The sequence below is a fragment of the Equus przewalskii genome, unplaced genomic scaffold (assembly GCF_037783145.1).
Source record: "Equus przewalskii isolate Varuska unplaced genomic scaffold, EquPr2 ChrUn-13, whole genome shotgun sequence".
NCBI lineage: Eukaryota > Metazoa > Chordata > Mammalia > Perissodactyla > Equidae > Equus > Equus przewalskii.
The window spans coordinates 1,475,408-1,547,496 of record NW_027228750.1 but is presented as its reverse complement, the minus strand read 5'-3'; the positions used below and the strand labels follow the sequence as shown (position 1 = coordinate 1,547,496).

Below are 72,089 nucleotides of genomic sequence, written 5' to 3'. Positions count from 1 at the left end.
CTTTTCCTCGAATAGCTCTTTGACTTCATTTCTCATGCATATCCTAAGAGTGGAAGATGCTGGTTCTCCCTTACTTTGCATAACAAGCAGTCACTAAGTAAATCTTTCTCACAATTCCAGACTGCCTCTTGTATTGATGTGGATTAAGGCTGCCCCAGCTAGAGAAGCCCAAGGTGACCTGGCCTACATGCCAAACTATATGACCCAGTGGACTTTTTTTATGGTATGAATTAGGACTGCCCCAGGGAGAGAAGCCCAGGGCATCCTCATCTACATGCCGATCTATATGGCCAGATTCGTATCTAAAGTTATATGACCGCACAATAACCAGACCCCATCTGCACTGAAATCATTTAATGACTTTTTACATCATCTTTTCTTTTTCCAGTAAAAATAAGTCACGTACCCATGCCTTATAAAATTAGCCCTAACCCTCAACTCAGAGCAGCAGCAGCAGCTCTTCACTGCCCATGGCTCCTGTCCCAAGGCTCTGACTGACCATGGGTCCTGTCCCCATGCTATTCCACACTATTCTCTAAATAAAAAGAGCACTACTGCCAGATCTTGAGAGTCCAAGAAATCTTTCTTTCAACTCCTTGGCTCACCGTTCCCACATCAGTATCACTGAGGGGCCCAGCAGGCAAGAGAATGAGCTTGTATAGGCTAAACGAAATGACTACTTACAGAGAAATAGGCAGATTATGGGGTGAAATAAGGAACAGTAAGACATGCAGAGATTAGCAAAACAAGAAGGCATTACCATCCCTAGGGCTAAAAAGGCAAGGGAAAGGAATATTTTTACAGAACCTATTGAGAGCATGAGATTTAGGAGAAGGGCTACTCTTTGGAGCTGTAGTCTTAGAGGGACTCAGCTGCTACTGGAAGTGGTGCTGAAATAAAGGAGCAAGCAGGGAAGAAATAGGGCATCTTGTCTCTCCTCTTGCCCACCAATTTCCTGCTCATGCCTCTCTTTGGCCAAAGCCACCTACAAACCAGTCAGAAGGGCCTGAGGTGTGAGCCTTCTAGAGCCCCAAATTGGTTCCATAGGAATGAAGATTGGTTTTATAGGGCAAGGGGCAAACAGAGAATAATCAGCATATCCTGAAGACCTGATGTTTCAACCTCCATATAAAAACGCTTCATCCTTTCAAGCTCATGTTATCTGACTATGCCACCCTCTACCATCCCTCAGTGCTGTCATCTACCTGTCTCACCTTCCACTACAACTCCTACCATCATCATAGGCAACTCCACTGTGTATGTGGATGACCCTTCTGACAACCTAGCCTCAAAGTTTGTTTACCTCCTCAACAACAACAGCGGGCATCTATGCCCTACTTCAGCAGCCCATGGTAAGCTACTGATCACAGCCCTAGATCTCACAGCGGGTGGTACTGCCTTTGCTAGCACAGAGGAAACAAGTTATTGATGAGATATGAACTCCCTCAGTTTCCCATTCTCAAACTTATCTGCATCCATTCTCCCTTCTTCCTTCAAAGAACAGGTTCTTGGTCCTGTTCAGAGTAATCTACCTGCACTCCTTATCTAAACCCTTCCTGTCTCTTTCAGGACTTTGCTCCATCAGTTACATTCTCTTCCTTTCTGCTACCACCTTCCTCACAGACCGTATACAGGCTCAAGTCCCTCTCATTTAAGAAAAAAGAAAATGAATACTTTCTTTGATCCAATATTCTCCTCTAGTTGCTACCCTGCTTCTCTTCTTAGCAAGTTCCTTCCAATAGCCTACACTTCTAGCTCTACTTTCTCACACCCTCTCTCTTCCAATAGTTAACTCTCAGCAATCTGTCTTAGCCCCAATCACTCACTCAAGGGAACACATTCCATAAAATAACTGTAATGATTTTCAAAATGCTAAATCCAGTAAACACTTCTCAGGGTCTGTGTGTGGCATTTGACATTGTTGGCTATTCCTATTTCCATTTATTACCTTTATGACTTTTGAAATAATACTCTCTCCTTAGCTTCTATCTATCTATGGCTTTTCTTTCTCGGTTTCCTTTACTGAATCTATCAGCTGTAGCTACTCCTTAAATGTTAGTGTTCCTGAAGATTCTGTTCTTGGCCCACTTCTGTCACTCGACATGATATTCCTAGCCAATGTTACTCTTCATTATCTCAGAGCTTCTGCTACTACCATATGCTGCTGGCTTTCAAATTCTTGCCTCCAGACCAAACTTTGTTTCCAAGTTCTAGACCCCACATATTTATTTAACAAATACTTAAATAGTGCTTTCTGTGTTCTAGGCACTGAGCTTTACAAATGCTAATTCATTTGATCTCATAACAACTCTATAAGGAAGCACAGAAGAGGAAAATCGGAGCACTGAAAATTATATAACTTGACCAAGGTCACATAAGTGGTAATTGGAGAAGCCAGGAATTGAACTCAAACAGTCCGGCTCCAAAGTCCATGTCAACCATTATGCTGTCTTACTGTTATATTACATAAATTCCTTATATCTTCATTATGATGTCCCTTGAGCTTTTCTAACTCAGCAGGTCCAAAAGTTGATTCATCATCTCTCTCTAAAAGCTGGCTTTTCCCAGTCTAACCAACATTCGGCGGGCTAATATTCAGAGAGCCCTTCAAAGTGATATCTTTTATTTGTCCAATATTTATTTAGATATAGTGGGAGAAACTGTATATTCATTCATATCTTTATGATAGACTTATTATCCTTTGACACAATATAACATTTGACATTTCTGAAATTGTCTTTTATTTCACAGTTCTCCTTCACTCTAAAATAAATGACCTATTAGTAAGGATGAAGTTTCATTTCTGTAGATATGGTCAGAGTCTTTTTAAAATACATTTAAAAATTTTTATTTTTCTGATTTATAGGTCAGCAAAATATTTTATGATCACTTTTTGAGTGGTAACATTTTAAATAGATAATGTCAAATACATCAAATGCTACTTGACATGGGTGTTTCTGGATCCAATAGATCAGACTCTCTCTTCACACATGTGATAGAGTTTTAAAGGAAACCAAAATTGCTATGGAAATAAACTTGGTTAACATGTCAATGAAAGTTTTATCCATCTAGAGTCTGTGTAAGATTGTAGGTAAATTCATCTTAATGAGCTATGCGAAATGCTTCTAAAACCACAAGCCGGATTTACAAATAACATTCCTCAGCACTTTTCCTATAATGCTGAAACATAGAATCAGTTATAATTAGAATCTTGAGGACAAATAAACTCACTGTTCATTTTTGCATATATTCCCTGCAATGCAATTTGGTTTCATGTTGCTAAATTAAGTGCAACAGGCCACCTAGCAAGATTATGGTAATATCAGCAATTAGTCAAATATTATGTTGCTGTGCGTGCTGCAGCGTCAGTTCTTCAAAAAGAACACTTCCAATCAATCAGTGTTCAGTAACAAAATCTTGAAGGGAATTTTCTGAGACAGTGTAGGTTGGGTGTTGTTCTATTTTATTTTTCACTTTAAATTCAAGAAAATTTCCAACAAAATAGGAGAAATGGAAATATACTCACTAATTCAGTTCCACTCATCAAAGCAGAGTACATATTCCAAAATTAAAAAAAAAAATCTTGGTAAATTTTTCCTACTTCTTTTTGGTTCTTGTCAACCAGTCAACCCCTTGATAGACATATTAAGATGTTTACATTTTAGCTAGTAAAATAAATAAATATAATAAATCACATATTTCAAGTAAACAGCACCTTGCCATGTTTTAGTTAATTTTAGAGTCATAGTTGACAGTAGTTGCTGGCGTCAGACAACTCACATGGCTGCTCTCAGTTTTGGGGACAAGATGTGCAGCTATACCTTGCAGCTTGAATGCATGCTCCCCATCATTCCTCAGAGGGAGACAGGATGGCATCAATGAAGAGCTGTGTTTATTTCTCCTCCATGTGCTATTTAGTTTACCAAGATTGGGACCAATTTACCTGGAAAACGCCTATTTAAGTGGTTGTGCATGGATACCTGAGTCATTAACTGGTATCATAGCTGTGATTTGTGACAATGGTATTTAGTAACTTTTATAGATTGATGCCTTGGGCAGCTGCTTACAGGCCTGACTCATCACCTAGCTCTGCATTCTCCTCATTTTTTGGACTATAAAAACTATCTAACCAATGTTTTCCAAGACAGAAATCAGAGGATTGTCAAAATTTCTGTCTCTCGATCCCCTTTCCAAATTCAATACATTACCAAGTTCTCAGGCTACCCTTGATATCGAACCTGAAGTGAGTTCACTCACCCATTGCACAGCAAGCCACTCTCTGAAATTGGATGTAGTGGAAGACAGTAGGAATTTATTGCAAAGTGTTGAGCAAGGAGAATGGGCAGCTAATGCTGTAATCTTGAAAAGATACAAGCAAGGGCTTTTATTTGGGGTTTTAGGTAGAGGAGAGGGGCATGTGGCCTTGCTGGTTGCCCTTTTCCCACTAGCCTGCATTTGGTCTTGTGAGGCTGCCTGCAGAGAGGGGGAGGAGATAAGGGAATCCACAGATAGACGTCCTTGGTTGTCTGCTTCCATGGTGGATGGTGGATTTTGGTGCCAGGAAGCCAAGGAGTTGGGCTCTGGGAAGCTTCTGCATATCTTCCTCTGCATATCAGTTTTCCTGTAATAAAACTTTAAAGGACCCCATAACTAGCCCAAATATTAGCATGAAGCCACCTGTCTCTAACAACTTGTAACTTCTATTTGCCTTGTGAAGTTCAGGGAAACAAAGGTTTAAAAAAACTGATATTTACATATAAATGTTACCTAGAGAAGCAGGGGAAGGGAATGAGCGTTTTTTCGTTTTAACCCCATATATGCTGAGTTTAATGTAGGGGAACTGATATCTGGGCCGGTATCACCCTGTCTGTTGTACACTTTATTAGGAGTGGTTAGGCATCACTCCCTCTCCTCCTCTCTCCTCAACACTAGACCCCTTGGAGGTAGACACCTTGTCTTATTCCTATTTATCCCCAGTCCCTGGGGCAATGCCTGGTCTACAGCTTATGTTTTTAAAATGACCACTGAAAGAAAGCATGAATGAATGAGTACATCTCTGAGCTGGCACTAGAAAAATTGTTCAGAAGACAATGACAGCCATGGAGGAGCATCATACCGTTATTTGAAAATAAACTTAGATATGGAACATTAAAAATAACCATAGCCACCTCTTTCAAAGACCAGGTTATCAACAATAAGTAACAAATACCACTTTGGGGATGATTCGCCACTAATAGCATGTAGAAAACAGCTATACCTTTCTTTAATTTAAACTTGGATTGCCCATAAGGTCTAGTTCTTCCAGTTAGGGAACCACCCATCTCTGTCAATAGATGTTGCTGTTTATGGTGCAAAAAGGTCAGACTCTTTCTTCATATATGTGAGGGAGCCTTAAAGTAAGTCAAAATTATGTAATAAACGTGATCATATGTAAGTGTATGTTTTATCCATTTAAATTCTATAATAAATACATAGGATATGAGATGCAGTTTAACAAATTTGAGAACAATAAGCCTTAGGATGAAATTAGGGATTTTTATCTGCTTTTTAAACTCTCAATCTCTTTTAACTAAACTTCTGAATATTTCTATGCTTTACCAAATTTTATATGCACTCTTGCTTTCAGAGACAAAGCCTCACAGTTTGTATTCCAGGACTCAGAGTTTCATTGCCTCAAAAATCACATTAAGAGATCCATGGCTGTTTTGATGCTTAAAGTCCTGCAAAGACCTTTACCAAAGGTTTTTGAAGTTCTCTGCAAAAAATCCCTGGCTTTGTATGCAAGAAAAACTGAAAGCCTCAGTGTATCCACCATAGACATCAGATCTTTCAATAAACCCTTGCAGTAATGCCACACTGGAACTGCATTACATGTGAAGATTTGAAATATTCAAGAGAGAAGTATATAACAGCTTCTTTCTATTCTCATGAGAACTTCTTTACCTTGGAACTGGATCCAACTTTTGAATCATAGCATGTTGATTTCTACCCTGCTTCTTTTTCTTTTGATTATTCCTTTTCCCTACTTCATTTTATATCAAACTCATATTCTGGTTTCTTATCCTACATGATATTTACTCTCTTTTTTACCAAAATTTTTTGTAGCTTCAGGTTTTATTTCTTTGCTAGAATTTCTTTTTAAATAACTTTAAATGTTGCCCTTTCTCAATTAAATCAATACTTCTTAAAACTCAGAAATATTACTACATACCTTTATAGAACCTTGTTGCTTACTATTTCATGAATATTGAAGAGAATAGCACTAAGGTACTTTATTCAGCTGTAAATAACAGAAAAACTACTACAAATAGGAGTTTATTCTACCACAAGAAGTCCAGCGACAGTCATGGGATATCCAGATTGCTATCAAAGGACCAGGATTCTTTGGGATACATGGGGGTTCTATGGCGAGGGGTATAAGCATGGTGCAACATTTGCATCCATATTCCTTTAGCCAGAACCCAATCACATGGCCTTCTTTTATATCTCATTGGTCACATGATCACTTATAAGAGCAAGAGAGCCCAGAAAGCATTCTTTCAGTACAGAAAAGTGGGAAGAACATATTTGGCAGGTAACTAGCAATATCTACTAAAGAAATATAATGTTTAAAAATGTATAGTTCAGTCTGTCACGTGTTTATATTATAATTTGGGCAACATGCTACATCATGAGTGCTACAGCAAAGATTACAATAAAATACCATAGGAATTCATAACACAAAGCAGCTAACTTTTTAGAGGACTTAGTGAAGGCTTCACAGAGAATATAACATTTGAATTGGATATTAATGAAAAATTCAGAGTGCATTAGGTAAGATATATGGTTAGAAGGACAGGATGATGTCATGTGATAACTGGACTTAGGTTCTCTGCAAAATAGTTATCTGGGCAGTGGTGCATCACCAGAAAATTTTCAGAAAGGGGGTGATATAACTGGCTTTCTCACTGAGTAATTGGTTCTATGGGTGAACTATGTAACTCTACAGCTTCACAATTGCCAAGATCCAAGAGACTCGCATAGTCTTCAATTATGGGAAAGGAATGATGCAGGAAGAGAGGAGAAGAAGCGGTCTGGGATGCTGAGACCTGCCTCACTTCTAAGGTCTCTGATAATGAGAGTCCATTTAGTTTACCCTCCAACCCCTAAGACGTATTCATCTGGCATCATTATCTCAAGAAACAGTTCTTGGGATCGAGCTTCTGATGCTCCCAAGATGACTCACTGGGTTTTGATAATTAAAGATTAAGAATAATTTCTTTGCTACAAGCCAAAGTAAACCTCCCTGAAACTTTTATCCATTGATTTTAGTTTTATTCTCAATGGTTAATCTTTTTGAAGATCATGGTATTCTTTGGAAATATAAAGAATAGCTATGAATTTTTCCCCAAAAAGGTATACATATATATGAAATGCATATGTGTCTTTCTATGGATCCCCAAGTTAAGAACACTTGACCTATAGCAACTTGAATAAAAGCCTAGTTACACTTCTATATGATGGCCACTAATATTTGAAAACAGCTTTTATATTCTTTCATTTATTTGTCAAACACTGATAAAGCCCTTACTATGTTCAAATACCATACTAGGCACTTTATTATTATTAACGCATTTAATCCTCATATATTATAAGGTATGCACTATTATTTTTCCTCTTTTACAAATGAGGAAACTAAAGCACAGATGAATTTAAAAACCTGCTAAAGTTCACACAGCTACTAAGTGGAAGAACCAAGACTTAAAAGTAGGCAGTCTGGCTCCTGAGACTATGCACTCGACACTACGATACCTTATTGATGTTTAGCTTGGAAAAGAGAAGTCTAACTTCTTTGATTGTATTTATAGTTCATAACTTCTCTAGACAATGTAGTTTGACTAGGTCCCTTTGAAATGTGTTGCCCAGTTCCAGACACTATAAATGTACTTGTATAGCATCACACTGGATCAGCTTTTTTTGGATAGTCACAAAGGGGTCATTCATCCTAGGAAAGGACAGGATGAAGGAGGAGGCCTATGGGTCTTCTTCAGCTTCACACTGTTGTGGATCCTCTGGGCAAGGGTTAGCAATAGCTTTGGGATGGATATATCTGTGAGACTTTGTTATGCAATATGCCAGGTAAAGTCATGCATGGATTCTTTTCCTCTTGAATGAAACCTATCCCAGGCTCCAAGTAATCATCCCCAAGGAAATTAAGTAGTCCCTAATTAGGAACAATTTTATAAATCCTACCCTGAACCACAAAATAACCACGCTTAAGGAATCCACACCTCTAAATGAAGAAGGGCTGTTAATCTATGTTGACACCTTTAGCTTGATTTTATTTTATTAGAACGATTTTATAACGGTTATTATCTCCTGGTTTACATAATCCTACACTTCCCTTAAAGCAATGTGAATTGAGATTCATAGTTTGAATTTACAATCCTATGCAGCTGGCAGTGCTGGGACACAAATTCAAAACCACAGAACACCACACTGGTAGATACATATTCAGAAAGTTGGGGGTTGGTGGGGAGTTGCTGGGATATGATCCATCAAATTGTCTGAGGTGAGGTGTTTGAGAATTTGTACTACAAGCAAATCTAAACTTCAACTAATTTGACTTAAAGGTTCCGTGACCTCTCTTAAGTGGGAGACTCCTTTGCTCCAGCGTACTTACCCTCCATCTTTGTCTGTTGCTAATAATTTAGCCAGCGACAAGGTATGCTTAAAGATCAACTTTTTTCTGCTACAAACATGACTTCAGTCCAAGTATTTAAGCACCTGAACTCAAGTGAGGATAATAAATGTCAGAGGAATATTTATAGCTTGGTATATGGAGACTTTCCAGGTCCCTGTTCTGCAATAACACAGATCCATCTGCTAAGGGCATTAGAGTTGTGTGTTGTTGCTTTTTTTTTTTTTTTTTTTAAGACGATAGGTTGTGAAAATAGAAAAACTGCAGTATGAAAAGACCAACATTGATTTTAACCCTTTCCTACTCAAATAATTATTGAATTAGGAGTTAATTACCGAGGGCAAAGTTTCTCCACAATTCCTGGCTATTGGATGCAAGCCCAGAAGAAATCTTAGCTCAGTCTTATATAAGCCCCTGTCATCATTGTGCTGATAGATCTACCTAAGGATTTACTGTATAGCTGTCAGACTTTAGGGACCTGGGGTTAGTCCAATCCCTAATCTATTGTTGGGATTATGATTGTTTTTACTGCTATACCATAAACATGGTTACCACTGGTGCTATCATAAGCTAATGTATTCCTGTCCTAAGGTCTGATAAAGAGTACCTTTAAACACCCACAAAGAGAGTTTATATGTATTTGCATCAGGAGCTTATTTAACTCCCCTTCTAAGATTGGTAAGGGCAAGAAGAACCTCTCTGGTTTCTTTCCATCTGTGTGTCTCAACGTAGAGAATTTCCATAGATCTAACTGAGTCAATTAGCTGCTAAATGAGAAATTCTATGTATTTTCTGAGATTAATGTTAGAGTACAAGTCTAAGCAACACAATAAAGTGGAAGAAGAACAATATCTCTTCAGTGACTAATGAATGAATATTTTCTGCCACACCAAACAATAGAAGACAATAATATGTGAGGCAGGGTGCCTCATGTTACATCTGGGCTTGTTCTGAAATAGTACGCAAACTAAATTTTGCACAACGTATTTTCCCTTACAGCATAGATTCAAGGATATTTCCTTTCTACATGATCCATCAACGCTGACTTCTCTAACTTAAATTTAATTTTAGTTTCACAAAGACCCCAACTGCAGAGAGCTGAGTTAACCATGCTCCTCAGGCGGTGGCGTAGTATTATTATTGATCTGTACAAGGCATCCCTTCTTGTTTTATTTATTAACTTATTCCTTTTTCATTCCCAATCTGTAGTCCCATATCTTGCTCTCACCTTAAAGTCAACTCTCCTCATAGGCTTGATTTTAAATTTTTTCTTTATACACATCCTTGGAAAATGGGAATGGTTGTCTGTGTGCATGTCACTTAATTTACACTACTGGTGTTGTGCTATATATATATATATATATAACTTTCTTTCTTTAATCTTATTGCCATGCATATATCCAGTTTGTGGCTTCTGGTTTCTGCCAAGTACTCCATCGTATGCATCCACCTTGTATTAATACTCCCCCAGGGCTGGGACCCAGACTGCTATCATTTTCCTGCTATCATAAACAATGAATGCAATGATAAACAGTGCTCTGAACTTCTACTTGTTCTCTATCCAACAATGAAAGCCTTTAAACAAATATTCAAGTGCATTGATAGAGTCACTAAGTAAGAAAACATGCAGAATCTTATTGAAAATTAGGTCATACGGCTATTTCTCTTATTATGCAAATAATTATTTAACGTTTGTGATATAAGTTTTGCTTTTGGACTTACACACATTTGACTTCCATAAAGATAGAACATCTATATGAAATAATTTGGACATTCCTCCAGCTCAGTGATCTTAATGCTTTGCTCCTTTTCATTTAAACTGTCTCAAGTAATCAGCTTTCCTCCTTGAGATATTGTATCCCAGGCAAATAGATATGATTGCTTAGAAATCCTAACATTTGGTTTACATTTTCCTGTTCTTAAATTGATCTTAAAAGAGTGATCTCTTTGGGCCAAATCTCTCTCTAAAGAAATTAAGTAGTGTATAAGGTCAGATAAAGTGGCAAATTCACAACAAGAACTCTATAAGTCTTTGGGTTCAGGAATAGACAACAGTAGATGGAGGTAAGATAGCTTTGCAGATACCCCACATACAAGCTGCAGCTAAAATGCTTAGTGAAAAGTAATGTTGATTCTATTCACTTTTTGTGCTAAAGGTAATATGAAGCCTGGGAAGCAGACTGATAAAATTGCCATGTGTTGGAGGAATGCAATGCTTTAATTAACCAATGTTTACTGAATATTTATTATATTTGAGGCCTTATGATATGCATTGGGATAGAAGAATGTGGAATGTAAACATTTATAAAACATTTATAATTATAATATTATAGTATAGTGGAGATTACCAACATGTGAATAACTAACAGGAGAAGTTAAGGTTGTAGAAATCCAACAATTCAATTCAACAAATAGTTACTGAGTTTCAATCAAGTATAAGGCTCTTGTTTTAGGTTCTCATCAAATAAACACACATGACTTCAGTACAAGCCCTCACAATCTGCAAGAGGTAGATGATAAGAAGACAAATGTGATTAAGTCTTATGAAAACTATAATGGAAGGAGTGCAGAAGGAGAACAAAGTCAATACCACCTAGAAGAGTAGGGCAAGGCTTTATAAAGAAGATAGTAAATGAACTGAGTCCTGAAACTTGTGTGGGTTAAGAGGGGAAGAATCCCTTTCAAAGCAAGATGCTGGAGTGGAAAACAGTTTGATGATTACAGAAATAGTAAGTAATTCAGTACAACCATCTGGGTTCAAATTCTGACTCTACAACTACTAGCCTACGGTCCTCACCCACAAAATGGACACAATAGAAATTTCTTCCTCATTGAGTTAATTTGAGAATAGCACATGTAAAATTATGGATACTCTACCTGAAATTAAAGTGCTCAATACATGTTAGTATGTTGATAATAATGGCAAAGAATGCATTGGTAGTTGGTGAGAGGGTGAAGGGAAGAGAAAGAAAGGAAGTGAGGAGTAAGTCTGGAATGGTAGGCAGAAGCCAGAACATGGAGGACCTTATTTGCATACTCTGGAGTTTAAAATTTGTTGGGTAGGCAATGGGAGGTTGGAAAGGGTATCAGGCAGGGAAGAAACTTGATAAGATTTAGATTTTTTTTTTGGTGAGAAAGATTGGCCCTGAGCTAACATCTGTTGCCAATCTTCCTCTTTTTGCTTGAGGAAGATTGTCACTGAGCTAACACCTGTGCCAATCTTCCTTTATTTTGTATGTGGGACGCTGCCACAGCATGGCTTCATGAGCAGTGTCTAGGTCTGTGCCTAGAATCTGAACCCATGAACCACAGGCAAACACTCTGGCACTAGTATAGAGGATGGATTGGAAGAAGGAAGAGTTAGAGGTAGGGAGGTGAATTAGAAGACTACTGTAATGGTCCAGAATAACCATCAGCTAAGGCACAGAAGTGGGAACGAATGTGAGAAGTTTTAAGGAGGGTTCTGAGACATATCAGATTTATTCTTTGATTTCATGTGGAAAGTGAGGGAAAAGAACTCTTGAATGATCTCCATTTCTAGCCTTGATGGCTAGATATCTGGTAGTGTCATTCTTCAAAACAGTAAGTAAAAGAAGAAAAATAAATTTTAGAAGAAAGATAAGGAATTCAAGATAAGTTTTAAACATTTAAACTAATCAAGTGAGTAATCCAATAGTCAGATCTGGAAATCAGGGAAGAGGTCTCACTTGGAGATAAGAGATGTAAGGTCAAGAGCTTATAGATGGTAACTGAAGCCAGGAGAGGGGATGATCCATAAAGAGAAAGCACATGGAATTAGATGTTAACGCAGCCTCTTACAGAGCCCTGTGAAACATCAAGACTTAGAGACAGGCAAAGAAAAAAGAGCAGCAAAGAGAGATTGAAAAGGGAAAGGATACAAACGCAAACACTAATAATGCATATTCCTGGACATTGCAAAAACTAAAGTAGGTGGCTTGAGAAAACTGGTGAAGGAGTTCTCCATGAGGGCAGCAACCATGTTTCTTTACTTCTGCATCTCTAGCTTCTAACAGAGTGATAGATAAATATTAGCTGCATTACAAATATTAGAACCCAAAATATCCAACACACTTTGGCAAGTGAGCCAGTGGACTAATACTGCTTTAGGGTCAGGGTTGCCTTCAGATTTAGGGAGCCTTTCTAAGTGGTGAGTGGAAGAAATTTAAAAAGGAGAGATGGAAGAGTTTAGAGGGGAAGGTAAAAGGAAGTTGAGTGTTGGAGCTTTGGCCAGAAGTCAAAGCTGATGAGCTGTCAGCAGCCAGTCTTTATCGTGATGAGTCAAAGACTGTATACAAAACTCCCACGGGGTATCCAGTTCAGAATTTCAGCTGGATAAGGGCACTATCTTCCTTTCATCACAGTGCTGCTTTCAACACATCAGGAAACACCATGTCACTCCTTGACAGAGGCTGGCAATTTGAACTAAGGAGATAATTTGATGCCTTTAAGGCTGGCTGATATTTTCATTTGTGATTCTGCATGGCAGCACCTGCCCACCTTGTTTTGTTTTGTCCCCCATTGTGAGGTTTGGCAGCTAGAATTATATTTTAAGGCAGGGTTGGTGGTGGGGTGCTACAAAAGAACCATATTGCCAGCATTTCTGGTATTTAATACCAGCACTCTAAGGGACAATGATGTATAGGGAAATGGCTTTTCTGGGGGCTAAAAAAAATACCTGAAATGAACCAGATGGACTTGAGAGCTAAGGCCCCAGGTTAACCTCTGGAGCTACACATGAGCAAGAGTAGACCTTGTTTGCTGTTTTAGAATACAGAAAACATTATTCTGGGTCTGCCTTTTCAACTTTGTCTTCCAAGCATAAGTTAAGGTTGGGTACGGTGACTTTAAGGGAAGGTGGAAGTCTCAACAAAATCAAGGATTCAGGAAATCAGTTACTGAGAAAAATTAACTCAATAAGGAATGGCAAAAATAAGGCTGGAAAGAAAATCAATTATTGCATGGCAGTCAACAAAGCTGTGTGAATTCTATTTGTATCTTTAAGGGAAAACAAGTTTTGTTAATGCCTTCTTACCTGCCATTCTGTCTTTTTATAAATCTCTGTCTTTAGATGTTCCTTTTTACAGAGTTGGCATATAGACAGTCTCTGACAAGGCAAAATATCTTTAATGGGCTCTGTCGGAGTTAAGATCTTTGGCCTCTTCCAATCTTTCATCTCCTTTGAGCAGTAAATCCCTTTGCTCTTTCAGACGGCTCTTGAGACCAGGTTGACATAAACAGCAATATCTGCCAGGAAGCATGGCAGCTCTGCTTAGAAGAACCTGGAGTGCCTGGGGAATACTTGGCTGCAAATTTTCGTGGTGAGAACTGTGGCACCATCAGTCAGAGGGGATATATGTCCCTCTGGCTTTTAGGTTGCACTCAAGGACTATGCTGTGAGTGACCAGGGGCCAAAGCTAGAACAAAGTCTCCCTAATGTATGCATCTACCAGCATCTTCCCCATCTGGCAGGAAGATTCTCCTTTTCTGTTTTCAGTTACTCCCAGTTAATATTTCAAACAGCAATTTTATTTCTGTGGTTCCAGATTCCAATTAGATCCCAGTCAACCTCTAAAAGGCTTGTATGTCTCCTATTGTTGGCCTGTTTTCTTGACTTTATCTGAATTATTCTAGTTATGGTCATTCTGACATTTGGCCTCCCATCTGACTTTAGTTATAATAAACATAAATTTCAGATGGTATTGTTTCCCTTATCCTAACTTTATCGCTGTATGACACTCTACCTACATCAAAATTACCATGAAAGGGGGAGGGCTACTAAATGAAAACTCTTGGGTCCCCGCACAAACATATTTAGTGAGAGTCTTTGTAGGTAAGACCTGATAATTTGCATTTGTTCAGCTTTTGTGGAAACAGGGACTTTCACTTCCAGCTATGGTAGAAGAACTGGTATCAGACTAGCCCTCTCAGCATAAATAGCCATAAAAGTACACAAAATACATGAAACAATTTTCAGATATTGAAAAACATACAGTGCAGGATTGTGATCTCTGAAAGAAAGGAAATAAATGAGATGAACCTCAAATAACACCAATTTTCCGCCCATAATCACTTTCCAGACGATGGCCCAGGAAAATATATCCCAAAGAGAGCACAGTAATCTTACCGAAGGTAGGAGACAGAGATAAGAATTCAACACTGCTGGCACAGATGAAATTTGCAGGGCAGATTCTTAGAGCAGGGAGCCATGAGAAAAGGAACTCCAGGAATTTGCATTAGACGTCCCTTTAAGCTTTGGCTCAATAATAAACAGCACAGATTTTTAATAAACAGCACAGAGATTTTGGAAGTCCTGGCAGAAATTAACTATCAGGGATCTCTGAATTAAATGGGTATCCCAGAGATCACACAGGGCTGGGAGATGAAGCTATGACCATCCAGAGTGGAGAGATATTGCTAAACACTCCAGGAATTCAGTTGATATCCCCAGAAAGTCCTCACCTGAGGAGCAAGATTACTCTCAGGCTAAAGTGAGGAAAATCGACACCCAGAGAACAAAATTCAAAGCTTCTTAAAGGAAGATAGCAAACATTTACAATGCCCAACAAACACTCAAAAATTTCTTAAAAAGCAAAGAAGCACGAAACTGTGATCAATAACCGAAGTAAAATCAGCCAATAGAAATAGCCCCAGGAATGACAAAAGTGTTGGACTTAGCCAAAGAGAACTTTAACAGAGTTATTAAAGTTCCACTTACTCATCCAACCTTGGGCAGATAAGAATTATTAACTCAGATCATGCACACAAAAATACAAGGACCTGAAAGCACTTGAAAGTGAAAATAGCAAGCAGATTCTGGATGGGAGCTGACACCTGGAAGTAGGAAATTAGAGGCTCTTAGCCTTAGTGCAAGCCATGGGTGACACCTAGTAGAACAGCTAGAACTCTGGTAGAAAACTCACAATCTTTCTGAGCTGAACAACCAGAGTAGAGAATTTGCTGCAACCATAGCCACTAGAAAGTGACAGTGGTATCCAAGAAAGGAGAGAACCAGAAAGAGGGAGCCCCAAATTTAGTGTATGAATTCTGTCCCAAACACTCTTTCTGACCCTGACCTAAGCATGTGCAAAGCAGACTCCAAACAACTCAGCTTATATGAAAGAACCAAAATGAAACTTAAGCTGCCAGTCAAGACGCAGAATTTAAAAATTTGGGCTCAACTAAGCAAATTGTATGACAAAACAAAATTAAAAATACAACTTTTAAGATAAATGTAATGTATTTCAGAGTCTCAAAACATAATATTTACAATGTCCAAGATACAATCCAGAATTATATGTGAAGAATCAAAAATATGTGAGCCATTCTCAAGAGAAAAAATAATTGGTGGAGAATGACCCAGCAGTGACTCATATGTTCAAATTAGCAGAAAATAATTTTACAGGAACTATTATAACAATGTTCAAGGATGTACAGGAAAATGTGCTTGCAATGAATGAAAAGGATGAAATGAAAAGATCACAGCAGGGAAACAGAAATTATAAAAATATTCAAAGGGAAATTTTAGAATTGAAAAACACAACATCTGAAATTTTAAAAACTCACAAGATGGGCTTAAAAGTAAAATAGAGCTGTCTAAGGAGTCAGTAAACTGAAGATAGATCAGAAGAAGTAATAAAATTCAAAGGACAGAGCAAAAAAAAATCAGAAAAAAAATGAAAAGCGCCTCAGCCAAATGTGAGACAACATACATGTGACTATAGTCCAAGAAATAAAAGAGAGAGAGAATGGGGTAAAAAAAAAATACGGAAAAAATAATGACTGAAAATGTCCCCAATTTGAAGGAATACACAAATTTACAGATGCAAGAAGCTCAAAAACCCCAAGCAAGGTAAATATAAAGAAAACCAAGCCTAAGAATGCCAAACTGATGAATACCAAACACCAGGAGAAAATCTTGAAAGCAGCCAGAACAAAAAGACTCATTACATATAGGAGGAAATGACAGCTAATTCCTCATCAAAAACTATGGAAAATGGAAGACAGTAAAATAACACCTTTAAATTTTTTAAGAAAGACACTTAGCCAAAAATTGCATAAGATGAATACTGAATAAGGTGAAACAAATACATTTTCAGATTAAAAAAACTGAGATTATTCATTGCCAGTAGACCTGCAATACAAGAAATGCTTAGAGATGTTTTAGGCTGAAGGGAAATAATACCAGAAACTTGGATGTTCAGGAGAGAAAAAACAACATCAGATATGGTAAATATCTGGATAAATGTAAAAGATTATTTTTGCTTTTAATTTCTTTAAACTACATAGTACTATTTAAAACAAAAATTACAACATTTTCTTGTGGAATCTATAATGTATTAGATGTAAAATCTGTAACAACTTTAGCATAAGAGATTTGGCAAGGAGTAAGTGAAGTTATATTGTTGCAAGATTTTAACATTTAATGTGAAGTAGTATAACATTAACACAAATAAATAGTTAAATTTAAGGATGCATATTCAAATTCTTAGAGCAATCAATAAAAATTAATGGAAATGGTATAACTAAAAAGGTAACAGACCAAGTAAAATTGAATTCTAAAGACCAGTCAAATAAGTTGAAAGCAAGTAGAAAAGAAGAGCCAAAAAAGGGAGAAAACTAAACACAAATACTAAAATGGCAGACCTAAATACAACCGTATCAATGATTAAAAGGCAGAGATTACCAGACTAGACAAAGAATCAAGCCCTAGTTATATACTATCTCTAAAAGATGCATTGCAAATATAAAATACTGATATGATGAAAGTAAACGGATGAATCTAGGGCCTCCATTTAGCTCTGATATATAAAGAGCTTGGAAGTCATCACTCCTATCCTTATAACAAGAAAAAGCTTGAAAAACTAAATATCAACAACTTTTCTTCGGCCCATCAAAGAAATGAGGTTGCAGGACAAACCACCACCCCAATATGTGGAGAGACAGGCAAATCCAGAGAGACACAGCCAAGATTCGATTATCTGGAGTAGAAGCTGCTAGAGCCATCAACTAGTAGGAAGTATTACCAAGTAATTTTGACAATTTGCTGGAGGCCAAATGTGGACAAGCCTGAGAGTGAGAAATTCCTGAAAACTGCACATTTTCATGGGCTTTACCTCCAGGAACTCCACCACATTCTCACAACGAAGAAGATCACCTCCTGGCTCTGGCAGGGATAGGAGGAAAATAATCATTGTGAAATATAACCATGGCATACTTCATAACAAAGGCCTACTCTCCTGGAAAAATAACTTTGCCAGAGCCACATCTCAGTTAGGAGAAGACCATTTCTCCCACTCCAACCACCTATAGACTTTCTACCTAACCTAACAACAGCAACAACAAAAAGGACAGTCAACAGAGGTCAGGGCTTCAAGGAAATAGGTGAAAATAGATCTGGAACACTATAGCCAGGGAAGGGAATAGGAGTAGGGGTTTAGGGAGTTATATCACTGAAGAAACATTTGCAAAGGTCACAGCCCCAAGACACAGGCTCACTAAAACACTGAGATTTAATCTGAAGATTATAGAACACTCCCCCTCCCCCACACTTTACCACCACATCAATGGGGCTCTAGTACGATAACAGTGGATTACAGCTGAAAGAGCTGTAAGACACAGACTCTCTATGGAGGAGTACTCAAGGAAGCTCAAAGTCAAGAGGGGAGACAAACACAAGGACACTAAAGGAATTTGAAGACTCTGACACCTACAGCTACAGCAAACATTAAACATCCCAACTCCCAGCCAAATTACCATAAATCCTCACACTGAGGGCCTATTTACCTCAGTTGTTATTACTCAAAACATGTCCAGCTTTCCATAAAAAAACTTATAAGGCATGCCACAACGCAAGAACAAACACAGTCTGAAGAGACAATGCAATCATCAGAACTAGACTTAGATATGACACAGATGTTGGAATTATCAAACAGGGAATTTAAAACAACTACAATTGGGGGCTGGACTGCTGGCATAGTAGTTAAGCTTGCATGCTCTACTTTGGCGGCCTGGGGTTCACCAGTTTGGATGCCAGGTGTGGACCTACACACTGCTCATCAAGCCATGCTGTGGCAGCATCCCACATACAAAATAGAGGAAGATGGGCACAGATGTTAGCTTAGGGACAATCTTCCTCAAGCAAAAAGAGGAAGATTGGCAACAGATATTAGCTCAGGGCCAACTTTCCTCACCAAAAAAATAAATAAATAAATAACTATGATTAATATGCTAAGGGCACTAATGGAAAAAGTAGGGAACATGCAATAACACATGGGTAATGTTACCAGAGAGATGGAAACTCTAAGCAAGTAAATGGATGCAAAAAGATAGACCGTGAAAATAGTAAGGATAAGAAGGCTGGAGTCACTATATTAATATTAGCTAAAAATAGACATCAAGATAAAAAGTAGTATCAGAGATAAAAAGAAATGTTTCATAATGATAAAAATGTTTACAAAACATGAAAAATGTTTCATGATAAAAAACATAACACTCATAAATGTGTACACAGCTAATAACAGGGTTTCAAAATACGTGAAAAAATTTAGAGTTGAAGGGAAAAGCAGACAGTTTCACAACCATAGTTAATCATATTAATACCCCTCTTTCAACAATGTATAGATAAATGGACAAATAATTTATATAGATGACCTCAAAAACACTACTGATCATCTTCACCTAATTGATATTTGTAAAAGACAACTCCCAACTATAGAATACATATTCTTTTCAATTGCACGTAGTATGTTCATCAAGATAGACCAGGTGCTGTGTTCCAAAATAAGTCTCAACAAGTTTAAAATGATTGAAATAACACAGAATATGTTCTGCCCACGATGGAATTTAATTCAAAAGCAATTAACAGTAAGCTATCTAGTAAAATACCAAATATTTGGAAATAAACAACACATTTCTAAATAGTCTGTGGGTCAAAAAAGAAATCACAAGGAAAAATAGAAAATAGTTCAAACTGAATAATGGAAAATATATCAAAATTTGTGAGATGTAGCTAAAATAGTGCTTAATGGGAAATTTATCATTACATATATTAAAAAAGAAGATAGGTATAAATCAATATTCTAAGTTTCCACTCAAGAATCTAGGAGGGAGGAAAAGCAAAGCTAAACGAAATAAAAAAATGGAAGAGAATAGTAAAGGACAATAATTAAACGAGAAAACAAATAACACGAAAATTGACAAAGACAAAAGCTGTTTCTTTAAAATGATCGGTAAGACTGAAAACCCCTAGCTAGCCTGATCAGGAAAAAAATTTGAGAGAAAACGTAAATTACCAATAAGGAATAAAAGGGGAATTATCACTACAAATCCTACACACAGTAAGGGTATAGTGAGAGACTATTATGAACAACTTGAACCAACAAATATGATAATTTAGATAAAATGGATAAATTTCTTGAAAAAAATCAGTATACCAAGACTGACATGAGAAGTAGAAAATTAGAATAGACTTATATTTATTAAAGAAAATAAATTTATTATCAAAAACCTTCCCACAAAGAAAACTCCAGGCCCAATTACTGCATTGGTAAATTCTATATTCAAAGAAGAAACACTACCAATCTTACAAAATATATTACAAAACTACAGTAATTAAATCAATATGGTACTGGCATAAAGACAGACATATAGACCAACGGAAGATATTAGAGAGCCCAGAAATAAGCCCACGTATATATGGTTAATTGATCTTTGATAAAGGTGCTTAGCATACACAATGGAGAAAGGATAGTCTCTGTAATATATGGTTTTAGGAAAGTTGGATATCCATATGGAAAAGATTGCATTTGCCCTCTTACCATATACTGTACACAAAAATAAGCTCAAAATGGATTAAAACTTAAATGTAAGTCCTGAAGCTGCAAATCCCCTAGAAGAAAACAGGGGAAATGCTTATTGACATTAGTCTTGGCAGTGATTTCTTAGCTATGACACCGAAAGCACAGGCCACAAAAACAAAAGTAGACAAGTGGACTACATCAAACTAAAAAGCTTCTGCACAACAAAAGAAACAATCAACAGAATGAAAGGGCAGCCTGTGGAATGGGAGACAATATTTCAAATCATATATCTAATAAGGGACTAATATCCAAAATATATAAGAAACTTCTACAACTCAATAGCAAAAAAGCAAACAACCCAATTTAAAATGGGCAACGCACTTGAATAGACATTTCTCCAAAGAAGATATATACATGGCCAACAGATATATGAAAATGTAAATGCAAATCAAAACCACGAGATATCACCTCACGCTCGTTACGATGACTGTTTTCAAGAAAACAAAAGATATGTGTTGGTGAGAATGTTGAGAAATCAGAACCCTTGTGCACTGTTGTTGGTAGTGTAAAATGATGCAGATGCTATAGAAAGCAGTATAAAGGTCCCTCGAAAAATTAAAACTAGAACTACCATATGATTCAGCCATCCCACTTCTGAGTACATGTGCAGAAGAACTGAAATTAGGATGTTTAAGAGATAGCTATACTCCCATGTTTACTGCAGCATTATTCACAATAGCTAAGAGGTGGAAGGAACTTAAGTGTTCATGGACAGATGAGAATAGATAAAGAAAATATGATATGTACATAAAATAGAATATTATTCATCCTTAAAAAAGAGGGAAATCCTGCCATTTGGAACTTTTGGAGGTGATGGTTATGACTGTTACTTTGTGGTGATGGTGTATGCATATTTCCAAATTCCAAAAATTGTATACATTAAAAAAGTACAGGGGCCGGCCCGGTGGTGCAGCATTTAAGTTCGCACTTTCCGTTTCTCGGCAGCCTGGGGTTCGCCAGTTCGGATCCCGGGTGCAGACATGGCACTGCTTAGCAAAAGCCATGCTGTGGTAGGTGTCCCACGTATAAAGTAGAGGAAGATGGGCATGGATATTAGCTCAGGGCCAGTCTTCCTCGGCAAAAAGAGGAGGATTGGCAGTAGTTAGGGCTAATCTTCCTCAAAAAAAAAAAAAGGGACAGTTTTTTATATATCAATTATAGCTCAATGAAGATGTTTTAAGATGAATAAATAAAACTAGAAATTTGATGATTAAGAGTACTTTGGAAAAAATAAAACAGGGAAGATGTGTGGGAAATTCTGGATAGTGGGGAGAGGGATACTATTTTGAATAGGATGGTTAGGGACAGTCTTACTAAGAAATTCACACCGAGTAAAATTTTCTAGCTCTTTCTTCTGGCTTTCATAACATATTACTTTTTCTCCTTTATTATGGTTTTCCTCATGTCTTTCATATTGTTTTTTCTTAGTTTCCTTTGAAATATTTTATTCTTCTGCTTACCCTTAAAAGTTAGTATTCCTCAGATTGTCTTTAGCTCCTTTCTTTTCTCATTCTGCACGCTTTCCCTGGATGATCTCCTACATTTCTATGGTTTCAAATATATATACCTATATTTCCTAAACAAGACCACTTCCACAATCTCCTGGCCCATTATCCACTGAAACACTGGACATTTCCATTTCTGTGGCTTACAAGCTCTTCAAACGCGACATGTATGAGAATAAGTGAAACAGCTTTCCTTCTAAGCCTCCCTCCTCTTCTGTATTGCCTTTCTCATAATTGACAAATGCCTGGAAGTTGTTCTAAATTCTCATCTGCTTCATTTCCAAAAATTAAACTGGAGGAAGGGAGAATAGCTAACTTATTATGTAACAGCACAGGCAAGAGATTATAAGAACCTCACATGGAACAACAGTGGTGGGGACGAAGAGGAAGGGAAAGATTTGCAAAAGATTCTAAAGGTAGAATTGACAGGATCTGTGAGAAATTGGCTTTGAGAGAATTTGGGGTTTGGTGGGTGGAGACCTACACATAGACGAGGAAGAGCAGATTTCAAGTAGAAGATAATAAAATTGTCTTGGATGAATTATTCTTGAGGTACCTCTCCACGAAATAGCCAGGTAAAGAAGTCAAGTAGTGCTAGATGCCTTACTTTGGGTGAGCTCACAAATAGACTCTGAAAAAAGAATTCAAACGCAGGTATTGTATTTTTGAGGTGGTCCTGGAAAACACCAGTAGGCTAGTGGGAAAGTGACGTAGGGAAGGAAGAGAAACCTATGAAATGTGCTTTGTCAAGCCAGTTAGAACCACTGTACATGAAGAAATTAAAGTTTAGCACCACTGGTACAACTCTAGTAGATGGTGTAGAACATACCTTAGAGTTACCATAATCTGGGGTTAGACGCTGTTTCTGGAGTCATTAACTCTCCCAGCCCTGCTAGCTTGCCTCATGTGTAGGATGAACATTCTCTTGCAGCCAGAAAGAAAAAGCACACAAGTGGAGAGCAGCAGGTTTTTCCTGTATGTACCCTTCCACATATGGAGGATGAATGCCAAGGGGATATGGGTTAGGCAGTGATGGCATCTGCTATACTAAGTATATGGATCTAGAGTTCATGGAAAGCTTTGGCTTAGAGAAATAGATTTGGAAACCTTTAGTATAGAGTTGGCCAAATTTGTACCTCCAAAACAATGAATTTACTGGATTGATCAAATAACACCTCCAAATGTCAACTGAGAGAGAAAAAAGATATGCGCCGGTTACATCAGTGACCTGGAAGCCAAGGCAATGTCCCTTAGAGGATGGAAAACTGACTTTAGGGGACAGAATCTAAAGAGGATATGAAGTCTACTTTGGAGGTAGGCATCTAGCAAAAAAGGACAGAGAATGGGAATTGCTAACAACTAGAGGAAAAGGGGAAATTTCCCTGGTGAGGTTGAGAGTGTCCAGGGAGAGTTGTTTGCTTTCATAACAGAGTATGCTGCTTGAGGGATAGCACTGGGTTCATCCATTGGTGGAGCTCTGAGAAAGATAAATATGCAGTAGAGCTGGCACCATCAGAAATTCTATTAGGAACCCTCACAGCAGAAGAATTCGATCAAAAGTGATGATGTGTGAGAGTGAGGCTAACCCAGTGATCTAATTAATCCCCACATACGAGAATTTATTCTCTAATGACTGTAGTTGAAGGGAGAATAATGCTTCCTATGGATCACCCAACAGTTGGGGAATTTACAGACACTATAAAGACATTTCTGTGGCTCTCTGTTTACTATATATCTCATGGCATCTGTTGATTTTTGTTTTACTTCAAATTGATCTCTTTCTACAAAACCAATGTTCTCTAGTAGAGTGCACTAGTAGGATACATTTTTCAGATTAAGTACAAACGAGCCAAAATATAAGACCTCAAAATACATTTGAGCCAGCCCCAAATATAACCCAGATCACAGATTCCATTTCCATCTCTGATGAAAATGTTCCATTGGGGCCGGCCCAGTGGCACAGTGGTTAAGTGCAGATGTTCCGCTTCTCGGCAACCTGGTGTTCACCAGTTCAGATCCCAGGTGCGGACATGGCACCGCTCAGCAAGCCATGCTGTGGTAGGCATCCCACATATAAAGTAGAGGAAGATGGGCGTGGATGTTAGCTCAGGGCCAGTCTTCCTCAGAAAAAAGAGGAGGATTGGCAGATGTTAGCTCAGGGCTAATCTTCCTCAGGAAAAAAAAAAAAGAAAAAGAAAATGTTCCATTGCAAGCATTTTGATCTACCTAGAACTGGACATGGAAAGCCAGTGGAAAAAAGTGTTTAAACTTGGTTTTCACTATAGAGTTCTCCAAAAAAATCCCTGATACCATTTCACATATCCAAGTATTTCACACCAGGCTCAGACACTGTCCCACTCCAAAAATAAGCTCCTGGTGATTTTAAATACTATTTGAGTCCCGGAAATGTGCAAATAGGGTGTATCAAAAAGCTAGCCACTACCATGGTAATGAGAGTTATACAGTTTGGAAGGAAATTGATCTTTATCCTATTTAAGTTTTAAATGTCTTAAGTTCCAATCTTTGCAAATTTTACTCCTTCCATCCAGTTATTAAAAAAAAAAGTCTTTCTAAGATTGGTGTCAATTGGAAAGTTTTTGTATATTCTGGCTATTAAAATGGAAAGTGTGAATTTACAGAAACTCTAATATGTAGAGAGAGGTGGTAAGTTTAGTAGAGTGATGGAGGTGCAGTAGATGAGAGTGGGGTGCGTGTGGGACAGGGCCAAGAAAATGAGACTCACAGACTGAGAGTCAGTTATGCTCAGATTTCACAGTCTCCCCACCTATGTGCCAAAGGCAACGTGTTAGATGCTGGATGAAGTCTTAGCCAGGAAAAGAGAGCCTAGTAATGTGTTGCTCCGTTTAGCAGTGAGGCTGGTAAGCATTTGGCCTTCATTTAGTTTGGTTGGCACATTCAAATAACACTATACTAAGTCTAAGCATAGTTTTAAGGTTAAATAACCTTTTGCTGATTTTTCACAATCAGTTTGTAGGGAGGATATAGATGGAAAAAAACAACTAAAAATGTAAACTTCTTTCCCCAGATCCTATGCTCACTCTCCAAAAATATGATCCATTAACCTGAAAGAAGTGAAGAGGAAATTGTCAACCTCTTGGTCTTGTCCTTAGATTGAAATTTGGGCACAAAATTCATAAACAAGTATTTAGTTAACAGTGTTTCAAAATTTTCTTTTCGTTCTTGTCCTGCCTTTTTGAGAAAAACTATTAGATCTCTTTTTAGAGTTGAGAAAGAGAAGCAGTTAATTAGAGCTACAGGGAACTGCTTGAGGTCTAAGCCAACTGGCTCAAATTGACCTGTTTGTGACTGGAAAGTTAGTTTGGCTCCTTTGTGGTTTGGGTACTTTTATAGATTTTATTTTGTTTTTCATTCAGCATAATTTCATAAACTCCAGAAAGTCACCACTGCTGGAAAAGGTATGTGCTTATTTACTACTTCCACTTTTCTAGAAGTGAGCTATTCCTCCCCGTGTTAACCATCTTACCCCAGCCACAGGCTTTAGTCTGCATCTCCATTGTTATCCCACACTAGCCTGAGTCAACTGCTAGCCAATTCTGTGAGCTCACCTCTTGGTTCTCACACTGAGATCTTGGCATGGAGTTTTGTCAAGTCTGGAATGATCAGAACTGCTTTGGGGAGCTACTTCACTGGGGTCACTGCTTTTGTAAAAATCAAAGTCCACCATGAAATATGATGATAAGTTAAGAAATAATATCCTAGAGTCCCAAAACACATACCAGTGCCATTACACAACACTTATTTATGAAGCCCCTTTCGAACAGTTATGGGATGGAGCCAAGGCAGGAGCTGTTGGAGAGAGCAAGCTGAGAACAAATGTTGGCGGTTTTATTTAAAGCTACAAAACGATCTAAAGCAGCAACAGCTACTTCAGTCATGGACTATATCCCTCAAAGAAAACTACTCTTTTTTTTCTGTTTTTATATTAAATAATGGTATGCTCATTCTCACTACTGTCTAGCCATACTACGACACAATCACAAGAATGATATTGATTCTTAGAAGGATTTTAGCATGTCTAAGTAGTGGAACCTTAGCTTTTGGGGGACGGTAACCCCACTTACTTCTAATGTGGCCCAATTAATGCCAGTGTCTGAAAAATCAGATTAGCTATTCCTCTCCTAGTGGGAGAAGCCAGAGGGGAGAGGTGGAGAGGAAGCAGAGGTCTTCATTCCTTTACCTCCCCGTGAAGGCATGGGGAATAGAAGACCCCTTCTTTGTGGAAATGTGAAGAGGTGGAAAGACATAGTCCTCCTTTCCCAACACTGATCAGCTTCAGTAAGTCACGATTGTACTTTAAGGGGAGAAATAATAACTGGCAAAACTAAATACTTGTCTAGGAGTATTTAAGTTATGTCAAGCAGGGAGTTGTAAAATACCTAGTGAATCCTGGACTGTTTACAATGAACTCTTAAATATAAAAACTAGCAAGAAAGATGGGATAAACTCAACTACATTTGTAAGAGCCTTGAAAAATTTTGGGGAGTCTGTGTTCCACTAACATTTTTTCACATATCGTCATAAAATATACTTTCTGATGAAATATTTATTTTGGAAAATGAGAAAGTTGGGAAAAACAATTTATAACCACTTTATCTTTTTTATCAGGTAGACATACTACTTTAGATTTTACTGAGTAAAGAGTAGATGATCCTTGGGTATAAAAGGATAAAGAATATATGCATGCACACATAATTATCTAAATAATTTAGGTTCCAAACTACTCTTTACCTAAAAAATATTAACTTAGTAATCATGATTATAATTATTTCAGTTTTTCAGTTGACCCTATAAAAATGGTCCTGCTGATAAATTCCTTTCTCTTTTGGCAAGATTAGTCATGAGTTGCCATGGAAATAACTATATCCTACCCCCTTGTAACTAATAGCACGTATTTATAAAGCTAACTAGAAAGGGGAACTCAGTCGGTGATATTAGGACAAGATTTTCCTCTGCCTGAGAAAAATTGTCCCATTAAAGGAGTCATACTGGAGTGCATAAGGATCAGACCTTAGACTCATTAACACCATGTCTTAACCTAGTAAAATAAATGGTCTTTTTAATACATATCTGAGAATTGCACCTGTTTGAGAGAAGTCATGAGAGAACTTTGTCAGTGATGGGACCTTTTTTTCCTAAGTTCTGTTCAATGCCTACATGGTTATGGTAAATTAAATAACTCAAATGCTTTGGTCTCATCCTGTTCAATTTACTCAAATTGATTTGTCCATAACATAAACAGGATTATTTCTTGGTGTTCCAATCCAATCTCATTCTTTTAAATACTGTCCATATGCTGTCAACTCCCAAACATACATCTCCAACCTTGACCTCTCTCCTGAGCTCCAAACTCATATATTCAAGCACCTACTCAGCATCTCTTCTTGAATGACTAATAGATATTCCAAACTGAATACATCTTCTCCCCAAACATGTTCTACCTTTAGACATACCCAAATCTCCTGATAGAACATTATCCTCCTAGAGGCTGAGGCCAAAAAACAAGGAGTCATCTTTGTTCTTTTTTTTTTACATCCCACTTTCCATCAGTCAAATGCTGTTGAATCCACCTCCAAAATACATCCAGGATCTGACCACTTTGCATCACCACCATTGCCATCACCTGGGTCTAAGCTACCATAATCTCTCACCTGGATTACCTTTTACTTGGTTTTCCTTCAGGTCACATTTTTCCTCAGACTCTGCATTAGCTCCCCATTTAACTCAGAATAAAAGTCAAAGTCCTTTAAAATAGTCTAAAAGGCTTTAGACTGTCTGGCTCCTCATTACCATTCTGGGCTGCTCTCGAACTACTCTTCCTCTCATTTGTTCCACTGTAACCACATTGGCGTCATTGCTGTTCCTCTAACACATCCAGTCATATTCCTGCCCCAGGGCTTTTGCCCCGGTTGTCCTGTCTACTTGGAATAATTTTCCCTCAGATATCCTGCTTAGCCAACGCTCTCACCTCCTTCAAGACTTTGTTCAAATGTTATTTTTTCAATGACCATCCTTTTAAAAAAAATGCAAGCCACATAACACTCTCCTTCCAGCACTTGTCCTCCTTATCTGTTCTACTTTTTCTTTTCTTTTTTGATAATCCTTATCACCTTATAACATGCTATATTATTTATTTGTTTATTTGTTTATTTATGTTTATTTTCATCCCTCTCCACTAGACTGTAAATTCCAGAAGATCAGGGATCTTTGTTTCACTTATGTGTCCCCAGAACCAAGAACAGTTCCTAGCACATAGTAAGCACACAATAAATATTTATTAAATCTACTGCAAGATCTGGTATTGATTATAAATTTATTATTATGTTTAATTAGGAGGAAAATTGTTTTACTTTCTTCCACTAAGTAAAATAACTAAAACACCATCACCTTCATGTTTGCTTTGTGCTTTACAAAGGTATCCATTCTCCTCAGCACTATGTGCATTTTCAAAAAAAGGAAAAGTTGGTGGACAAGAAGAAAGCCTTTTTCCTTCATTCTAGGAGACTTCGTGAAGCTTTCTGTGCATGTACTTTACAGACCAAATTATAATTTTTGTTTGCATATTGTTCTCACTAACATCATAGCTCCTCAAGGGAAGAGCCTATTTTCTTCATCTTTTTTATCTCCAGTATCTGGCACTTTATATAGCAGCAGTGATTCAATAAAAGCTTGCTAAATAATGGATGAATTAATAAATGGTTGATTAGAGGCAAAGTGATAGGGAGAAAAATCATAACATTTGAAGTTAGAGTGAGTGTGAGTTCCTTTCTACTAACAGTATAAACTTGGCCAAATATACGTGTCGTGCCAGCTCCTTGCTCAAGAGGAAGAACTTTGATTTGTATTTGACACCAAAAGCAAAGGCAACAAAAGTGAAAATAAACAAGTGGGGTTACATCAAACTAAAAAGCTTCTGCACAGCAAAAAATACCGTTAGTAAAATGAAAAGGCAACCTACTGAATGGGAGAAAATATTTTAAAACCAAGAATTCAATAGGGAGTTAATACCCAAAATATATAAGGAACTCATACAACTCAATAGCAAAAATAAAAATAACCCAATTAAAAAATGGGCAAAGGACCTTAAAAGACATTTTTCCAAAGAAGACATACAAATGGTCAACAGGTACATGAAAAAGTGCTCAACATCACTAATAATCAAGGAAATGTACATCAAAACTACAATGAGGTACCACCTCACACCTATTAGAATATCTATTATCAAAAAGACAAGAGATAACAAATACTGGCAAGGATGTGGAGAAAAGGGAACCCTTGTACACTGTTGGTGGGAACGTAAATTGGTACAGCCACTATGGAAAACAGTATGGAGGTTCCTCAAGAAATTAAAAATAGAACTATCATATGATCCAGCAATCCCGCTTCTGGATATATATTCAAAGGAAATGAAATTTTTATCTCAAAGAGGTATCTGCAGTCCCATGTTCATTGCAGCATTATTCACAATCTCCAAGGTATGGAACAAACCCAAGTGTTTATCGACAAATGAATGGATAAAGAAAAAGTGGTGTGTGTGTGTGTATACCATACATATATATGTATACGCATATGTATATACCATACATATATATATACACATATACCATACATACGTATGTACTTATGTACGTGTATGTATGTATATTCTACACACAATGGAATATTATTCAGCCTTTAAAAAAGAAGGAAATCCTGTCATTTGCAAGAATATAGATGAACCTGAAGGACATTATGCTAAGTGAAATAAGGCAGATAGAGAAAGACAAATACTGCATAGTATCACTTATATTTGGAATCTAAGAAAAGTCAAACTCAAAGAAAGAGAGAGTAGAAAAGTAGTTGCCAGGGCCTGTGGGGTGGGAGAAATAGGGAGAGGTTGGTAAAACTTTCAGTTATAAGATAAGAAGTTCTTCAGGTCTAGTGTATAACATGGTGACTACAGCTGATAGCCCTGTATTGTATAATTAAAATTTGCTAAGAGAATAGAACTTAAACGTTCTCCCCAAGAAAAAACAAAGGTAAATACATGTGGTGATGTATTAATGTTTAATTAACTCAATTGTAGGAATCCTTTCACAGTGTATACATATGTCAAATCGTCACATTGTACACTAAGCATCTTACAATTCTGTTGTCAATTATACCTCAGTAAAGCTGAGAAAAATTTTCCGTTTAAGTCAACAAAAAATTATAACGTTGATCTCTGTTTATTGACATGAAATGATATCTATGATATGCATCAAATAAAGTTACAAAACAAATTAAAACTATGTAGAATTTACAGATTTTTATAAAGTGTATTATAATTTTACTTCATATACTTCGGTGTTTGAAATTTTTCACAGAATACACTACTTCATAATTTTAAAATCACTAAATTTTTTCAATGAAGGGAATATATAACTAAATTCTATAATTGTGAGATTACATACAAATATGATAAATAGATTTTCATAGTTTTATAGGTTACCATCTAGTTTATAATCTCTGTGACAACAGAGAGAGAATTTCTACTGTTTCTGTGTCATAGACTTAGATTGCAGTGTACATACTAAAGAGGGTCAAAAAATTCTTATTGAAGGAAAAATAATCCAATATTCTGGTGGTAAATTGAAGAATAGATGGAGTTAATTCTGGTATGTTTTCTGGCCCTATCACATGGACGTAAACAAAAGAGAGAATATATACAGTGGGTAATTTGGAGGATTCAGAAAATGTATACAACAAAATTTAGTCAAATTGTCAAAAGAGAGTTCTTGGGATTGGAAAATCAGAAATTACTAAATTTGGTTAAGATCATTTTTCAGACCAGAGTCTTGTGGGAAATGAGTATAGATGAAACAAAAATTAGTTGGTGGGGAACTTTAAAGATGACAGAACAATAGGGTCCCTGAAGGGCTGTGTTACTGTCAAAGTTTCTAGCATGAAAAATGTAACGAGTGTAATCATCAGCAGTTAAGAGTAAATACTCATTTGGAAACTGACAGAACATTCCTATGGCTCCAGTTTCCACGAGACCTTTATAGGGCATCTAAACCTCTAAAGAAAGGTTGAGTTGATGAATTGAGACCAACGTGGTTCTAGAAAACTGAACCTAGCAGTACCAGGCACAGTTTGTGACGCTAAATCCTAGACCTAGATACTGCCAACTGTGGGCTAACAAGTGGCTTACAAAATAAACCATTTTTAAGAGCTAACCCACAAGAACCATTCATGTTCCCTAAGCTGTTGAACTTGTTTTCTAAAGTCCTGATTTACAAAGCTCCAGAGGAAAAAAGTCTTCCAGAAACTTTTGGCTGGAGATCTTCAGCCTTGAAAGTCAAGACTCAATGAGACTAGAGGTCAGGGAGGAAGTACAGGGATTATTTTTTAATCACAAAAATAATGGACTTGAAATTGCAGACATGCACTTCCCCAACAAATCAGAAGTTGAGTGATGTGTATCAAAGCCTTGTTAGAGCAAAACATTGTATCATTTCCCAGAAGGAGGATGAAGCTAAACTCAGAGTCCAGAATTTTGCCAGGGAGACTGCATTAAAACTGAAATTAAAAATAGACGAAAGAAATAATAGAAAGAAAATGGACAAAAAGACCAAGAGCATGAACTTGAGATGGTATGCAAATTATAAAGTAAGGAAAGAGTATTAAAAAGTCAGAAATCGGGGGACCAGCCCCATGGTGTAGTGGTTAAGTTCAGTGCATTCTGCTTCGGTGGCTGGGATTCATGGGTTTGGATCCCAGGGGTGGACCTACACCAGTCGTTGACCATGCTGTGGCAGTCACCCACATCTAAAGTGGAGGAAGATTGGCATAGATGTTAGTTCAGGGCTAATCCTCCTCAGGGAAAAAAAAAAGTCAGAAATAGAGAAGGCGGGGAAGAACGTGGAGCTAAGAAGAAATCACAAAACTAAGCAAAGAAATAGTTTGATATGAATAGTCAGCAGTTTGAATTTACAAGTTATTTTACCATAGAATGGATAAAACAGAAGATAGCCAGTTCCTACACTGATATGAATATCATTTACTGAGAATCTACTCTGTATTAAGCAATAAATCAGATATAGTAAGAATAACAACTGCAGAAATTGAGGAACAGGAATAAGAATTATATTGGACATCTCTTCAGAAAATATACAAGCAAAAAGAGAGTGGACTTTAATATGTGAAGTGCTGAAAGAAAAAAAAGAGCCACCAAACTAGATTTGGAAGCCAGCAAAATAAAGACTTTCTCATACAAACGAAAATTGAGGGAATTTATCACTAGTAGAACTGCATTGTAAGAAATGCTTGAAGAAGTTCTTCAGAGAGAATGAACTATATGACATTCTAGAAGAGGCAAGACTGTGCAGACAATAAATGATGAGTGTTTTGGCAGGGTCAGGGGGAAAGAGGAGGAGTGAGTAGGTGGAGCACGGAGGATTTTCAGGAGAGTGAAACTATTCTGTATGATACTATAATGGTGGATATATGATGCTGTGCATTTGTCGAAATCCGTAGAACTATACAACATAAAGAGTGAACCCTAATGTAAACCATGAACTTTCGTCAATGATAATGTATCAATATTGGCTTATCAGTTGCAACAAATGTACCAAAGTAATGCAAGATGTTACTAATAGGAGAAGCTGTCTACAGGAACAGAAGAGAGGATATATAAGGACTCTGTGCTTTCAAATTTGCCATAAACCTAAAACTCCTCTTTAAAAAATCTGTTAAAAAATAACTTTAAAACTTTTTAAATTAAAAAATATATTAATATATTATATATTTAAAAATGGAGAGAGAATTAAAGAGATCCTTAAAGCACAGTGGAAATAGGAATAGAACATTTATTATCTGGATAATTTTTTTAATATCTCAGCTTCTGTCAGAGACCAAGAAATTGTTAAGGAGATTATTTTTTAAGACTGTAGCTATTTATTTTTCTTCCTACATCTTAGCTTCAGCACCTGGGTGAAGTCAGGATGTGTTGGGAACTTTCCTCTGGGTCACTGGGTTCCCACACAGATGATGCAAGAGAAAAACAGCACGCAAGCAAGGGAAATGGTTTGACTTTGTTATTACAAAGAGAATTTTTGGTGACCATGTGATATGCTGTAAATGAGACGTTGCACCCCAGGATCTCACAGCTTTCCTTCTGCCATCTAATTTTTCTCTGTCAGAATGTTAGAGCCATTGTAGAATACCTTGAAGACTTTTTCCCCCCAACATTCATGTATGAACCCCTGCATTTGGAGTCCCTTGCTGTGCTGAAGCAAATGCAAAACAAATGATTGAACTAAAGGGCTCAAACTCAGCAAAACCATGAAGTGGTTTTACTGTTCTGTTTCCTCACCTTTCCTTATCCTTCGACACCTTGGAGTATTTACCTTGTGATCTTCCTCTTCAGAGCAATAGGGAGATGACAAAATGTTCTAATCCGGGTGGGTGGTAGAGAGAGATCATATTTACATTTCAGTAAATCATTCTGGTGACAAACATATCAGAAGGAGGCAGAAATGGACACAGGTTTACCTCTTAGAAGGCAGTTATAGTCTTCTAGATGACAGATAGCTCGTCCCTTCTAAGGATATCTGCATTTTAAGAGTTGATAATCCCTTCACTCAAACAAAAGAAGTAACGTTTCAGTTATTCTTATCTAGGAAGATATTCTGAGTAGTCCTGAAGCCCCTCAAGTTACTCTAGTTATCTTTAAGTACTAATATACTTTTTGAAATTAAAGAAAAAAATAACGCAATCAAGCTTAATATTTCTTGCTTCATTTCTCATTCAGTGGCATTTGGGCTGTAGGGTCACATCCATACCCTGATTACTGGAGCAAATTCAGACCTAACGTAGTCATTTAAAGGTTTGATTTCAGCCTTGGTAAAATTACATGATTTCTCTATTCTCAAATGATCTTTAGGTTTGGTTGACAAATAGATGACTAAAGTCTGCTGGGTATTATACAAAATGTATGGTTCAGTCAATGAATGCAGTAAGGCTCAGTTACTCATGGAGTAAGTATATATTTAAACAGCCATTGAGTCCCTAGAACCACGCTTGGCCTTGTGGGGAATATAAAAATTCATAAGACATGTTACCTACCCTTGATGGAACATATAGAAGAGGTAAGACATGCACACAAATAAACATAATATGAAGACTATACATGTTATTAAAAGTTACCAATGACGCTATGAATATTCAGAGGAGGAAGATGTGAGAGAAATTTTTAAGAAGGAGGTTGCATTTGAAAAACATCTTACAGCATAGTAGATGGAAGCAGAGGGCATTCCAGTTGGGGGCACAGCATGAACAAAGACAACCAACATATATTCACAGAATAGTGAGCTGTCCAATTAGGATGGAGCATAGAGAACCTAAAAACGTATAGCGTGTGAGACTGAAAAGGAGTGTGGGGCCAGATTGTGGACAGTCATGAGTATCAGGCTAAGGATCCCAAGCTCATGCTTTATTAGTCACAGAAAAACTGAGACTGGCAATGGGTAAGTTACTTGCCCAAGATCATAACAGTTAACAGCAGCTCTGAGGTAAAATCTGGACAGTTTGACTCAGAACCAGAGCTCTGCCTCCCGATGTGCTTTGGGTCAGATAATTGTGTGTACTTGAATAAAGTTTATGACAAAACTGATTTAAGAATCAACTCCTTCTAACCAATATAGTGAATGAGATTGTATTTTATATGTAATAGTTTTTACATGTGTCACCTGTGAAACACTTTCTTAAATGACTGTTTAAGTAACAATTCAGTTGGTATTTAGCAATTACCCTTCACCAATTTTTTTAGCAGAAAAAAACAGGCTTCAGGATGGTACACACATATCTTAGTTGTATTTTGTTTCAAACAGCAGTCTTTTTCTTTCATTTCCATTACCACCTTTTTTATCTAGGACTTTATTACTCACGCTAAGACTATCCCAATAGCCTACCTCTAAGCTCTCACTGTTCTCTATTGCCCTAGCTCACTCTCCTTAAAACACAGCTATAATTATCACCCGCCCCCCCTCCCCCCCTCCCCCGCTTAAAATACCACATACTGATCCTTACTAGCAAGGCCCATTAATTCACCCCATCGATAGCTTCAGTGTAACTTCAATTTCTCCATCAGTTCAGTTCCTAACTAAGGCAGGAAATCTACCAGCCCCCCACCCTTCAGTCTAGTGAGCTTTAATGTTTAGTCACCCCCTCTGGTCCAAGGACCTGCCACAACTGCAGACTCTTCTCTGAACCTGTGCTCTCAGTGGTGATCCCCAGGCAGGTGTGTCATATGAGTGTTTTCCTTTACCCAGTGTCCTGCCCTGCCCTGCCCCACATTCCTGCCCCCTTTGCTCAGGTGTAAGATAAGGGCCCTGCCTTTGTTACTCTTAGTTCCATCTATTTCTCTCTCTAGTTCAACAAGCACCTCTAGAGTTGAAATCCTCTCCTCCATTAAATGCAAGCAAGATACTATATTTCAGGGAATACCAAGATAGAAAAGATATGGTCCCTGCCTTCAAGAAACTTTAATGGACGTTAAATTATAAATAAGTAACTATAACTAAGGCATAATTAAATGAGTACTATAGTAAACAGATAAGCAAAGTTCTTGGGAATTCAAAGGGGAAAAGCTCTAAATTTTGGCTTTGAGGATTGGAAAAACTAAACAAAGAAGTGGTATTTGAGCTGGCTCTTAGAGAATAAGCAAGAGTTTGATAGACAGAGAAGGGAATTCCAGAAAAAGCATAGGCAGAGGCACCAGAGGCACCAGAATGTAATACAGTGTTTAGAAAACAATGGTCTAATGTGACTGAATTTAAGGGTATACTGAGGGATTTAAGAGGAAATTAGACCAGAAAAAAATGGACAGAGGGTTAACTGCTGTTACAAAGCAGTTCTCATGTTGCGAAGCTGAATAACTGCGTCAGTGCAAATCACATTACAATTATAAATTAATAGTCAAATTAATACCAGTCTGATTTAATAAAATCTTAAATTGGTACACTTATAAATAATTTAACAGTTAGTTTAGTGAAATTAAAGCACTTCAGTGTCATGATCCATGCCAATTTAGCCACACTTGTGTTTAAAATCTTATGTTTTAATCTGGACCATTAGAGTGAATTTAGCATACTAATTAGACACCTTATGAAATTATACATTTCTAGTGAAATGGCATCAATTTTATAATTCTTTTATTTGTCTGTACCCCCCACTTGACGGGGAACCCCTTGAAGGCAGAGACCTTGTTTAAGTCATCATGTATCCCTAGTACCTAGCACATTGGTAAGCATACCTTATTTATGAAGGAAATAGATGAATAAATTGTAACGTATGTGCCTTACTACCAGAAAAGTTTAATTCCAATGATCAGTAATTTCACAGATTAATCTAAATAATAAAATACCAGCACAGTACCATCCCTTACTTAATCAGAATTCAAATAATTATACCTTTCCCTTCATGGTAATTCTTCTTTTTTTGGTGAGGAAGATTGTTCCTGAGCTAACATCTGTGCCAGTCTTCCTCTACTCTGTATACGTGGTGCTGCCACAGGATGGCTGGATGAGCCATGTGTAGGTCCACGCCTGGGATTCGAACCTGTGAAAGCAGATCACACAAACTTAACCACTGCCCCACGGGCCAGCCCCTTATGGTAATTCTTAATACTCTATTTTTAGGAGAAAGAGATAGATTTCCAGGACAACCCCCAATGCCATCTATATCAACAGCTACAGTATGTGAAGTTAAAATTAATGAACCTAAGTACCAAAAGAATAGTAACAATGCTTAATGACTGCTTAGTGTTTTCAGTATACAAATTGCTTAGCATGCATCAATTTATTTGAGCTACAACCCTAAGTGAGTTATTGAAATTACCATTTACAAATGAAGAAAGTTAAATGAGGTTATAAATTGCTCAACATTGCATGGTAATGAATTGTAGAGCTAAGTTTTGAACATTAAATTATCTTACTACATTTATTGTAGTAGAAAATACTCTAATAGTCCAGAAGCATTTGCTGTATCAGCTTAAAAATTAACCAGAAAAATCTCACTAACCAGAAGCCATATTCTTCAAACAATAAGATAGTACAGGTTTTTTTTCTGCCCTATATGTGAACCTCCTTTCTGTTCCAGGAATTTTCTGCCATATGAGTTTTGGTGGCAGTCAGAACTGCCTCCCACTTATGGAGGCTGAAAAAGCCAGATACTTTATTTCCCACCCTCTGTTTTGGCATGGATATAGGTACTTGACCTGTATTTGGTGATTTACAATCTGAGTGCTGGTGCCACAGAGAAGCAGGGACAGTGGAGACCCCACAAGCAGTTCTTTGGCATGGCTTTGGCTGCCTGACCTCCTTCATTCCTGCCGGTTTGCTGAGTCCAATTCTGTAGCTTTCCAAGGATTCCGATAGGTTTTCGAGAAATTATCTTTGTACTTACACAGCTGGAGTGTGTTTATCTGCATGCAGTGATGGACCCTAAATGACAGGTGCAATGACGTGCCTCATTAATAGCTCGATGGTCCGGGCCCCGTTTCATCTGTCAGGCAGTGGTGGACTTTTTCACACCAAATTGGACTACCATCAATTTAGAAAAAGACACTCACATTGTGGAATGAAAAAGTTTAGGGACCAATGCAGGAGATGAATTTATTCATTTATTGCATTCGTGTTCATGATATTTTATACATGCCTTTACATTCCACGGTAAAAGCTTCCAAATGCACTGACCTAAAAATTGGGCTCTCTGCCTCTTCCTCACATTTTTGTTACTTGCCAGTCTCCAGTGTTGGCCCAGAGTGCAGGAAATATCCAACAAAGCCCAGTGGTTCCCAGGCAGGGCTGCCCATCAGAATCCCCTGTGGAACGTTTTTTAAATTATAGAGTTCTAGGTCCTACCGCAGATCTGTTGAATTAGAGTGTCCAGAGGTAGAGCCAACACAGGGACTCACACTTCTCTGATGACTCTGTAGCATAGCTGTGTGCTTCACTTAGAGGAATCTCGGTGTGGTGGTCTCTTAATACAAATAATTAAACGTAAAGAGAAATTACTGGGGTTAATTTTACCTTTCAATAGCACCACTTTCTTCCTGATTTCTTCAGGAAACTTTCTCAAATATTAGTGCATTGAATCAGGTCATCTTACTAATATTAATAAAGTCCCTATGACTTTATACCAGGGTTTTTCATCTATAGGATATTTAAAAAATAGATTTTCTGCAGAGCTTTTGAGTAATCATGAAAATTAGAGGAATTAAAGGAGAGTTGTTATTTTTTTTTTAGTCAAAGTGATTAAAGTCCTATTATATTAACTGAAGAGTGAAAATGAAAGCAGGAGGATGATGTCATCATCACTGTGTGAGGCCAGGAAATGAATCATGACTTTCCCAGCTCAAGCATCATCAAGTAAACAGATTGTCTGAGACTTCAACACCTTCTACTTTCTAAATTTAAAAATCTGGTAGGTTCTCAGTGTTTTCTCTGACATGCACCTGAAGAACCTTCACATTTCTTTTTATTTTCCATCCCAGGATTCTGATCAGTTTGAAGTGGATTCACTTACCCAAGAAAAGGCAACTTTATCTGTCCTGTGAGTAAACTTCATATAGTCAAATCTGATAGCTGCCACTGCATTTTACCATGCAAACCATCTCTCATTGTTTTTACATTTTTTTCAGGTTTCATACTGTATTAAATTTCTCAGGGAAAAAATTTTCCTTACAAAAGTTGGAGCTGACGACCTGGTGTTTGTTTTTATAGCTTCCTCGCGGTGTAAAGTAGTCTAATCCCATGTGCCAAGTGCAGTAAAAGATAATGTGATAAATATTTCCATCTTTCTGGTCCTGGTTGTACTTTGGTATATTATACAGTGTAATAAGATTTATTTTGAATGGCATATATTTTTCGTGGGATAAAAATCTATCACTTTATTTTGTAAGGTTGAGTGTAATGCAAGCAGCAAAAGGATTAAGGGTGCTTCTGAACATAGATTTCTGAGAGGATAAGCATATTTTAATTATACTCAATACCTGGTGTTCTGCTCAAGCCTTGCTTAGGACAGCAGCTAGAATTGAGAGACATACATTCAAGGAGGCTGACTGCAGCAGTCAGTGAGGAGAAACAGGGTAGAGAAATCTGGGAAAGAGCGTCTGAGAAGAACTCAAAAATAAAATAGAGATCGAATAGGATAATAAGGTAGACCAAGAGAATACGGTGTCCCAGGAACCATGTAGGAGAGAGTTTCAAGAAAGAGGGAATGAAGGATGAGAGTCAGGGGAACTTTTGGAGGGAGGAATAAAAGAATCTTGGGGTTGTTAACCAGCTGAATGGAAGAACTGGTAGGAAGAAAGGCATTGAAGATACAAGAGCAAAAAGAGGCAACGTCCCAGAGGTGGGGTGGGGGATCACAGGACAGCAAGTGGGATGACCACCACTTCTCCAACACTCAGCATGTTCTCATCTCCTGCTGTACAGAGAACACAGAGGACCCCAGGTCACATGCTGTCTGCCTCCTGGCCCCCTTGCAAACACACTTAGAAATGTATCTTTGTCTACACCTCTCTCTTCTTTCTTCCCATCCATCTGTGTAGAAGATGTGTCGTTGCTCATGAACAAAGTCAGTCTCTGTATATAGGAAAATAAAAATGTGATTGATGTTTGCCACATGTATAATTATATAGCCTAAGGAACACAAGAAGTATGAACTGACCTATAATGTGTTTAAATCTATGTAATAAGCATATACTTTATTACTGTACTAATATGGCAATTACATTATTGTAGATATAAAATGATTTGAACACTCATTAATATAACCACTGGTAAGATCCTTTGTTTAGGATATCGTGACCAAATACTAAATAATTGATGTGGATCTACCATATAATCCATCTGTTTTGCTAATTATTCAAATGATCTAAAACCCATCCCTCTTTTTTCTTTGGTGAGGAACATTGGCCCTGAGCTGACATCTGCTGCCAATCTTCCTCTTTTTGCTTGAGGAAGATTGTCACTGAGCAGGTATCTTTGCCAATCTTCCTCTACTTTGTATGTGGGATGCCGCCAAAGTATTGTTTGATGAATGATGTGTAGGTCCACACAAATGATCTGAACCCGCAAACCCTGGGCCCCCAAAGCAGAGCATGCGAACTTAACCACTATTCTGCCAGGCTGGCCCCAACACATTCCTTATTATATTACATCATATAGATACAATCTTTAGCTTTATTAAATGTAAAAAATGATGTAGCCAAAATTCAAGTCAGAAGCATCATAACAATGGGAAGAAAGAATTGCCTCAGCTGTAATTTCAAATATACTTTACCCAAGCCCTGAATGCTGAGTAGACAAGCATTGGCCTTACACTAGTTATGAAAAAAAAAAAAAAGTTGCTATACTAAGCTTTTAGAGATAGAATTCTCCATTACTGATGCCAAAATCACGAGAGTGACAACAATATAGCTATCACTTAACGATCCATGCCCACTCCTTTGTGTATTCTGAAAATGCTTCTTTCATGCCTCCTATGTGAAAGACACTGTGCTAGGGAGTAGGAGATACAAAAGTAAATAAAATACTGACTCTGACTTTGAGGAATTTGTAATCTCATAGGAGCAAGAGAAAGAGATGTTCAAAATTAGTTATCATGTAAATATAATATGTAATACTATGAGAGAAGTATGCTATAAAGAGACTACAAATAAGTATTAAAGTTTATATCCTTTGATCAAAAATTTTACCTCTGGAAATCCATCTAAAAGGAGTAATCTGAAATAGAAGGGGAAAAATCTCAGTGCAAAAGATAATCATTGTATTGTGGTTTCTGGTAGCAAAAAAATATTTAAAGCAATTACCAAAAGTAGCCATGTGCATATTAGTCAGGATAGATTAAGTTATATCCTAGTAGCAAAAAGCCCTAAAATTTCAATGGCTCACTACAACAAATGGCACAGAATCCAAAGTGGGTTAAAGGGCTGTCCTCACCAACTTTTCTCCAAGCAGTGACTCAGGAATCCAGACCCTTTCTATCATGAACTAACAGCTATAATATTTGGAATATATGGCTTTCAGGGGAAGAGAAAAGAAGACTAATGGATCATGCAGGTATTGTTGAGGGTAGAGCCTAGCAGAGGCTTGTATCACTTTGCCCACATCCCATCAGCCTAACTCAGTCTCGTAGGCCCCCACCCAACTGTAAGGGAGGCTATAAATGTAATCTTACTGTATGCCAGGAAGACAAAACAGTGTAGTGAGCAAATAGCCTTATCTCTGTAACATACAGTTCATAAACTGGACAATATGTGCATGCTTTTATCAAGAGTTTATAAAAATACAGAAATGTTTGTGTTATAATTTTAATAAAAATTAACTTTACAAAGACTTATCATGATTGAAAAAATGTGTATATAAAAAGGACTGGCAGGAAATATGCTAAAATATTAACAGTAATATGGGATGAAAAAATGATTTTGAAATTTTCAATTTCCACGTTTTCTATAAAAAATGTGCTATTTTATGATAGAAAAAATTAAATGACTTTTTGAATTTCTTTAAGATTGTCTTATAGCAATTACCATGCTATTAGAAATAACTGGAAATAGATACTCTGGCGAGGTGGCAAAGAGGGAAAAGGAAATGAGATGGGTAGTAAATTAGGAATAAGTAGCTTTGGAGATAAACACTACAGAGAGTGAGCATTTCAGCCTAGGAACCACATGCACACATCCAGAATCATTCATGTAAGGGAACTGGGGCCCTGAGGGGTATGAAAGCCTGGCATTTGTGCAAGAGCAGAGGGCAGGTTGCAGAGTGGCTCTGGTGTGAGGTCATCATGTATGAGGCTAAGGGTACATATAACCACTGTGAGAGGGAAGATGTAAGCATCATTTGCCTCCATGTAGTATTGAGTAGAGGAATGAAATGTTTCCTTCTGGAAAGATGTCCAAGTCATACCATACCTCAGAAGCCACAGCAACATCGACATGTACATTTGGACATTTGATTTCAGGTTTACTGCACTGTGAGTTATTTATGTCTTGTGTACTGATTGCATAAAGCATGCATAATTAAAATCTTGCATAGAGAACTATGGAGTCCTATGTACTTGCAGTCTAAAATCAGCACAAATCTTCAATGACACTGCATGCTGACTTTGGGCACATGAATGTAGAAAACTCTTTCACTGACATTTAAATACGCTGCAGGTTACTGTGAATTTTTCACCCATCTATTCTTCTACTTTCTTCCTCAGGAGTTAAACAATCTACTATTTATTTTGCTAGGTTTATTCTTTCAGTACTTCTTGGAAGGTAGACTGGAAACTTATGCTCTTAGCTCCTCTGCTAAACTTGAACCAGGCCCGGGTCTTAACATGTTGCTGTTTTCCTGAGGGCCTGACACAGTGTCTAGTACCTGTTTTCTCTAAAAATATTATCTGCTGAATGAATGATTCCTTATGGCTCACTTTCACATCTGTCATATAAGTTTAACGATGCATTCTAAATCTAATTTTTACTTTGAAACAAACTTACTGAATATCACTTCTGATGTCATTTTTCCCAAAGCAAATTGCTCTGAATCTTTGCAGTCCTTCTTCAAATAATAGGCCAGCTTGTGTAACTGCCCCACAGGAGCTTGTGGTGTGCCACCTAGTGATGAATGTCACCAATTTATGTTCCACACCAAAGACACTTGTTATTTTAAATATATGCATTAAAGTTCTATAATAATTGAGGAGAAAGCCATTGTTTTCCAAATAACTGTGTGCATGGTAATATAACTATTGTATAACACTCAAATAATAGAGGAAGAATGAAAAGAAAGGTTGGCTTATGTTGCCCTACTACTATCAACATTCCCATAAATTGTACAGAATGACTAAACACTATACTGATCCTTCCCATCACCAGTGTTTGCTTGCCACACACCTACAGTGTGCAAGGTACTGTGAAGATTACAAAAAAATTCTTGACATGATGCCTTCTCTCCAGGCATGCTACACGTACATTTTAAAAAACAACGGAATTCAAGGCAGTTCATGGAAAGTGACAAATATTTGCTGTATACCGCTACAAACAAGTGATAAATAGGTCAAGTATGAAGGCTTACAAGGGTGGAAAATGGAAAAAGTGGAAGGAGGAGTACCCTAAAAAGGAGAAAATAGAAGCAATATTCATAAAGAAGTAAGATAAAGAGCCTTGAAGCGATGCTAAGAAATTCAGACCTCATCCTGCATCCTGTAAGTTATGAGAACCCCTAAAAGGTCTTAAGGAAGAGAATAACGTGATTTAAATGGCATTTGAGCAAGCATGTAATATATTTAAATGATAAGCACAAGTCCTCTCTAGTAAGAGGAAATAGGATACAGATTAGAATTATTTAATCTGAGATAAACACAACAGTTTCCACAGTGCAATCTATCTAGAGGATACCTATTATTATATAGATGATCATGAAACAATATTGATAAACAATGTTATAGTTTAAAATTTTTAGAAATATTTTTACTGACCTATTGCCCTTGCTAGATGAGCATAGTAGGGAATGGGCTTGGTTTTCATATAGTTGTGTATGTGTCTGGGATGGCCTTCTCTGTTTTCCTTTACATGAACTCTCATAGATCCAGGGAAGAGTTTAAGATGGTTACTGGATCTCAGTCTTAATGGTGAGGCTGAGAGGTCCTGCCCGATGATTGATGGGTTCACATGGGGCAACCTTCACACTATCAACACAACTTTGGTTGCTAGATAAACACAGGCAAAGAGATCCCGCTTCAGTGATTTGCAGCAGTGAGGGATGGCAAAAGTATTTATGATTCTGCTTTCACCAAGTAGGACACATCAAAATGACTTGGCAAGATGGACAAAAAGTATTAGATTCAAATGACAATTACCTGACACCAGCTGAGTTTCCTCTGGAAAGGTTGTTATGAGGCTGCAAGTAGCCACCATGTCTATGACTTTAATTTTGATAATTTATTAGGAAAAGTAGGAAGAAGGTGTCATCTCCTAGGTGAGCATTCAGAAGTGAAGGCTTTACCTCCCCATAATTTGAGCTGCCATTCCTTTCTTTTAGCTTGACCCATAACATTGGTTCTACTGAGAAACACACAGAAATTTATTTCTAAAAGCTATCTTTCAATACTTTATTTAATATGGGAATATTTGTTTAAAAGAAAATTATATATGCCTAAACCCAATCATATCCACACAAAAGATGCTCAAAAGGTTTAATAGTTCTGAATCTTGAATAAGAAATTTTTCCTTTATATTTTGTCTGGGTACATAAAAATGTTTTAGACTCATATTTTAAATCTAAGTGTAAATGAGTACTTAGAGTCAATCCTATGTGATCCGGAAAAGCTAGGAAATATTCTTGATTATGATAGGGAAAAAAGGAAGCAAAAGAGGTAAAGGCAGCAAAGGAGATATTTCAATCAATCTGAAAGTGACAAAATGGTTACAGATGTGTATCAGGTAGACCAACTTCCTGCCAATCAGCATCAAGGTGTTTTCTGCTCTCTGGCTGCTTCTAGTTCCTCTAATATGCCCTCTTCCTTTAAGCTTCACGGCCTTTGTATTTGCTCTGCCCCCTGCCTGGAAATAAAAGGATGGGAAGATATATACTACATAGTGTTAAGTAAAATAAAGCTGGAGTAACTATATTAATATTAGGCAAAATACATTTTAAGTCAAAGAACATTATTAGAGCGGGAGAGTCACTACCTAATGACAAAAAGAAAAATTCACCAAGGAGCCATAACAATCCTAAATTTATACACAAGTTATGATGTAGACTCAAAGTATATATTTTTTTTAAAGATTTTATTTTTTCCTTTTTCTCCCCAAAGCCCCCCAGTACATAGTTGTATATTCCTCGTTGTGGGTCCTTCTAGTTGTGGTATGTGGGACGCTGCCTCAGCGTGGTTCGACGAGCAGTGTCACGTCCGCGCCCAGGATTCGAACCAACGAAACACTGGGCTGCCTGCAGCGGAGCGCGCGAACTTAACCACTCGGCCACGGGGCCAGCCCCGACTCAAAGCATATTTTTAAAAAGGACAGTTACAAGGAGAAAATCACAAATCCAGATTCACAGTGAGTGATTTAAATCTATTTCTATCAAAAATGATAGATAAGCAGACAGGAAATTATTAAGGATATAGAATATTTGAAGAGCATAATTAACAATGTTCAATAAATGTACATATTTAAAATATCAAAGTTAGCAGTTATACAATGTCCGCTCTTCTTGCCAAAAATTGACCTTGTATCAGACCATAAAGCGAGTCCACAAATATCAAAAAATTAAATATTGTACATACAATAATCTCCACCACAATGCAATTGTTAGAAGACATTAATAAAAATGATAATCTGTTCAGAAATTTCAAAAATATATTTCCAAACCCAAGTTTCAAAGAAGTCAAAATGGAAATTTTAAAATATTTACAACTGAATGATGGTGAAACTACTACATTCAGCAAATAAGGGAAATATAATACTAAATGCTTATATCAAAGAAAGTGAAAATTAACTAAAATTAGCTAAATATTAACTTTAGGGATTAGAAAAAGTATAATAAATAAGCCCAAGGAAAATAGAGTGGGCATAAACAATAAAGATAAGGGCAAACATTTGTACAATATAAATCAGAAGTGCCATAGATAGGAACCACAAAGTACTTTAGTTTGAAAAGATAGTATGAAAAATTAATCATGGAAAAAAGAGAAGTCATAAATCAGAAAAGCTAGGGGAAAAGAGGATATAGTAGATATATAGCTGAGATTTAAGACAAAATAGGAGAATGATATGAAAATCTTTATTTCAATTAATTTGAAAATTTGGACAAAGTGAAGAGTTTGCTAGAAACATACATAACCAAGATGGCAAAGTAGGAGACCCTAGCCTCTGCCCCCTACAAAGATAAACAATTAGACATGAAGATAAGTTCCTTAAGACATACACCACCACCAAGTCTGTATCATGAAGAAATAAAAAATCTAAACAGACCAATAAAAAAGTAAGGAGGCTGAATCAGTAATCAAAAATCTCCCAACAGGGGCCGGCCCTGTGGCCGAGTGGTTAAGTTCGTGCACTCCGCTTCGGCCGCCCAGGGTTTTGCCAGTTTGGATCCTGGGTGCGGACATGGCACCACTCATTAGGCCATGTTGAGGCGGCGTCCCACATACCACAACTAGAAGGACCCACAACTAAAATATACAACTATGTACTTGGGGGATTTGGGGAGAAAAAGCAGATTAAAAAAAAAAGAGAGAAGAAGATTGGCGACAGTTGTTAGCTCAGGTGCCAATCTTTAAAAAAAAAAGTCTCCCAACAAAGAAAAGCCCAGGATCAGATGCTTCACGGGTAAATTCTACAAAACATTGAAAGGAGAATTAATGCTAATTCTTCTCAAACTCTTCCAAAAAATCGAAGAGCAGGGGACACTCATAAACAAATTTTACAACCCAGAACTACCCTGATACCAAAGCCAGATCAGGATACTACAAGAAAAGAAAACTACAGGCCAATATCTCTGTCAAATATAGATACAAAAATTCTCAACAAAAGGCTAGCAAACCAAATTCAACAGCACATTAAAAGGATAGTATGCCACGGACTAGTGACATTTGTCCCTGGGATGCAAAGATGGTTCAATATATACAAAACAATGCATGTGATAGACCACATTAATAAAATAAAATAATGAAATCATATGATATTCTCAATAGATGCAGAAAAAGCGTTTGACAAAATTCAAAATTCTTTTATGAAAAACTCTCAGCAAATTGGGTATATAAAGAATATACTTCAACATAATAATGGTCATATGTGACAAGCCCACAGCTCACATCATACTTAATGGTGAAAAGTTGAAAGCTTTCCCCCTAAGATCAGTAACAAGAGAAGGGTGCCCACTCTCACCATTCCTATTCAACATAGTACTGTAAGTCCTAGCCAGCAAAATTAGGCAAGAAAAGAAAGAGAAGTCATCCAAACCAGAAAGGAAGAAGTAAAATTGTGTCTGTTGATGACATGATCTTGTATATAGAAAATCCTAAAGACTGCACCAAAAAACTGTTAGAACTAGTAATCAAATTCAGTAAAGTTTGAGAATACAAAATCAACTTACAAAAATCAGTTGTATTTTTATACACTAACACTGAACTATTTGAAAAAGATACAAAGAAAACTCACATTTTTAATAGCATTAAAATAATAAAATATTTAGAACAAATTTAACTAACGAAATATAAATCATCTATGTACTGAAAACTGTAAGACTGATGAAAGAAATTGAAGCAGATACAAACAAATGGAAAGATGTCCCATGTTCATGGATCAGGTAAAGTATCCATACTACCCAGAGCCATCTGTATATTCAATGCAATCCCTATCAAAATTCCAATGGCATTTTTTGCAGAAATTGAAAAAGCAATCCTAAGATTCGTGTGAAACCACAAAAGACCCTGAGTAGCCAAAGCAATCTTGAGAAAGAAAAATAAAGCTGGAGATACCACGCTTTTTGATTTTAAACTATTTTACAAAGTTAAAGTGATCAAAGCAGTATGGTACTAGCATAAAAACAGACACATAGACCAATGGAATAGAATGGAGAGCCCAGAAATAAACCTACGCGCATATGGTCAACTAATATTTGACAAGAGAGCCAAGAATACTCAATGGGGAAATGATAGCCTCTTCAATAAATGGTGTTGTGAAAACTGGATATTTTTGTGCAAAAGAATGAAATTGGACCCCTATCTTACACTGCTCACAAAAATTAACTCAAAATAGATTAAGGACTTAAACATAAGACCCAAAACTATAAAACTTCTAGAAGAAAATCTAGGGAAAAACTCCTTGATGTTGTTCTTGGCAATGATTTTTTTGGATTTGACACCAAAATCACAAGCAACAAAAGTAAAAATCAACAAGTGAGACTATAGCAAACTAAAAAGCTTCTGTACAGTGAAGGAAACAATTAACAGAATGAAAAGGCAACCTATGGAATGAGAGAAAATATTTACAAACCATATAGCTGATAAAGGGTTAATATTCAAAATGTATAAGGAATTTATATGACTCAATAGCAAAAAAATAATCAGATTAGAAAGTGGGCAGAAGACTTGAATGGACATTTCTCCAAGGAGGTCTACAAATAGCCAACAAGTACATGATTGACAACAACTGCTCAATATCACTAATAATCAAGGAAATGCAAATTAAAACCATAGTGAGATATCACCTCAGACATATTAGAATGGCTGTTATCAAAAAGACCAGAGATAGCAAATGCTGGCAAGATGTGGAAAAAAGGAAACCCTGGAGCACTGTAGGTGAAAATGTCAATTAGTACGGCTACTATGGAAACAGTATTGAGCTTCCTCAAAAAATTAGAAGTAGAGTTACCATTAATCTGGCAATTCCACTTCTGGGTATGTCCAATAAAATGAAAGCAAGATCTTAAAGAGATATTTGCACTCTCATGTTCATTGCAGCATTATGCAGAATAGCCAAGACGTGGAATGAGGGTGGGGGAGGATGAAAAGGGTAAAGGGGCACATTTATATGGATATAGATGGCAACTAGACTTTTGAACACAATGTAGTCTATACAGAAGTTGAAATGTAATAATGTGCACCTAAAGTTCATATGATGATATAAACCAGCGTTACCTCAAAAAAAAAAAAAAAAGAAACCTAAATGTCTATCAATGGATGGATAAAGAAGATATGGTATGTATATACGCACACACACACACACACAGACACACAATGGAGTATTATTCAGCTGTTAAAAAGTAGGAAATGCTACCATACAATAACATGAATGGACCTTGAGGGTCATCTCTCATTTATTTAATTGAAATAAGTCAGACAGAGAAAGACAAATACTGTATGATCTCACCCATATATGGAATCTAAAAGCTTTGAACTCATAGAAGCAGAGAGTAGAATGGTATTTCTGGGGGCTGAGGGGTGGGGGAAAAGGGGAGATCTTTGTCAAAGGGTACAAACTTGAAGTTGTAAGATGGATAAGTTCTGGAGCACTAAGCATGGTGATTATAGTTAACAGTACTGTATTGTGTCCTCGAAAGTTGCTATGAGAGCAGAGTTTTCATTTTCTCACCATAACAACAACAACAAAACAGTAATTATGTGAGGTAAAGGGTGAGTTAACTAACCTTATTGTGGTAAACATTTCACAATATATACACATATGAAATCATCACATTGTACACCTTAAACTTACACAGTGTTATAGTGTGCAATATGTTTATGTCGATTATATCTCACTAAAGCTGGAAAAAAATAATAAACTGAAAATCTATGATAATTAAAGAAACTGTATCAGTAATATTGTAGAGATTGAATTATTTGTTCAAAATACTTGCTATGTCTCTTTACCAACCCTCCTGGTAGGAGGAGCATATTCCCTTCTCCACTGATGGTTTGCTTCGCCAAATGACTTGTTTGGCCAATGAATATGAGCACAAGTGGCATATACTATGTCTGAGAAGCAGCTTTCTTTCACCTTTGCTTGTTTCGCTTTTTTTCACCTTTGACTTATTTGTGTCCAGTGTTCATAATTGAATAAAAGTCTAATTTCCTGTCCAAGTGTCTATAATGAGATCTTCTTAGAACACTTCAAGATGTCTCAAATCTAAATCTTCTTTTCCTTAGAATACTCTAGTTTTCCTCTCTCTCCAGCAGCTATTGTCATAACCACTGCAGTCAGCAATGAATGGTTATCTCTGTGGTGAAAAATATCTATATATCAAAGAAAGCCACTGACTCTCAGGCAAATGCTTAAATAGTTCTCTCCCTCCCTGCCATCCTCCTCACTGGTGTTACCAGCTCAAATCACTATTACTCGGCTTCTCTTCTTACAATAGTTAATTTCCCAGCAATTCACAATATAGCTTTCTTCTCGTCAGTTGGGCAGCTGTGTGCCACACCCTGGCATTAATTTTTATGAGTCGTGGATGTTGCTTTTCCATTTGCTCTTACACATGGTTTTCTAATGCTGACACTGGTTTTCTCATGCTGGTTAGTTAGTTTTCCTATTTGTTAGAAGCAGGTCAAAAATCATTAAAGGGTAAAATAATAGAAGGCTGTAATTTCATTTTGAGTCACATACAAGTAAAAAGAAAAGTTAGAAGTCAAAGGCACACACTCCATTTTTCCTTGAAATTTACTTCCCAAATCAAAGCCATAACTCAAATCACTAGGATTCTGCCCGTTTCTGATGACGAAAGAAAGGTTGCACAATGAAGCCAGAACAGAGCCAGAAAGCATCTTACGGTCTTGAGTAGAAAGAAACTTATGGTGGCAAACATCATTTGGTGCCAGGCATCTGTTACTACTGTAAAAGGCAAGTGAAGGCTGCTGCCAGAGCCTCAGCAAGCCAGAGACCCTGGCTGCCTGGAGTCCATGAAGAGCACTGTTAGAGGGTCACTGGAAATACCCTTATGGCAGTTGCCATACCACTAACACATGGACTAAATAAGCAGCTTCTGCTGTAATTAACTTTTTGGTCAACATTTTGTCTGGTCAGAGATGGAAAAGCTGTATATTTAACAACCTTTTGAGTGTACATTCTTGGTCTTGAAATGCAAACGAAAGTAGAAATCCCAAAAACTAAAGATTCCATATACTTTAAAGAAAGCTAACTTCTTGGAATAAACTTCTGCTGCAGGGAAGCTATGAAACTTGTACCTTTCTTTCACCTTTAAAAAGATTTCCTTTATAGCTGTATTCTTTAAACACTAACCTTTCCATTGCTATGAGCCAGTCAGAAATATCCAGCAGACAAACACTGGTAGTTCTATTCAGACCCCATCTGGCCTAGTATCTAAAACTGAAATCGCCTCACTGACTAAGGGAAGAATTGATAAGGGGTATCCATTGACTTGTGAAAGCATACACGGGTACTTAGCCATATACGACTCATAAACTCCAAAGTTTAGAGGAAGAAGAAGGCTTAGAGTCTCCTAGTCCCTTCAGTTTACAAATTAGCAAGACAATGGGGTAGTATCTGTTGTATTTGCCTACCCAGCATTCCTTTCCTGTTCTTCTGGTGACAGACTCTACTTCCCTAGGGATTGAACCGTGGCACCCCTTCATCCTCATCCTGTCCTCACCAGGAGATGTGTACGTTAAGCAATCAAGTGCTTTCCCTATGGCATCTCTAAATTGAAGCCAAGTCCCCTCCAGGGCACTATCCCAGGGCAACAGTTTATCAGTTCCTGACTCAAAGATCCCTGGAGCCACTTACTTCCCCAACCTGGTTGATTACTTTTTTCCTTTGATTTCTGTGAAATCTCATGGACCTTTCCAAGAAATTCACCCTGCCTCACCCCCAGCTTCTTAACTTTTGTTTAAATTAGCCAGAGTTGCTTTTGGTTTCTGTAACCAAAGAAACTGATACAGAGACCCTGTCAAAGGTGGGGAGAAAAATCTCACTTGTTCACCTGTGACCACGCTGTATGCTATACAGGGCTACACAAGCAGGCAGAGCAAGTGGCTGGCTATGAAGTGTAAATGACACCCTCTCTGAGGTACCAAAATTTATCCTTTTAACTAAGTAACTTACTTAGAATTAAGGGTGGTCCTCTTAAAATGAGCCTGTGACTTATTCATCATTCAATACCAAGTTGAGTGCTTACCCCAATATCTAACAAAGATAAGCTTTGCTAGATACAATCATGAGGGGAGATGAGAAGGGAAGAACGGAGAGTGAACACTACAATGGACAGTCTGGCAGAACTAGAGGTGTCATAAGGACACCTGGCACAAGGAGGAGCATCACCCAGTGTCCCTGCGGCCTGGTAGCTACCTCTACCCTGCCTTAGGATCTTAGTGGATCTTGCTGAGTTGCTCACAGCCCCTTCTGATGGGGTCTCCTGTTTCCAGTCCTACCACCTCTCCTTCTCAAATCTACCTTACCTAAAAAGGTCCATGATCTATTTTGAATACAAATTTGTTCATCACTCACCTGCTTTATCAATAATTCACTGCCTCAACTACAGAGTAAAATCTAAATTCCTCAGCATGGCTCAGAAGACCTTTCATGATCCTGCTTTTCAACCTGTTTCTTGCTGCTGCCCCATGTTCACTCACATTCCAGTTATACCTAACCACTTGTCTTTTCCTACATCTGTTCCACTCGCCCTGCCTTTGTGCCTTTAAGCATGCTTTCCTTCCATCCAGGAAGCCCTTTCCTTACAATCTGACTGGACTAACAATATTTCCAGTGTAAACTCAGGTATCACCATTACCAGCAAGACTCCCAGGACCCCTTAGTTAGAACTAGGTATCTTTTTTCTGTTCTTCTATAGTATCCTGGAGTTTACATTTTAACTAAAATGTACACAACAGACTTTAATTGTCCATTTTTAGCTCCAGACTGACAGTGTCTTCAGGGCTTAGGACTACTTAGGACTACTGTCATTTATCTCTGTATCCTGAGTACCTGGAATATAGTGGGCACTCAATAAATTTTGTTGTTAAATAAAACCCAGTGTTCAAAACTGAATTTTATTTCCCTTAAAAAAACCACTTCATTATTCTTTATAAATAATATCATTATCCATCCCATCAACCATGCTGAAAATTTAATCATATTTACCTCTTCCCTGTCCCTCTCTACCTTCAAGCATTCTGTACACTCAATGGGCCAAACACCCTAACCAAAGACTTACAAATGCTTATATCCCAGAAGGAGAAACTATTCACTTCTTTACTATTTCTACACAAGTTTATAAGAGACCATGAGCCTGCATTACCCACAGCAACGCCCTTGTCATTAGAGTTTTCTGATTTGAACTTTGGTTTATTAAAAATAGTAGTAAGTTATTATGGTGTCCATTTGCTGAGGGAACCAGATCCTCTGGGTTTAGGATAAAAGCTTTAAATGCACCACATATCTCAAAGATAGGAACATCCGCTGTAATAAAATTATCACCTCAGCCTAGGAAGAAGGGACAAAGCCTAAATTGGAGCTGATGGGGATTAACATGGGGGAAGGCAGGAGCAGCTGGTAGACATTCTACCTAGAGCACATAGTATTCGGAGTTTAAGATTAGCATGTCAGAGACCTTCCTTAAAACCACAAGCTCCTTTCACTCTTTTCAACAGCTGAGGCCTCCAGCTGAGAGACAGAATACTTGCCTATCTTAGACTACTTCGCTGCTCAGTGATTGATATGTTCTCCACTGCTGTTGGGATGTGGGGAAAAAGTACTCTTACACATTGCTGGAAGAAATGTGAATTGCTACAGTCTTTTTTTGGACAGCAATCTGGCAGTTTCTTTTAAAATTAGAAGTACGCATACCCTTTGACCCAGCAATTCAACTCCTAGGAATCTGTCCCACAGAAATAAAGGCACAAGCATGTAGGGAAATAACAGGGCCAATATTCAGTGAACACCCCCCTACAATGTACCAGCCAGCATCTTTTCTGATTGGTCTGTACCTGTGCCATACTGGTTGTTAAATATTTTTAATGCCACCTCTGGATATATAAATAAAATTTTACAGAAGTGAGATTTTTAAAATTATGAAGACTTTTTTCCTTACGAACTGTGTGTGCGCGCATGCGCCTTGCTTCCTTCCACTCCCTCTGCACCTCCATCTCTCTAAGTAATCAATGTTCTTTAGTTTTTTGTGCTCGTATCACTTATATATAAATATACACACTTATACATGTAAGATTTTGGGAGGCTCATTGCTTATAAAAAGAGGAGACCATATTATAAACATTATACATCTTGCTTTTCTCTGTACATTTAGAAATCTCTCCAGTTAGACCAGAAACTGTAACTCATTCTTTTTAATTTCCATGTACTGCTTATGGTCTGTATGTAGCACAATATATTCAGCCATTCTCAGATTGATAAGTGTTTGCTCTGTTTCTTTTTTTCCCTCTATCACAAAGAGTGCTGCAACTTACATCCTTGTGTTACCAATCTGATAGAAGAGATGTTCCTAATATGGAGACAGAGCATATGTTCATACTTTTATGATCCCTTTGAATTTACATTTCTCTGAATTTTTTCCCAGTTTTTTATTGCATTTTGTCTTTTTTGTATTGATAAGAAAGAACTTTGTATATTTAAATATTGTTTCTCTCACATGCATTGCAGATAAGTTATTCTCACTCTTGTTTACCTTTTATCTTGCTTATGGTATCTCTTGCTACGCCAACATTCTTGTTATGTAGTCAAAAAAATCAGCCTTTCTTTTTATGGCTTCTAGGTTTTCTATCTTGGTTTTAATTAATTTTGAAAATTACATTTGTATGAGTACAGAGGGATTTGATCTTGTTTTTCTCCTAAATGGTTGGGGAGGGGAAGGGAAGGAAGAAAGAGAAGGAAAAACTACTTATCGGCTTTCTCTTCAGTTGCACTAATCTTTTTTTAGCTATTCCTGTGCAATTATCTTTTCAGAATATCTCTTTTTATTCATTATTTTGGAGAAATTGATATTTGTATGTGTTAGCTTTTTTCACCCAAGAGTATGGTGTGTCATTCCATTTTTTTAAATCAGGGGTCAGCAAACTACAGACCATTGGCCAAATCTGGGCATGCCTATTCATTCATTTTATTGTCTATGGCTGCTTTCATGCAGTTGAGCTGTGGCAGAGTTGAACAGTTGCTAGGTAGACCATATGTGCCAGAAAGCCCAAAATATTTACTATTTGGACCCTTATAGAAAAAGTTTGCTGATACCTAGTTTAAATCATCATTTGTGTTCTTCAGTAAAATTTTATTGTGTTACTTATAAGTACCTTTCTTAGTAAATTTATTTCTAGGTATTTTCTAATCTTGGTTATAATGGAGTTGTTTCAATAGCATATTTTCCCCATCTATTTCTGACTGATTATTGCTATTATATATAGAATAAGAATAACACATATTATAGTTTTTATGTGCCAGGTCCCATCCTAAGCATTTTTTACGTATTATAACTCGTTTAATCCTCACGACAATGCCCACCACCAGACAGCATTCCATAGACTTTGCCAGCTCCTCTCTGTGGTCCCTGGTTAGACTTCTCTCTGACCCTTTTAGAGCTTTATTCCCACGGCTTCTTCCACAATTTTGTAAGATCTTATCTCCTGTCATTTAGTCGCACTGCTTTCCCAATCAAATTCTAACTGTTACACATTTTTTTCTTTCTGTACTCTTCCTTCTTTGCTCTCTTTGTCCTTTTTGAAATTTTTAAGTTGAATGGTTAGCACATTGGTTTCCAACCCTTCTTGTTTCTTAATAAATATTTTAAAGCTATACATTTCCCTATAGTCGTTACTTTAGCTATATCCCACAAATTTTGACATATAGTTTTTAAATTTTTCTTTAGTTCTAAATATTTTTCAATTACCCTTATGATTTTATTTTTAACCCAAGGGTTATTTATTAATAGTGGAAAACTATAGGCTGTATGACACTCTTATCATTTATATTTCTTTAATATCTACCAGTTTGCTCATGTACTCTATTTCTTCTTGTACCAATTTTGGCATTTTTATTTTTTCTAGAAATGTCTTCATTTCATCCAGATTATCAAATTCATTAGCATAATATTATTAGTATGACGTAATGGTTAAGAACAATTGCACAGTTGAGTGAATTGGACAAGTTACTTAGCTTTTGTGTGCCTTAGTGTCTTCAATTGTAAAATGGAAATAATAACAGACCTGTTTCATAGGTTTTTCTGAGGATTCAAATTACTTAGAACTGTACTTCACACATTCTAAGCACTTAACTATTAGTTATGCTCATTTTATCATCATTACTGATTCCTTGGGGTATATTGAGGCTTCCTTTATACATAGTTAAGCTTTGTAAATATTCTATGAGTGCACGAAAATGTGTTTTCAGTGTTGCTCAAAGTTCTATGTATAACTAATAACTTGAGCTTATTAATTGCATTGTTCAAGGCTTCTATATCCTAGCCATTTCTCTTGTACCTCATTCCAAGAGGATTGTGTTAAAAGTCTAAAACTACAAACAGTTGATTCATATATTTCTCCCTACAATTGTTGTGTGTGTACTTTGAGGTTATATTTTATAATAGATATCCAATTAGATATATTGGTTATATTAGATATCAATATTAATGATTCTTATATCTTCTTGCATCATTTTATTCCTTTTATTGGAATATGATGACTTCTTTCTTCATTTTTGTAATTTTTTTTACTGACTTCTATGGCTAACACTCCATCTTTTTTTGGTTAACACTTTTCTTTTATCTCTTGTTCTATCTTTTTTGCTTTTCAGTTTCTATATCCTTTTGTGTTAAAATTCTATCTTTTGGACTTCAAATGATGGTTTTTGATATTTTCAATCCAAAGTAAGGGTCTCTATCTTTTAATTGAGTTTAGCCCATTAAATATATTACATTCATTGCAATTACTATTATATTGTTAGCATCTCATTTCACATATTCTCTTTCCCAGATGTTTGTTTTGTTTTCCCCTCCTTGCTTTCTAAAGAAGAGAAGAATTTTTTTCGTAATTATTTATTTATTTATAAACTTTATTACATTCTGTTTTTATTTTTACAGAGATTGTTCTCAACCCTAGACTCAAACATCGTGTTTCTCAAACTTACCACTCTCTGTATCTTCCTCTCAACAAGACAATAACTCTAGCATGCTCTCACATTTCTGTGACTTTTTCCACCCTTCTCTCACAAGGTCAATATTGTCTAGAATTTCAACTCTGAGTTACATTACAGACATCCAGGCTTGGGCCTTAAGACAATGAGCATGCCTCCTCCATGCTTCGTTTCCCCTTGATACCAATTGGAAACTATGGAATCCCAGCTAAGACCAAATAATGATAGTGCCCTACGAGATGGCAGAGCAACAGGATGAAAGGAAATAAGGTACCTGATATAAATAGTATGTATAACATATATGTGTACATGTGTAATATATGTGTATAATATATATACATATTATATATGATGTATGTGGTATATAGAATCAGCAGTTTCCAAAGTGTGGTCTTCTAATCCCCAGGAGTTCCTGAGAGCCTTTCAAGGAGGCCACTGATAAAAACTATTTTCATAATAATACTAAGACATTATTTGCATTTTTCATTGTGTTGGCATTTGCACTAATGTGCAAAAGGAATAGTGGGTAAAATTGTTTAGCACAAATCAAGGCACAACAGTGAATTATACTGGTAGTCATTATTCTTCACTGACACACACTTGCTATAAAACAAAAAATATCCTGATGAAGCAGCAAAAATATTAATTTTATTAAAACTTAGCCCTTGAGCACATCTTTTTAATATCCTGTGTGATGAAATGCGAAATGTGCAAAAAGTACTTCTGCAGCGTATAAAGGTAAGATGGTTGTCTTGAGGAAAATCACTTGTGTGATTGAGTTGAGAGCTGAACTAGTATGTATATATGTGCTGTATATATATAGTAGTATACACACATATACACATGCACCCAGGAAAGTAATTGACACTATTTCTTGCTAAAGATAAAATACAACTTTTAAACGAAAGTAGAATTTTGAAAAACCACCTTGAGTTTGAATCTTTTCTAATTCTTACAGAGTCTTCTGATGAAATTGGTGATGATATAAATGAATCTAGTTTTCTGATAATGTAAAATGGTTTTGTCAACATTTGGAAAATCTGTAAACTCAATGAACCAATATTTTCTACATTACCAATGCATGATGTTACAAAACCATGCATCAGTAAAAGATCCCTTCAAAGTGAGCAAGAAACCAATGAATTTTAGTGTAATGTGGTATTAAAGGTTCATTGATATAGTTTCAGATTCCACTTTGCAACTAACATTTAAGAACACACCACCTGTCAAGTTTTGGTGTAGTATTAAAGAAGAATATCCACAATTATCTGAAAAGGCTATTAAAACACTCTTCTCTTCCCAATTACATATGAGGCTATATGTATGAGACTGGATTTTCCTCACATACTTAAATTAAAAAATGACATATTAGAGATTGACTGCAGAAGCAGAATATGAGAATACATTTTTCTTCTACTAAGCTAGACATTAAAAAGATTTGGAAAATCAAAACATTGTTACTCTTTACTAGTTTTTGTTTTTGAAAATGTTATTTTTTTATAAAATATATTATTTTGTTGGCATTTAATGAGTTATTGTTATTTTAAATAAATTAATGAATATTTTAAATTATCAGTTTTAATTACCAATATGGTAAATATAGATATATTATAACCCACATGTTCTAATACATACCTATATATATAACCAGTATGTTATAACCCAAAAAATCAAAAGCTATTTGAGGACCACAGTAATATTTGAGTATAAAGAGATCCTGAGACCAAAAGGATTGAGAATCAGTGATAAATACAGAGATGTATTCTGAAATCATTAGATGCAACCTTATATACATATCTGTTAAATTGGGGGGGTGTGTGTAATGGTGTAATTTGAGTCTTTTATGTCCTTAGTAATTTTTAACAACTAGATTCATCAGTTCTGGAATGACATAATAATATCTCCCACTACAAGTTTAATTTTTCAAACTTTTCATATATTTCAATTATTTTGCTTTGCATAGTTAATTCCTATATGGTTTGGAGCACAGTTCTTTTTATTGTTATACATGTTCAAAAACTGTGCCTCTTAACATCATGTATGTCTCCTCTTACCTTGTTTATGCTTTTTGTCTTGTCTGATATCAATAGTGTGACTTGTGCTTTCTTTTTATTTGCATGTACCTGGTATCTTTATTTTTCTATTTTCAAACTTTCTTTATCAATTTGAGGGTTTTTTTACTTGTTAATAACTTGTAATTAGGTTTTGTTTCATAACCAAAGCAGATCATCTGGGTCTTCTTTTTTGTGTGTGAGGGAGATTGACCCTGAGCTAATGTCCATGCCAATCTTCCTCTATTTTGTACATGAGATACCACCACAGCATGGCTTCATGAGCAGTGTGTAGGTCCATGCCCAGGATCCGAACCTGTGAACCCCGGCCACCAAAGTGGAGTACATGAACTTAACCATTATGCTGCTAGGCTGAACCCCATGTGTATCTTTTAATAAAAGGATTCAGTCTGTTTCTGTTTAGTGTAACAACTAATATATTGACTTTATGCTTTCTGTGGTCCTTTCTGTAAGCTATTTATTTTACTTTGTGATTTTATTTTGATTAGCTGTTCTACAAAGGATAGATACACAATATATTCAATAAGAAGAAGCTTGGAGGGCTGACCCCATGGCTGAGTGGGTAAGTTCGTGCACTCAGCCTCAGCTGCCCAGGGTTTTGCTGGTTCGGATCCTGGGCATAGACATGGCACCGCTCATCAGGCCATGCTGAGGTGGCATCCCACATAGCACAACCAGAGACACTCACAACTAGAATATACAACTATGTACTGGGGGGCTTTGGGGAGAACAAGAAGGGAGGAGGGAAGAAGATTGGCAACAGTTGTTAGCTCAGGTGCCAATCTTTAAAAAAAAAAAGAAGAAGAACCTTGGAATCTATAAAGAGATATCTTAGAATAGTTAGGTCAAGTTAAATAATTTACCAATTTTCAATGAAAAAAAAAATGTGTTCTTTTGCCTTTGTGTTTATTCTTGCAGATATCGTCTGTGGGAGATAATGTCTCCCATTACACCTTGGTCTCAAAACACCATCCTACCTGAGATGATGGTACTGACTCTCATAATATTGGCCAAGCATTGTTCTAAGTGGAATACAGACAATATTTCGATTAATCCTCACAGCAAGCATATAGGATAGAGACTATGTTATCCTCTTTAACACGTAAGAAAACTGAAGCTTAATAAAGTGATTTGTCCATAGTCATATAATCTATATGTTTGATTAAGAATTAAATTTCTAGTTCTGAAGTTCAAGATAGAAGATAAACAAATATGCCTATTCCCAGAGACCCAGACTGAAAGAATGTGGATTAAGTGCAAATAAGCTTTCTTACCACCTTCCATCCTCCTGGGTTGTATGGAAGAAGGATAGCGAGGACTCCCAGTGGAAGATGGGTGTCAAGGGCTAACAGGGCCTCACGGCTCCAGGCACATTTAGTAGGTGCTGATAGAGGAGAAGGGTAGGTGAAATCTTCCAACAGCCCACTAATTCTTAAAGAGACTGAGTCTACCCTTTCCCAGGCAAGAGAGAAAAAACACTACCATCAGTTGGTCTGAACCTGTGCCACAATGGTCATAAAGGCTGAGTAATTTTCATTCAGTGTTCCATAATTGCTTTCAACCCAGTTTACAAAGTGCCATCTTCTAACAACTGCTCGAGTCTTGGCTCTTTCTTAGCCTGTCCCTTCCCATGTGTAACACTCATTCCCTCTGTGAACCTGCCAGGAGAGACAAAGCCTCTTGCGTGCCTTTCCACGTTAACAGACAACAATCTGGCTGGTTCATGGTATAATCTTGGCTTTTCTACCAGACTATAATTTTTTCAGTTTGTTTGAGCTACATGGCGAAGCTGTAATTTAAAAAGTATTCCCAAAAGAGCTAAAAAGTAACCTTAGATCCACAGAATTTATAATCACTTACTGACAGTACCTAAGAGATCATCAGCTCCTATCCCTTTATGTTACAGAGAAGAGAAGTTGGGACAGACCCTGCTGATGCCACCCTGGAGGGATTTAATTTTGCTTGGTAGTTAACAGTTTGCCCTTGGGCCTCTAGAGAATGGTTTGTGGGCCCCAGAGCCCTTGACTTTTACAGAGAGCCTGAGGAGATTGATGCTTTAAGTTCCCCACTACACAGCCTCCCCCTGCTCCCCGCCACCCCCCCCCCCCCAGCCCAGGACAGCCAAGAACTACCTGGTATAAGGGTAGAACATGCAGGGCTTGGCCTCCAGGCACACTCTTAGGTGGATTTAACTCCCCAGATTCCTAGGGATCAGGCTGAGGCAGGGAATTCTGAAATTACATCTTCACTTGGCTTCTGCCCTTTTCCTATCCTCCTCCTCCAACTCCTTTCTGGCCTTCGCCAGGGAGCACTATCTTAGTAGTCATTGTACCTGAATACATGTCTAGGAGTTTCCTCTGGAGAACCTACCTGGGAAAGGAGGGGATGTACCTGTGGTTACACCTCTACTCAGAGGCAGAACCAGGACAGAAGTTTACATCTTCTGCCTCCTAGTTCAGTACATTTTTCACCTCTGCACGGGGATTCCTTAAAATTCAGCTGCAAAAAGTAATGCTCAGGTTACTTTACCCAGTCAGAGTATCATAACTACCCAGACCTTCTTACTTTGGTCTCTTGCAGAGTTGCTTCTACTGAAGCGAGTTGGTATTCTGCCACTGGCCTTTCCAGGGATACAATAAAGAGTCTTGTAACACTATGTGTTCATGGTATCTAGGTGACCAAAAACAATGTCCACCACACTATCCAGCGTACACTTTGTGAAAACCTACAGGAGAAATTTAATTAGACCTCAGTACCAGGAAACTCTGCTGCTCCTAAGAACTCAGTGGTCTATTTATTATATGGTCAGAAAGAATCTAGTAATTCATATTTTCTGCTTTTATTTTGGCCATTAGGAAGTTTAGAGACAGATTTGCAGTTCACATTCACTAATCATGCTGTGCCTTATGGCATGTCTGTTACTGACTTTTTCTCTGCCGTCACTTAGCATTCCACACTGTTTATCCCTGCCTCATTTTTCATTTTTCCATCTTTTGATATATAGTTTTTAAACTTTCCCCAAACCAAAGTGAAACAGAGTGTTAAAGAAACTAAGATGACAACAATCCATTCTGTAGCTAGAGCACAAAGTACTTTTACAAATTTCTTACAAAAGGACAAATTTTCTGCAAATACTAGTTTAGGTATTACATACTGTTTCTTCCTCATATTATAGTATGTTTTCCAATGATTTTTCTTTCAAGATTTTATTTTTTCCTTTTTCTCCCCAAAGCCCCCCAGTACATAGTTGTATATTCTTCGTTGTGGATCCTTCTAGTTGTGGCATGTGGGACGCCGCCTCAGCGTGGTTTGATGAGCAGTGCCATGTCTGCGCCCAGGATTCGAACCAACGAAACACTGGGCCGCCTGCAGCGGAGCGCGCGAACTTAACCACTCGGCCACGGGGCCAGCCCCTCCACTGATTATTTTTAAATAATTTATGGTAACAACTAAGTTTTTTCAGAAAATATCTCCGAAAGATTACTGTGTGTGATGTTACTCAACACAAATACAGAGACTTTCTGTGTTTAAATCTTTGCAATATAATTTTCCCATGGTTTATTTTTTAAGATTGTTTCCTGCATCATTAATATAGAAAGTGTTTTCAACTCCTGTTACATTTACTGCAGTTTATACTCATTAGTCAAAAATTCCTCGTAAATATTCCCAGCATTTCTGTAATATTGGTCATAATAAGTGAAAAGGACTTTCATCCTAAACTATTAAGGGATTGGCACTTTCTTTAGAGAAGGCTAGCTGATTGCAATTCAATTGCCAGGGACCTCTTTTGAAAGGTAAAAAACACTTATGACCATTAGAGATATTTCCTTGACTAACACTTACCTCATACTAAGAGGTACTCCAGTTAATAATAGCGCACACTTATTTGGCACTTACTGTATACAACATACTGTTCTAAGCACTTTACTTATATTAACTCATCTAATTTTCACAGTGACCCTTTGAGGTAGTTACTATTATTATCTCCATTTTACATATGAGGAAACCGAGGCCCAAACAGTTTAAAGAATTTACCTCATGCTTTTCTATTTTATATGGGAAGGGGGAAGTGGCAAGCAGTAGAGTCACAGAGAGCTTAAATTGTTTTTGGTTGTAGTCATACAAGAAAACATTGGAACTGCCACCATGGAATTCATGGTTTCTGGTTTAAAAATCCAAATTTAGTACCTCTGTTCTTTCTTTATACCCTTATGATGTTAGCAGCACCTCCATCTGTCTTCTGTGTATTTCCCTACGAGACCTCACAGGAAGAAGACAGTGACCAAAGGCAGGATTCACAGTTTCTAAGTCTCTGGGCCAAATGTTTGTTGAATAAGTTAAATTTGCAAAGTGTTTACAGAAATCAGGAAAAAAAGATGATAGGCGATGATCACCGATAGTAACACTACAGTAATAGGAGAGAATCATTCAGTCAAACAGCATCATCAACAAAACACTTTATCTATCTAGCTAGCTGTCTATCTATCTATAACCCCATGTTGGGAAAAGTACAAAGTAAGTAAACAGTTATAGTTTTGGTCTTTTGGGTAGTTAACAAAATAAGAAATGCATGAACATTAGTATTACCCATAAAATTAAGCAAATAATGGATACAAAGAAGAAATAATTAATACATATTATATTTCTATTATGACTGCACTTTGCTTCCAGTAGAATGAAGGAATCATTATATGTTTAGATAGAAATCAAGTTGGTCACTGACATACTCTGTCAGCTCTAACACTTTGCTGCATATCTTTAAAATGCCCTCGCTCCAGAACAGTGTCCAGCAACAGTAGCTTGTTGCCCTTTTGAATCTTACAGGTCATATGAGACCTTCAAGAATGAAAACATCTGGGTCTCCTGACTCTTCTGCACACTCTTGGAGGGTGACACCATGAGAGTCCTCATGTATGGCTCACAGAGTCTCCTGGTGGAGTCTAACTCAGGAGTTCTTTGGAAGGAAAAAGGAAAAAGGGAGCAGTCCAGGCAATGTGCAAAGTTAAAGGATAACAGAGAGAAGAGCAAGGACGGCGAAGGGATGTTGAAAGATTTGCCTAAAATTAGCGAAGAGAAAGGATGGGGAGAATAGGTCATTACAAAAATCAAGGGCACTCTAACATGGCAATTTGAAAGAGACCATAAAATATTAAAGTTTGATTCATATGGCAAGTCAGTGCAGAGGCTAGGACAGTGCCCTACAAACAGTAGTCATGCAATAAATATCTGTTATTGTGAAGACAATGATAGCAATGATGATGATTTTAAAGAAAAGCAAGGGTGATGTGCTCTGGTGTCAAACAAAGAAGTTCCTTTGGCACTGTATTTGTTGCCTTTCAATCATTTAGAGTCCATTAAGGAAATAAACATTTAGCACAAAGCATTTTTTAAAGGCTGCACATTGGTCTTTAAAAGCACAAAGAAGAGCTGGCTCAGTAAACATCAGAACTGAAGCTGGACAAATAGGAGAGCTGTAAGGCTCACAGTTGTGCATGTATCACAACTCAGCTTGAACATCAGATCTCTGAAGACAGCCCCTCCTGCTCCCACATTCCAAGTAACTCCTGCCACATCCTCTAGCTCTCAGAATCTACTGTGAAGCCTACTTCTCCTCTTCATGTCCATACATGGATCAGTAACACCCAACCTCCCCAGCATGCTGCTATCTTCCAGCTCATCTGGATTTCACTAATGTAAAATGACTGATCATTTCCCAGTGGATTAGCCTTTGGATGTTTTCAGGGGATGAAGACAATATGAATGGAGGTAAAAAGCTTTTTGCACATGGCACTGTTAAAGTCAGAGGGAAAGGATTTGTGCAGGGACGAGAAGGCACTGGGTCTTTACTAGCTACTATTGCATACAATCAAACCTGATTTTTAAATAATGAATAAGAAAAATAGTAATAATTTTGAATCACACTTGTATAGTTTAGAAATCTTTATAACCTCTGCAGATGTAGATACTTGGGGAAATGGCAGTAAGGTGGATGGCACATTCAACATGAAAAAGAAGATGCGCTGCTACCTCAGAGTTGTAGATTACAAAATAATTGAGGGCTCTTTGAATGTTAACTAGACCACTAGCTCAGAAGCTTAATGTATTAAAGAGGTTTATGTGGGTTCCAGGAATGGGACTAGTTAAAGAGGAAGAGGAAAATTCTAGCTAAGGAGAAGGCCATTGGCTTTTAATACATTCAGAGAATATAGAGAGCTGTGAACCATCAGAAGAAATAACTAGCAAATGATAGGGTAATTGCAAACAGATGTATCTGAAACTTCTGGCGGGACTTGGAATTGTGGATTTTATCAGGTGGTAATTTATCCTGGAACAAATGTCAATCAATGTATTATCCCATTCCAAAACCAGGATTTATTTCCATGGTTTGCCAAAATACCATAGGCGAACAATTATTATTGAGACAGTAACCATTCTCTCAAATAAATGGAATATTCAGGGAGTGAGTCATTCTGTTTAAAGGATACTAATTGGTAAACCGAAAATTATCCAGAAAGCCCTTGTAATTCTCATCTATATTTTTGGACGTGATTTCTTGAGATTTTCCATAGAACACGGTGAACATGATGGAGTTTTCCTCCTGTTGGGAAATGTGGCGTTGCATTGATTCTCACTGGCCAGGACTCCAGGTGGAAGCTGTAAAGAACTGGGCTGCCTGTGTCCTTGTCTCAGGTTGTCCTCTGAGGGCCCCGGTTTTGCCCAAGCCTAGGGGACACCATTCACACTGAAAACTGAGCTCCAGAGTGCCAGTCACATTGTGAATGGGATGCCCTGGGATGACAGTACTGTCTAACAATGTTTCTATTATTATTTTAAATAAATATCTGACATTTGTTTGTGTTGTCATTTGCTTTTTTCCCCAAAAGCAAAGAGCTGAGGAGAGACAAAAAGGGTTGGTTATGATGAATACAGTTGGTCTAGACTGGTTCTTAATCAAGGGCCATTTTGCTCCCCCCGGGGGGCATTTGGTAATGTCTAGAGATATTTTTGGATGTCGTGCTTGGGGGTGCTCCTGGCATCTAATAGGTAGAGGTCAGGGATGCTACTAAACATACTACAATGCCCAAGACAGCCCACCACAACAAAGAATTATCCAGCCCAAAATGTCAACAGTAATGAAATTGAAAAACTCTGTTCTAGAGTTTTATTATTCATTGCTAGTTGATTGTTTACTTTAATAGGCCATCAAATGGTATGTTTATTTCACATATGAAGAGTTGATTAAAAGAAAGGTATTATCTGGGAAATGGGGGAAAGGTGAGAGTTGAAGTGTAGGAAAGGAACTATTTTTACTCCAACATTTGAGTACCTGCTATATTCCAAGAGCTGTGCCTGGTACATTGCTTACATTATCACATTCAGTAATCCAGATAACTCTAGGAGACAAATGTTTTTCCTACTCTTTCCTTGTGAGCAAACTCTTCTCAATTAAATAATTAACATAAACTTGAGGCACTTGTAAGCAGCACTATAGAGAAAATGAATTCAAGAGGTGAAGCTAGAGGACTTACTTAGGTCATTGACAAAATAGTAAAAAAGATCCACTCAATTAAAATCAAAAAGTACCTATGAGGAACTATTCCATGTAGCCTCCAGTCTGGTGGAGTTGGCTCTTTTGTCATGTAGGAGAAAGTTCCCCTAATTTCTCAATCACAAGAATAGCCAGCTCCTCAGAGTGCAGGATGCCTCTAAGCCAGTTGCACACACGTTCTGAGTCCTGTCATGATTTCTGACCTGTGGTCTGAGGCTGTGGTCTCAAGAAGACTGTTAGAGGGGAATAAAGAACACATTTGTTAATCTGCATGACATTAGCCTGACCACCCTGCAATGGGATAAGTAGTGAGTGCAGGCATCTGCAAACCCACAAACACCAGGATGCCAGGATGTTTTTCTGGCGAAGACTCTCTAAGCTGTTCAAATTTTATCTGAAATGTGCCCACCAGCAATACTGGCTCTAGCAGGCTTCTGGGGATTTTAGTTTACTGTCCTTTACTAATTAGATCTACAAAGTGAACCTAAATGTGTGTAGCGCTGCCTCCTATGTTACTATTCCTCTGATTCTGTAGCCAGCAGAAGGGGAAAAGTTTTGCCGTTAGCTAGAGTCTAGATCTAACACTGCAGCAATGGGTGGCCCAGAGAAGGAGAAAATGCACAAAATCCAGTTAGTAGTGTTTCTTGTATAAAATCACTGATTATTATTCAAGTGATTTTAAAAGATTTTACATAAAAGACCACGAAAAAGGAAGACTGAAATGAAGTACAATCTAGTCACGTTCATATTTTCTACTCTCAATTTCTTATAATTAACTTTTAACTCTTGTCCTTGCCTTCTCTCAGGGAAACCTTTTCTTATATTCCTAACATTGTTTGTCTTTAGCTTCTGGATTTCTTTGAGGTTTCTAGGCTTTAGAGCATTCTATGAAAGTTCAAACTGTCAAGCCTCCATCAAAATTTGGAGCTGGCCCAGTGGCACAGCAGTTGGGTTCACAGTTCCGCTTCGGTGCCTCAGGGTTTGCTGGTTTGGATCCTGGTTGCAGACCTACTCAAGGCCTGTCAGGCCATGCTGTGGTAGGCATCCCACGTGTAGAGTGGAGGAAGATGGGCATGGATATTAGCTCAGGGCCAGTCTTCCTGAGGAGGATTGGCAGCAGATGTTAGCTCAGGGCTAATCTTCCTCAAAAAAATTTAAAAAACAAAAAACAAAAAAAAACTTGTAATGCCTTGCTTCCTTTCCTTCTTTAGATAGGACCTTATCTTTCCCTGTATGCCAGGCTGTCCTTACCTCCTTCTGCACCTTGGGAAGTCCCTTCACAGTCAGAAGAACACAGTTCCACTCTCCTTCCTTAGTCCTCATACAGCTCCAATTGCTCACACAAGACATCTACATGAAGGTGGCCCGGCATAGACGCTTCAGGGAGGCTTCCTCACTGAAGATGTGCTGCCGCCCAGGGTTCTCTGACTGCCATTCTTCCGTGCGGCTCTCCACCCTAATCCATCATGTAACTAGCCTATATTTACTTTGTCTTTTTTTCTTTTTCTAAAATTACAATCAATTTTTGAGCAAAACACAGTAGTTTTAAAACCTCTGAGAGTCCCATCAATGTTTCAGCATGACCTTTATGTGAGAACTCTTCTGATTTGGGAAATGCCAATGCAGTTTATTGAAAATCTAAAGAAACAACCACCTGCTCATCAATAAACAAATTTCAAATACACGAAAAATAATACAAAGAACTCCAGGGTTCTTGGAGTTTAAAATGCAAAGGTTTTTTTTTCCTTTTCAGCAACTTGCTAAATGAAAATGTGAAAGGGAAATCGAGTAATTTAAGCATTGCAAGTTTCTTTTACATTGAATCCATGGGAAAAAGAGTAAATGAGTAGTGAATATAGTTAATTATACCTCTGATAAAAATAGGTGGCTGTCGACAGAAGTGTGAGTTGAAGGATTCCAGAAATGCGTGCTCAGCTAAAAAGCAAATCTCCCTCCTCTAATCTGCCAGAGTGTTTTTAATGTCATCATTAGAGGTTTTGTTTTTTTAAGTAAATATTGTCATGTATTGGATACCTATTAAAATGTAGATGCCCCTATTAAATGAATTAAATGGTTTTGATCATTAATGTATTAATGAGACTAGGGGAGCAGGTTGTAACCCAATGGGATGACACTGAGGAAATAAGACGTCTGGATAAGTGTAAGCCCCACCCCCAGCTGAGGGCCTAAGTACAATTGAAGGAAATAATAGTGGTACTGGGTAGTGTGGTTATAAGAGTGGGGAGTATGAAGGGCCTGGGTAAGTAGGAAAAGATGTAAGAAATGGGAATCTAAAAAGAGAAATGAGTATAAACATGGAGACGAAAACACCTAATTCACAATTTTCTATAGTCTGGAAAAGTATTATTCTATATAGCTTTCCCCCTCTGTCTGACATTGAGCCTTTGAGAGTTTCTAAAAAAAGAACACTTTTCCTCCAATTCCTCTTAATACTCTGCTTAAACCCAGCTTAGCACGGTGCCTTTCACGTAGTAAGCACTCAATAAATATTTGATTGATTGATACTCACTCTCCTGTCAGCTTACATGTCCTGCAACTGACACCACATCTCAAGGGGCTCTGAAAACTAAGTAGGAAAATGCTCATGTTGAATGCAAAGGAGACAGATATATTCCCATAGTTAATGACATGCAACCACGCAACTGGGTTCATACAGTGGAAAAGCACACCACAGTTGGCATTTGTATAGTTTATTAAGATGGATGAGAAGCAAATGCAATCTTACCTTTCCTACGAATAAATATTGAGAGAATTCGCAGCATAGGTTACTGTGATCAGAAAAACAGGTTTAATAAGCCTTTGACACAGATGTAAGATACCAGCAAATCAAGAATTACAGTATTCAAATGCATTTTAAGTGAATATCATCAATGAGTGACAAAGCTTGGCCTCTTGAAATTATCCACTCAATCCATATCTTCGCCTCAATGAAATGGACCAAGAGCCATTAAATTCTAGCTGGTCACATACGGAAAGTTCTGAAAGGAATGCTGCAGTTCTTTCATATGCTAGAGCATTATGCTGTCTGCGAAGTTCCATACATTTTTCTCTGATGGTACAAATGAAACTGTAAGCTGCTGTTAGTGAATAAAACCAGATTGCTCTGGGCACAAAGCCACACCAATCCAGGCCTAATGTGTCAACCAGAACTGAGCTTGGTAGGTAGCCTTTGCAGAGCAAGAAAGTTATGCTAAAGAGATGAGAAGCCTGAAACTATTCTATGTGGGCAAATCAATCTAGCTACTGAGTCGAAAAAGACTGTAGGGGGTCCAGGGCAGAAGTATAGAGACCATTTAGGGACAGCATTGCAATAATCCAGGCAAGGTATGATAATGGCTTGAACTAGTATGGTAGCAGTGGACGTTGTAGTAAGTGGTAAAAATTCTGGAGAATCTGCTAATGAATTGAAAGTGAAGTACAAAGAGAGGAAACAAGGATGACAATATTTCTGGCCTGACCAACTGGATGAATAGGGTTGTCATTTATTGCATGGAAATGCAAGGTTCAAAAAGAAAATCAGCTGAACTTATTATAGTTGAAATGCCTTCTAGGAATCCAGGTTGAGATGTCAAATAGACAAATGAATTTATAGCTCTGGATTTCATAGAGATTTAGACTGGAGATGCAAATGTGTGAGTCATCAGCATATAGACGATGTTTAAAACTATGAGACTAGATGAGATCACTTAAGAGGTGAGTGTTGGTAGAAAAGAGAAGAGATCCAAGGCCTGATGCTGGGACACTTCAGATGCAAATCTTGGGCATATTTATGGAGTGTGCTAGAGGATGGTTATGAGGAGGCATTCTGTAATCATTGACCCATAAAGGATCAAGTGACCATAATGGGACATGACTATTTCCATAGATAGAAAATCAGGTATGTTGGAAGCTCTTATATCCTCTAAATAAGCATTTTATTATTTATAATGTCTACATGGGGAAAATTGAGTAAAGAATCAAATAATTATTCTGTGACTAATTACTAGATATTACTAATTTGGCTAAGTTTGGTCAATCCACAATCTTCACCACTCCAAACACTTTTTAAAATCCTACTTTTTCTTTTAAAAAGAGAGTTTGGGGACTCACTTGCCTTAATTCTCCACTTCACTTTGCTTAGTATAGACCTAGAGTCTCCATAACCAAAATCAAAGAGTTTATCTGTTCATTATTTTATTAATTTGAGTTGTTCAAGTTGAAAAAACTTGTAACTGGGAGACCTGATTTTGCCTTCAAGCTTTATCATGTCACTCAGATGCTATTTACCTATGTTTATAAATTCCCTGAAATCATATGTCCATTTTACATGACTTAGGAATTGGGGTAATCAGAATGTATAGCTTTGGACACATAGAAAAGTATTAATCTTTTTGAGATAATGTTGATTGTATGTATGGATGGATGAAGGAAGGGAGGAAGAAGTAAAAATACATTGCACAAACTATCCCTAATCATTAGTATTCATCGAGACCAATGAAGCTGAGGTACTTTCTATGACCTTATGTTAGTGAAAAGAACTGAACTTTCTGGTGCATACACCTAGCTGTGGCTCATCTGCACCAATACGCTTGTTAGCAAGCCCATAAAACTCATGCTGGATAAATATTTCAGAAACTATCTCTTTGATTATATCAATACCTTGATTAAAAACTCCATTGAGAGTGACATCAGCAAGATGGCAGAAAAAGAAGCCCTGGACTTTCCTTCCCCCCATGGACATACCGATTCAGCAGCAATACATAGATCAATCCCCTTTGTGAGAAATCCAGAAACTGGTTGAGAGGCTCTTGCATTCCAGGTGAATGTGAAACTAGCCACATCAAAACTGGTAGGGAAATTGGAGACACCCTTTCACCATAATCCCTACCCCCAGCACAGTGCCGTATGTTGAGGAGAAAACCCCCAGTTCCCAGCTTCTCCTTGAGGAGTGAAAGAGTAAGACCACATATATATCATAGCAACTTTTCCAGATAATGAGCAAGGGACTGCTTGTGTCTTGCCTGTCTTGGGACACTGATGGGACCTTGCATATGCTAGACCCTTGGGGGTTGAAGAGAACAAAGATAGCAGTTTGAACTTGCAAGCAGATAACTGCTGCAGGGGGAGTCCTGGCTCACTACAGAGTGAGCAGCTTGGGACAAAAAAAAAAGCCAGCCCCCAGCTTCTCCCTGGGGAGGGAAAGAGTTGGACTGCATATCAAACATTCAAACTTTTCTGGGGTTGCCCAAGAGATGGCTTCTGTCTTGGAGTGCTGATGGGATCCAGCATATTCTAGTTACCCAAGAGCCACTGAGAACAAAGGTGGTTTGAACTAGAACACAAGCACCTGCCAAAGACCCTCCTCCCCAGCCTGATGTAAACCGCTGATGGAACCCATCAGAGTATAATCTAGATGTCTAGGGGCCACAAAGAGCAATGATGGAAGTTTGGGCTAGCATGAAAGTTTGAAAGGCCCATAAAAGGTCTGGTTAGGTTCATTGGTGAAGTTCTTCTGTATGTGGCCAATGCATGAAGACTGGGAGAGGTGGCATTTTTACTAATGCATATGTATCAACACAGAGTCAAGGAAAATGAAGTAAACAGGAAACAATCCAAACAAAAGAACAAGGTAAAACTCCAGAAAGTGACCCTAATGAAACAGAGAAATATGAATTACTTGACAGAAAATTCAAAATAATCATCATAAAAAAATGTTCAGCAAGCTCAGGAGAACAATGCATAAACAGAGTGAAAAT

At 37.4% G+C, this 72,089-nt stretch overlaps 1 long non-coding RNA gene across 1 annotated transcript; it reads left to right on the top strand.

Moving 5' to 3' along the window:
• Positions 1-45,107: 45,107 nt before the first annotated feature.
• On the top strand, positions 45,108-59,926 carry LOC139081607 (uncharacterized). Its single transcript, XR_011536745.1, has 3 exons — positions 45,108-45,180; positions 56,792-56,982; positions 59,703-59,926. It is a non-coding gene; the product is annotated as an uncharacterized lncRNA (long non-coding RNA).
• The last annotated feature ends 12,163 nt before the right edge of the window (positions 59,927-72,089 follow it).